The 72,089-nt window shown below is 33.4% G+C and overlaps 7 protein-coding genes and 1 pseudogene across 8 annotated transcripts; 4 read left to right on the top strand and 4 right to left on the bottom strand.

Moving 5' to 3' along the window:
* Nucleotides 1-5,467: 5,467 nt before the first annotated feature.
* Nucleotides 5,468-8,468, bottom strand: LOC107899103 (GTP-binding protein At2g22870). Its single transcript, XM_016824716.2, has 4 exons — nucleotides 7,620-8,468; nucleotides 7,426-7,495; nucleotides 5,979-6,141; nucleotides 5,468-5,870 (listed from the first exon to the last, which is right to left on the bottom strand). Exons 1-4 carry the CDS (start codon nucleotides 8,089-8,091, stop codon nucleotides 5,661-5,663), a joined length of 915 nt encoding a protein of 304 aa, XP_016680205.1. The 5' UTR covers nucleotides 8,092-8,468; the 3' UTR covers nucleotides 5,468-5,660.
* Nucleotides 8,469-18,390: 9,922 nt separating this feature from the next.
* Nucleotides 18,391-21,334, top strand: LOC107959388 (uncharacterized; annotated as a pseudogene).
* Nucleotides 21,335-21,578: 244 nt separating this feature from the next.
* LOC107899113 (ACT domain-containing protein ACR1) lies at nucleotides 21,579-24,624 on the bottom strand. 2 transcript variants are annotated; one of them, XM_016824728.2, is made up of 8 exons: nucleotides 24,370-24,624; nucleotides 23,729-23,868; nucleotides 23,579-23,624; nucleotides 23,277-23,391; nucleotides 23,097-23,164; nucleotides 22,329-22,973; nucleotides 22,136-22,240; nucleotides 21,579-22,016 (listed from the first exon to the last, which is right to left on the bottom strand). In XM_016824728.2, the coding sequence occupies exons 2-8, from the start codon at nucleotides 23,797-23,799 to the stop codon at nucleotides 21,666-21,668; spliced, it is 1,401 nt and encodes a 466-aa protein (XP_016680217.1). In that variant the 5' UTR covers nucleotides 23,800-23,868; nucleotides 24,370-24,624; the 3' UTR covers nucleotides 21,579-21,665. The 2 variants fall into 2 exon arrangements, with proteins under 2 accessions (XP_016680217.1, XP_016680226.1); XM_016824737.2 differs by having other exon boundaries at nucleotides 23,729-23,860.
* Nucleotides 24,625-27,731: 3,107 nt separating this feature from the next.
* On the bottom strand, nucleotides 27,732-29,057 carry LOC107959395 (putative threonine aspartase). The gene is made up of 5 exons (XM_016895457.1): nucleotides 28,959-29,057; nucleotides 28,633-28,796; nucleotides 28,060-28,183; nucleotides 27,869-27,973; nucleotides 27,732-27,758 (listed from the first exon to the last, which is right to left on the bottom strand). The coding sequence occupies exons 1-5, from the start codon at nucleotides 29,055-29,057 to the stop codon at nucleotides 27,732-27,734; spliced, it is 519 nt and encodes a 172-aa protein (XP_016750946.1).
* Nucleotides 29,058-31,118: 2,061 nt separating this feature from the next.
* On the top strand, nucleotides 31,119-31,664 carry LOC107959405 (protein PHLOEM PROTEIN 2-LIKE A10-like). The gene has a single exon (XM_016895466.1). The coding sequence runs from the start codon at nucleotides 31,119-31,121 to the stop codon at nucleotides 31,662-31,664; it is 546 nt and encodes a 181-aa protein (XP_016750955.1).
* An 8,839-nt stretch (nucleotides 31,665-40,503) lies between these two features.
* On the top strand, nucleotides 40,504-41,811 carry LOC107959414 (uncharacterized). The gene has a single exon (XM_016895478.1). It carries the CDS (start codon nucleotides 40,504-40,506, stop codon nucleotides 41,809-41,811), a length of 1,308 nt encoding a protein of 435 aa, XP_016750967.1.
* A 9-nt stretch (nucleotides 41,812-41,820) lies between these two features.
* LOC107959423 (uncharacterized) lies at nucleotides 41,821-42,477 on the top strand. Its single transcript, XM_016895489.1, has one exon. The coding sequence runs from the start codon at nucleotides 41,821-41,823 to the stop codon at nucleotides 42,475-42,477; it is 657 nt and encodes a 218-aa protein (XP_016750978.1).
* A 12,889-nt stretch (nucleotides 42,478-55,366) lies between these two features.
* Nucleotides 55,367-56,227, bottom strand: LOC107899125 (phytosulfokines). The gene is made up of 2 exons (XM_016824746.2): nucleotides 55,891-56,227; nucleotides 55,367-55,793 (listed from the first exon to the last, which is right to left on the bottom strand). Exons 1-2 carry the CDS (start codon nucleotides 56,011-56,013, stop codon nucleotides 55,662-55,664), a joined length of 255 nt encoding a protein of 84 aa, XP_016680235.1. The 5' UTR covers nucleotides 56,014-56,227; the 3' UTR covers nucleotides 55,367-55,661.
* Nucleotides 56,228-72,089: the final 15,862 nt, after the last annotated feature.

Here is a 72,089-nt window from a genome sequence, read left to right as displayed (position 1 = left end):
TGCCTAACAACTGTTTCTTAATTTACCTATTAATATTAACCCATAACTCATTTTTGATTCGTTGAGAATTTTCCTTATTTTATTGACTCCCTTTTTGTCGAGATTTGATTTGGTTAGTTGCCTAACTATGCTTTTCAGTTGTTTAATTTTATTTTATTATTCAAAAAAAAGAAAAAATATACATATATGTTGATTATTATTATTCCTTGTTTTGAGCTTAAGTAGTTAATTTCATTTTCTGAGAAAAGCTCGTGTTATTCTTTAATAATTTCGATTGATGTAATTATTCAGTATTAGTTTATTTTTTTAGTTAGGTAATTTATCAATTTGATCTCGATTCTAACTCTCTTTTTCAGCCTTTATCCACACCTTTAACCCAAGCCCCATTACAACCTTTTAAAGACCTTTTGATTTGTGTATCATCTCATTTATAATGGTGGAGATTTGATTTTCATGCAAGCTTATGGTAATAATTTTTCATGTTTGACTCTTGAGTGCTTAATTTTTGAACCTTAAACACTTTGAATGATTTGAGTGAACCTTTAGTGAGGATGTCAAATATTGTTGGTTTTGAATTAAAAGTAATTACTTAGATAATGGGAGATACCTATGTTTTCATGCTTTAAAAATGTGTGACTTGGATTGTTTGAATCTTTAGTGCTCTTTTAGTTTAATTATCAATGTGTGGTTATTTATGAATTATGATAAAACATTATTAATGAGAATTATGAATTGAGAAAGTTTAATTTTAATTGTGAGTTAAGGATTTTGCTTGAGGACAAGCAAACGCTTAAGTGTGGGGATATTTGATAAACCATAAAAGTAACACATTTTAATCCCATTCTTAGCATGTTTTTGGATGATTTATTATTTAATTTAATGAATTTGATGCTCTTTATCCTTTAATTTCATGTTTTATACTTAGGAGAGCATAGAGGAACAAAATGAGCAGAAAAATAGGCCAAAAAGGTACAAAATGGGCTAATTTAAAGATCCACACGGCCAAGACCATTTCCACACGGGCTGAGCACACGCCCGTGTGAGCCACACGGGCTAACCACATGCCCATGTGATAGCCCGTGTTAATATCGTTCCCTATTTCTCAAATGCACGAAAAAAGCCAATTTTTAGGGTTTCTAAGCATTCTAAAGTCTATATAAACACACTAGAAGTAGACCTAAATGGGGCACGCAAAGTAGAACACAAAAATTACTCGAAGAATGCCAGCGAATTCAGCTCAGAAATAGGATCTCCTTCAAGACTGAAGATCTCCATTCAATTTCTCTCGAAGTTTTTGGGTTTCTTTATGTTTTGTTGTTTTCCTATTTTGAGATGTTTTCCTATTACATTATGAACTAAACTCCCTAAATACCTAGGGAGGATGAAACCTACGATGGACCTTATTATTTAATTATCTGAATTACACAATAAATACTTGTTCTTGTTCTTAATTATGTGTTCTTAATCCTCGCCTTAATATTTTCAAGATATTCATCCAAGTTTGATGTGCTTATTCAGTGGAGCAAAAGTCCCTGTTTAAGAGTAGATCTAGCATAATTAAGCGGAGTTGCAAGCAATCCTAAAAATAGGATGACATAAATCTGTCGGATTAGAGTCAAATCTAAAAAGGGAATCCGTAGATCGAGTTAATGCGCCAATAGGGATTTTAATTAGAAAGAGATTTCAATTAATCAACTTAGAGTCAGTTGTTCTTAGTCTCGAAAGAGATATTGACATAATTTAGGGATTTCTACGATGAATGAATCGTTTGATTCAAAGTTAGAATAATAAGTGAAGTCTAGGTAGATTCTTTCTTGGGTATTGTCTCTCTCATTGGTTTTCTTAAGTATTTTCCCAATTCAATCCCTATCGCGTTCATAGTTAATTAGTTTAATTTTAGATTAAAACAAATCCCTTTAATTATAGGCTAAATAATAGAAAGATAGTTATTACTAGTACTTTTAGTCCTCGTGGATACGATATTCCGGACTCACCATAGCTATACTATTAATCGATAGATGCGCTTGCCTTAGTTGAATTATTAATTAGTTTTGTGACCCATCACTCAAATTCTATGTGGGCAGATACATTATACGTCAGGATTTAATTTGTCAAAATTTTAAGAAGTGGCGGACTATAGTACAATAGTGCGCCAAAAAAGGTAACTTTCACATCTATTCTACTTTATCTCAGATATGTCAATTTTGAGGTGGGACATGAAAGTAACTATTTATCAAAATTCATTGTAAAGAAATCTTTATGAAGATGCATTGGAACTAACCTTTTCCATACAACTTGAACCATTGGGAATGTTGTTAGGACATGGCCAATATTCTCCAATTTTATGGCCATAGATATAACTCGACCCATCATCCTTTAAGTCCCTTTTGCATCTTTCTTCATTGGTAAGCAAATGGCCATGCATGCATAACCAAAGGAATTGCCTTATCCTTTACGGAACCCGAATTCTCCAAATCAGTTTCCATTTTGCATTCATTTCATTCCTAGAGTCCTGCTTGAGGGATTTATACCCCCTAGTTATTGTGTAATTACCCGATGCAATAGCCTTCCACACGCAAATATCTCATCCTCCGGTTTCCAGCTGTGGTCGCGATTCAACTAGCAAATGAATAATCTCATGCGACAATTCACCAATAAATAAAGGCCAATTCCACTCTCCATTTAAATGTCACCATCCCGTATACAGAAGCCTCCAGGAACGTTGGACTTAGTTGTGTACAATAATAAATTAAAGGTCCCAAGTCTTTGAACCAAGTATCCGTCCAAAATTTGATCCCTACCATTACCTATTTTCTAAGTCGTATTTTCTCGTAAATTCTAACAGGTACTCCACATTGATCTCTAGACATAACTACAATGCCCACTAGATTTTATTCGACATTGTACTTTGATCGCATCACTTTCACCCAGAATGCGTCAATATTATTAATAAAGTTCATCCCCATTGAATATGTCTAAACCCAAGTCCTCTTCTTTCAATCAGCATACAACATTTATCTCAACCAACCAAAGATATCTTTTGATCCATACCTGAAGCACCCCATAAAAATTTCCTCATAATCTTCCCAATCTCTAAACACATCCCTTTTGGAAAAGGGCCGATTGCATGAAGTAGCTTATATAATTATATTCAGTTTTTTTATGAGTTTTGTATGATGATTTAAATATATTTAGTATTCATAAAGCCCTGCAACTCAATTTTGATTTACTTGTAAATATTGAACAATATTTGAATGTATGCAGTTTATCATTAAAAAAGTAATTGAATGTAAGCGCATTTTATTAACTGTGACTCCCGCTACGCCGGGCTTTTTTTTTTTTATAATTTTTATTTAAAAGAAACTATAATTATTTGTTTGTTAGTCTCTTTATTATGCCCAAATTTAGGATTAAGTCTCTATACTTTAATTTTGACATAACTTATTCCTTTTATTTATAATGCCATTAATTATTCCAAATAGCTACCACATTTAACTATGCCGGTTAAAATAATGTCGTGTATTTTTTTTAAAAAAATCACCCCTTCTAATTAAATCATGACTTAATCACCTTCTAACTAATCTTATTAACATAAACTCTTTTTTTTTTTTGGAATGAGTATGTTTAAAGAAAAATTCACTTCAACATTTTAACTGAAATTATTAAATGTGTTATAACTTAGGAGTAACAAAATCATTGCTTAATCACCTTCTAACTAATCATACTAACATACGTATTATTTTTGTTGGAATGAGTATATTTAATAAAAAAATCACTTCACCATTTTAATTGAAATTATTAACCATATTAATTATTCGAACTAACTAATTATATTATAAAAATAGATTAAATTTATTTCAAATTAAATTATAGTGACAATCTCAAATCCGAGCATAATAAAAAGACTAAAACCATAATTTAAAATTATAAAAATAAAGAAAAAAATTATGCCAAATTAAATTATAAGCAAAAATCTCAAATCTAAATATAATAAAAAGACCAAAACCATTTGACATTAATTTTCTTACAATTCTCTTTTCTCTTCTATTTTTTGTCCTCGCAAGGCCGGAATCCCTCTCTTCTCTCCCCAATGTCCTCACCCAACAAAATAAATAAAGACTAAACTATAAAAATAGTCATTTTTGTTTGCCTCAGATTGCATTTTAGTCACTTATATTTGAAACGTTACGTTTTTGTCACTTTTATCGTTTTGTTATGAAGTAATCACTCTGTCGTTAAGCTTCGTTACCTCCCTAATGGCAATCCTATGTGGCAATCTAAATGAGTTTTAAATGCCAACTTGGATGTCCAACTGGAATGAGAATAGTTTTTTAGTCAAAATGGAAAAGAAAACTAAAAGAAAGAGGAGATGAACGATTTTTCTTTTCCAGTTCAAAGTGTAATTAATTTAAAATTTTCAATTAATTAAATTTATTTAATTAAAAACCTATTCTCGTCCCAGTTGGACATACAAGTTGGCATTTAAAACCCATCTAAATTGCTACATAAGATTGTCGTTAGGGAGGTAACGGAGCTTAATGATAGAGTGACCACTTCGTAACAGAACAATAACGTAAGTGACTAAAATGTAATATTTCAAACATAAGTGACAAAAATGTAATATGAGGCAAACAAAAGTGACTATTTTTATAGTTTACCCATAAATAAATAAAAATGATAGGTGCCAAATGTTGTGCCAAACACTTCTATGGTGCTTATCTTCAGTAAAATATGTATTCGGTTCTCATACTTTCCATTCAGTTGATTATTTGTTTAGTCAAATTGTGGAGTAAAAATTTGAAAATTAAAATATGCTCTAAATTTCTATACATTTGTACATTTGAAATTTAGTCTTTACTTTTATTTTCAGGAATTTAATCCCTCTACTTTTTGAATTTAAAATTTTAAGTCTAGTTGTTTTCACTGATTAAATTCTTCTATTCAATTTACTTGAGTGATATTTTAAAATTTAAAAAAAAAAATTATTGGATAGTCATGTAACAATAAAAATAATGTTGAATTTACTTACTAGGATTTTTTTTCTTAAAAAAATCATTCGAACTAGTCATTATAAAATAAGTTTTTTATTGTAGTGCTCTTAATCAAAATTGATGTCAACATTTTGATTAAATAATTAGTAAAGTTAACTATTTAGGCTAGCTAATGATATTACAAAGAAAGGAACAAAATTATATAAAAAAAAAATCATATATATCAAATCTCAAGTTTTAGCATGATATAGGAGTCAAAATTGAAATTTGACCATCATCTATAAATATTCATTTTTTATCCTTGAAATATGAAATATAAGAAATAAAATATCAAGTTAAACAAATATAATAGACAATGAAGAGTAGTTTGGATCAGTTGGAAAATACTTAATTAAACAAATATAATTACATAACATTCAGAAAAATTTGCAAACCTAAATATAAGTATAAAATAGACGTTTTGGAGGAAGAAAGAGTGAAAGGTAAAACAGAACTTTGATTATGTAATTACATGCTATGGCACAGAGTCAAAATACAAAGCCTATTTGAACAGGACGCCTTTTGAAAATCCAAATGATTCCAAACAAAAATCTGTATGCAGTTACTTGCATCAGTTGTCTATGCTTTGTATACACTTGCACATTTAATTTACTAACAAATCCACTACTACTATTGATCCCAATAGTTCCTTAATTGTGACAAATGTAGGAGAAGCTCATCTCTGCCAAGACCAGTGACACTGCTGGTCATGATCCATGCCGGATGTTGCTTATAGTTTTCTCTAATCAGTTCTTGGAAGTCCCTGATGTTCTCATCAGGCCTTTTTCCTTTGCTTGCCTTCAATTTGTCACACTTTGTGAACACAAAAGTCATTGGTATCTGAAATTAGGAAAAGGAAAATGAAGTAATGAGTAAGAAATAGCTAAATCTAAAAGCCAGGAGACAATAAACAAGAGAAATTGAGATTGTCATAAGGATAAAGCTAACATTGTTGCGTCCGAGCCAGTTAGCGCAGTCCAGATCAATCCTTTGAGGTGGGACACTTGCATCAATAAGAAGTAGCACCGCAACCAGAGTGTCTCTGTTTAGAAAATAGCCTTTAGTGAATGAAGACCAATCTGTTCGAGCAGCATTGGAGGCTCTAGCAAATCTGCAAATATATGAACCTTTCAAGGATTATATTCTATGTCAAGGAGTCATCCTACACACACCAAAATCTTATTGAAAGCATAACTGATATACTAATTTATTCCGGCATGTAAACAGAGGCGTCCATCAACCAGATTAGGCATTGACTTTTCAAATATTCTTACCCTATCTGAGTGAAGATGTGGTACAGATTAAGCATAAACTTCAATGGCATGAAGGAACTTCAAGTGCAAGGTTGGCTAACCAACAAGAAAGCAATTTCACTATTACATCTATTAACTGATTGATTTAGTTCTCATCAACATTGCAAAATGAGGACTAAACAGAGGAGGGAACAATTCATTAGATTGGCATATTTGATATGCAGAATGTTCGAAAGTGCAACGACACCAGTTCATAGGGTAAACTCAAAGCCCCAACTAAAAACTTCAAAAACTTATGCCTAAAGTGCAGGGAACTGCATAAGCCAACTATCTGCAATCCTCAACTAAATTGTGTGTACCAAACTACAATACTACCATAACTGCATTTATTAAAGTGATACTGAAGAGTGAAAGGACTTGAACAGAAAACATGCTGATAACTTGCAGTGTTATCTTGCTACTGGGTTCAAATTCGTTGTTCTGGTTGTCAGCTGGCTGGAAGAAGATTACCAGAATATTAAAATTATATGGTAACCTAATACTGACTTACTCAAATAGTACTTATAAATCATACTATAATCTGATTATTGATTTAATGTATGTGAAAATTAGAAATAAAATCCTCATTCCTGGATAGACAGCCAAACTGTAAATATATTCAGTACAGCTAATTTACCTTTTGCCTATACAAGTCCATGCCTCTTTCTTTTGCAGATGAAAATGTTACCCAACAACAAGCAGCCATAATAAAAGAGCATGAAAACGTAAATAACTGGGCATAAGAACATCCCCCCCTCCCTCTATATTAATACATGCTTACATTAATGTAATCTAACTTGTACTATAGAACTGCCGATTGAGCTTAGTTCATTTGGCATTGAGCGTGCTTAAGTGTGTTTTATCCTCCAATTTAAAAGTTGTATAAAGGAAACTAATATAAAAGAACTACAATAAAATATTTACGTGATTGCTTGTTAATAATAATAAAAATGTTCATCCACCAGAATCTACTCTGAAAATTTTAGGATGATAAATTGGAAATTCAATCCTTTTTCTGTCTTACCAACTATTTTAAATCCTTAAACATGAATTGAAGGAGACAAATGTTGAAGCAGATAATTAAAAGAAGAAATCAAACGTACCCATAACCAGGCAAATCCACTATATACCAACTTTTATTCACCAAGAAATGATTAATAAGCTGTGTCTTCCCTGCATATTCAACAATCCCACAACAACGATAATAACAAAAATAAAAAATAAACTCAGAAATGGGGATGTAAAAGAAAGAAGAATTTTAAACTTTAAGGAGAAAAAAATTGAAAAATATACCGACCTGGTTTCTTTGAAGTAAGAGCAACTTCTTTTTTCCGAACCAAAGCATTAATAAGGGAAGATTTGCCCACATTAGACCGACCCAAGATTGCAAACTCGGGTCGGTCATCTTTGGGGCAATCCTTAGCCCGACCGCTACTCTTCACAAACTCCACTTCCTTAATCTGAGAATGACCCGCATAAGGTCCGACTACGATGTTGGAACCCGGCAATATCATTTCATCCGTTACGTCTTCCGGGTCGACCCCGGGTGGCACGAACAACACCGTCTTCGCAAACCGCGCCCGTTCGGACATCGGTTGCTTGGCGGCCCTTGAAGCTGACACGTCGGGTTTCGATTCGGGGCGCTTATGGGTTGAGTGAGCGATGGTTTTGTTGAAAGAGAAAAGGAAAGATGCTGATTTGGGAAGTGGAGAAGGAGGAGACAGAAACAACGTGAGACTGAGAGACAAGAGACGATTTCGAAGGAGCATTTTTTTTTATTGGGAAGGATTGATTAACAAATGTTGAAGTAGCTTTATTTTTTGAGCCTCTAAGACTCTTAACTTACATGAGCTTAAGCAGCTGGAGTTTTTGTTTGTTTGCCGAGGAAATTGAAAGAAAGAGAAGGGAAACTATAGGGCCTATCCTCGGACCTAAACTTTAAATAATTATATTTTCTTCTGGGTTTTCTAGTTTGAACTTGGGCTTGAGGGTGAAAACGAAGTTGTTTCAGAAAGAGTTTGCCACTAGTATTTCCCTTTGGGTTATCTAACAAAATGTTCCCATACTATCAACAAAATTCTATATTGGTCCTAAGCTTTACAATGTTCTGATTAAAGTAGTTAGAACTGTACCGGTGGAGATACTCTTTTTCTACTCATACCGGAATATATTAGTATATGTATTTTTTCAAATTTATTATTATTTTTAAAAATTATTTTATATATATTTATAAATATCAAATATAATATTAAATAAATCTTAAATATAAAATACTCTCCAATAAAATTCAAAAATACAATCAATCATTAAATAAACTCAAAATAAATAAGTTAAAAAACTATTCCACAGCTTAACTAGAAAGACTATCTCATACTATGCATGTATTATATAATCATTTGACAAATCAAAAATAAATAATAAAAATTTTAAATTTCAATTTTTGTATCAATTAGTACACCATATTTCGATTGGTACATCATATTCCAACCGTTAAGGACAAAACCAATTGGTATGATTGATACTGATAGAAAGTTGCATTGGAATGAAATCTAATTTTTTTTTTTAGTTTATTACCACAACAGAGCATTCCGACCAATACAGATGATACCGGAATGAAATTGATTACCTTGGTTCTCATTAAATTCTCAAAATACCAATATTATATTAGTCATATACTTCTATCAACCTACTCACCAATTTAAGCATTAAATAGAGTTCATATTTAACATGGAGCATAGTTAAATGACACAGATCACATTATAAGTAATGTAGCATAATTAACATAAATCTATCATGTTTAAAAAAGTACTACTAAAAAAAATTAAAAAAAATTATTATTTTTTAAAACATATCAAATCTAAGTGATTTATGCAATAGATAGATATATATTTGTAAGTTTTCGCGTGTTTTAAACTAGCATTTAATGCTTAAACTAACATAAAATAAAAAGCTTAATTGGTACAATATTTGTAACACCCTATATCTGGTCCGATCATTGAACTCGAGTTACGGGTTAGTAGAATTGGGTTAGTAAATCAGGAATTAGTAAATCAGAAACCATAATTAGGTTAGATAATTAAAAAACTAGGGATAGTTAAATAAAATATTAAAATAATTAGAATTAAAAAATTTAGGTTAAGAAATTAAAATTAAATATTTGGGAATTAATTTGGTTAAAACGAATTCTAAAAACGAGACTTGATTTGAAAATAATTTTGAAATTGGTTTTAATTGAAAACCAAGGACTAATCTGAAAAAGGAAGAAAATTGTAGGTGGTCAAAAGGGCAAATGCCAATTTTTAAAATCAGGTAGGCTATTTAAAACCACCCATGTTCTTCCCTCCCATTCTTCATCTCTTCAAAAAAATTTTCCAAACACCAATTCTTTTTTTCTCTCGAAATTAGTTCATCCTTTTTATTTCTAAGCTTTCCAAACATATAATCTCCTTTCAATCTCAAAGAATACTTATGATTTCATCCTCAATTTCTCTAAAAGTTCTTTACATGTTCAAACTCGAATTAGCTTCATAGCTTGTCAATTTTGCAAAGTTGAAGTAACATTCTGACTTTTCATGATTAAATTAGGTGTGTTAGCTTTTTAAATTGAGTTTTAGTCAATTAATTCATGATTTCAACATATCTTTTGATTTTAAGTTGATTTCGAGCTTGAAAATGATAGATCTCATTTTATTGAGTTAAAGTACTATTTAAAATCTCTTTTCAATTTATTTTGATCTTATTAGAAGGTTTTCAATTCTAATTTAACAAATATTTAAGTAATTTTGAAATATTTGAATGATCTATTCACTTTAAAGCTCCTTTAACGTAATTTTTCCAGAAAAATGAGATTCGCGAAATTTGACTAAATTTAAGGTTTAAATTTGAAATTAGATGATATTTAGGAAGATTAAGATCAAAATTAAGGTTTAGAAATAAGGTTTGAGTGGTGAAATTGTATTTTCGGCAAAACTAGCTAAGTTTTTTATATAGAGATTTAGAGGCTTTGATCTATGATTTTAAAGTTATTTAATCTTGTTGGTATGGTTTGTAATGCCTTTGTATTGTGTTTGATGTGTATGTAAAGTGCCAACTCATTTGGGAGCCTCAACAAACTAGGACAAAGTCAAACAAAAGCTCACTTTAGCTTATTATAAAGGCTAGTTGCTAAGGTAAGTGATCTTGTGTGCTATAGTTAATGCACAAAACAATGAGTTAAAAGGGGATTAGATGACTAAATCATCTAATATAAGTCCTTGAAGTAAGTGTTCTTACTTAACCTTTGCTATTCTATGAACAAGCTCACTTATGTTATAATATGCTAAAGTGTGTGATGTGCATATTTATGTTGGATATATGAATTAATATGTCTCGTGGATAGCTGGTATTACACACACATCTCTGGTATAAAAGTAAATTTGGCTTAATGACCAAAGTTTTAGCACTTGCAATGCAATATGTGAACATGTGCAAGTGTTTGGCCAAGGTAAAGCATGATATGTGTAGTGTGTATAAACTAGAAAATAAATGTGTAAAATGGATATATTAGCCTTGTGAACCTTTGAAAACATTGGATATAGTGGGCATGCCATAGGATTTGAGTACTCATTTATATGTTTTGTTATTGGGACATGTGAAGGGATAAGGAAAACCATTGCTCCATTCATGGGACATATTGGTGTGTTGGAGAGTGTTAGCTTTATGCTACACTTACTTAGGACATGTAGACTCTTTGGAGTCATGGTGTGATAAAGATTCGAGTATCTAATGAGATCCATTGTTATGCATTTTCATCTTCACAAGTTGCCAATGTATCAATATGATATGATGTTTCATGATGCTATGTGATAAGTACATTTAGCATGCTTGCTTTAACTCTTGAGTTTGTGATTTATTATAGTATTTGGAGGACTCACTGAGCTTGGTTAAGTTCACATTCTTTTGTGTCTATTTTTGCAGAGAAATTGCTTGTATGGAATGGTGAAGTGGGCAAGCTTGAGATCCAAAGGTAAAGGCATCTTGGTTAAACATATGAAATGATCTTGGTTAATAAGGGATAACAATGTGGGTTTATATTGAAGAATTAGACTTTATATTTATTTTGGTTTGGTTTGTAAATGGACTTTCCATGGATTGTTTAAGGACTTTTATAACTGTTTTGTGGATGTTTTAATTGCTTGGATGATTACATGAAGTATGTTAGATGAATGTTTAGTTAAATTGTTGAATAACATGCATGTGATTTGTTGATTTGTGGTTAACATGGATTAAATGATATGTTGAGAGCTTGGATAGATGCAAAATGGCCAAATAGCAAGGAATGTACCTTTATTGAACTTTAACTTGCCTTATATGCAAATTTGTTAAGTTGAGTAAATTGGTTTGAGACTTTAGAAAAGCATGTTAGCTTAGGTGATTGATTTGGATGCCAAAATATGTTAATGTATGACCTTATGTGTTTGAGCATGATTAATATGATTTAAGTATGCTATATGATATGTTAGAATAGGAAAAATGGCATGAAACCACGAATTGGTATGTACATTTGAGGATCAAAGTGTTATATGTAAGTGTTGAAATTTTTCTACAATTCTTCCAGTCGATGTCACGACAAGCCCTATAGGATGTCACGACAACGGCTCGATGTCACGAAGTGAAAAGCACGTGGTTGTGATAAGGTTTTTAAAGTGTTCTGGGAATATTTTAAAATTGTTGCAAATTAGTCCTAATTTTTACACAATAAAATTAGAGGCCTTAAACACCACAAAATGCTTTGAAAATTTACATGACATGGATTTAAACCTTAAATTTCAATATGTTAACTTCAATTTATTAAAATGGTTTATCTGGATATTTTGTAAAATTTACGTTTTAGTCTTTAAAATTTGGTTTTGAAATTGAGTTTTAAATGTCGTTATAAGCTAAAATTTTCACAAATGGTTTAAAATAAAATTCTCAAGACACTTGTTGGATTAATTTTATGATTTATGTGTTTTTCACCAATGACATGCAAAATGACAATTTTACCCATGTTCTTAAATTGTTAATTTGTGTTAATCGAAGCATGATTTAGCCTTGCATGACTAGAAATACTTGATTAAACATGGTGTGATGGTTGGTTTCTTGTGTGTTTGGATGACCAGTAAGAAGAATCACATAAGTGGCAATCTGATGTTCTGGATTCGGGTCAGTCCTTTCGGCTGGGTTTGGGGCATCACAAAACATATATCATCACATGCAATTCTGGCTTCAAAATTAATTTCTCATTTCATAATTTATGCAAAACATGATTAACAAACTAATTTAGGTCCCAATCAAGCTGACGTAAACTCTAAAATCAACCTGGAAATAATCAATGACTAATTTGAAACATTTCAAAAAAGAATGGGCAAAAGTGTACAATAGGGGTCACATTGTGGTGTGAAAGGTTGTGCCTGTGTGTGCATATGTCACACAACTGTGTGTTTAGGCCATGTAACTAATTTTGATCATGTGATTCAAATATTACTAAACCTATAGTATCTACATGGGTGTGTGGCTAACCCGTGTGAGGCATACACCCATATGCTAAGTCGTGTGGGACAAATATTTGCCATTTTAAGTGTTCATCATATATCTAGCAAGCCTATGATTCATATGCTACATAAATGGCAACACAACCTATACAAAAACTATATCAAACATGCAACTAACCATTCTTAAGGCCATTCATTCATAAGACATAGGTCTTTCTTTTTTTACAAGCTTAATGACCTAAGCAATCAACATTTAAATAATAAGTCTTGTTTATCCATGATATTATTTTCAATTCATCTCAAAACATATCATATATAAATATTTCCTAGTCTTCTAACCAATATGTCTTAATGGTACCTTTTCATAACAAGATTATACGAGCATGATAAATCATTCAAATAGGTTTGTATCATTCCTTACCATTCATGTAACATCCTCAACCCGTATCCTTCGCTGGAACCAGGTTACGGAGCATTACCAGCCATTTCGATACAAATACAAACATTAAATAATTATTTAACATTCACATCATAATTTAATCAAATCGTCCCTTATTTAATATTCACTTAAATAACAACTTAAACATATTATTCCTTAATCACAATATAACATACATATATTTATGCATAAAGTAACCAATGTCATCATTAACATTGTTTACAATTATTTTGTAAAATGACATACATAACATCTTAATTACATGTCATTACCAAAAGAAATGTTCATCACCACAATGAGTTCGGGATCAGCTTTGGATGTTGATTCAACGATCTGACTTTAACTTAACCTGCGCATGGAAACAAACCGTACGCTGAGTAAAAACTCAGTGGTATTTCTATAATCCGAATATTTAAAAAATTAACAATAAAATATGTATAATAAAATGTTAAGCACAATTGAACATTTAAAACCATACAATACTCAATTTTCATTGCTTGCTATATATAATAGTTTTTCCATAATTTATTCACGTATCATTTAAATAAGGGTACTATCCATTTCACATTCAATTCATGAATATATAACTCGTGTATTCCATGTATTTACAACATATTTCACATTCTATTTTCAGTTCACTATCTCATATTCTTAGCCCAAAGTAGATTTTATAGAACACACCGGATATACAGAACAAATACAGAGGTGCATTATTATGCACTAATGAACAGAGAGCACTGAAGTGCTATACAGAGAACACGAATGTGCTAAACAGAGAGCACTAATGTGCTAGTAATTGGAGAGCACTAACATGCTAATTATCAGAAAGCGCGCTAGAGTTCCTTAATAGCATGCCATTAATATCCCAGTAGTTCTAAATTCTGTCTACTTGGGCATTAAAACTGAATTTCATACATATAAAAAAAATAATCCAATTATCATATTTGCACAATTCCACATTTACACATATATATTCATAATATACATATATTCCAAATTAATTCAACCAATATAATTTCATCACATACCAAAACAATCCATTTCAATTGTAAAACACAATAATTCTCACCTCAATCATTTGCCATAACATTTAATCAAAGTACAACAATTAATAATTAGATTCGGATTATAGAAATACAAACCAAGAATTCCAAACTATTCCTTGTCGACTATATTTTTCCCCTTTTTAGTCGAGAATTCGGGTACGACGCTAGCTACGGAACTAAAACAATTAAAAATCATCAATACAACACAATTCAATCTCACATTAAATATTTCAATTTTTACTCAATATTTACCTAAATTCTAATTTAATCCCTGAATCGAGACTAACTTTTATTCTCAAAACTAATTCCATATTTTCATTTCATTCCCTCTTTAAACTAATTTAACTTTCTAATTTCACCATAAATCCCTAATTTCAAAATTTTCTCAATTTAGTCCTTATTACTCAAAACTTATAATTTACTTTACAATTAAATCCTTTACCCAATTCTAACTTGAAATTATATCAATTTAACCCCCAATTCATCACTTAATTCAACATAAACAATATCCAAAAATCCACCAACTTTTAAATTTTCAACATAAATCCAATAGTATATAGTTCTAGGTTTCTAAAAACTTAAAAATTACAAGAAAATGGATTAAATTGACTTACCAAATTAACTTTGAACCTTGAAACCCTAAATTTTCCTTTTTCTTTTTTTCTTTCTCCCCTGCTTCTTCTCTGTTTCGTTTGATTTCATTATGTTTCTTATGTTTCTTTACCTATTTATATAATATATATAATATATAATAATATTCTTATTTATTAAGTAAACATGTATATATATTTTAATCATAAAAATCTTTGATATTTTTATATGTATGCCGCCTCAACTATAAAGAATGGCATAATTGCCTTTTTAGTCCCTTTAACTTTTCTTTAATTTATAATTAAATTTTCACCTCTATTGTAATTTAATCCTTTTACCTAATTATTTTTAATTCAAGCAAATTTCACTTAACCAAAACCTAATTAACTACACAACTAACTTCGTAAATATTTTTAATAAATATTTACGAATCCGATTTATCGGAACAGAGTCCCAGGAATGCACTTTTTTTTCAGTTGGTCCTTTTTAATCAATTAACAATCGAAACATTAAAATTTCTTAACAAAACTTTAATACCACCCTAAAGACACTCCGTAAATATTTATAAAAATATTTACAACTCGATTTATAGAATCAAGGTCCCGACACCTCATTTTCTGAAACCATTTAACCGAATAAATCTTTATGAAACACAAATTACTAATTTAAAAATCTTTCTAAAATCATATTTGACCCATAAATATTAAATAATAATATTTACAAACTTACTTACCAGATTTGGTGGCCCTGAACCACTGTTTTTGACACCACTGAAAATCAGACTGTTACGATTCATGCATTTGAAGCATACCATTTAACATGTATTATTATCACCTATTTGAGCATTTTATACCACTTTCATTAGCCTACCATTGTACCTCATTTAGTTATCAACTGAAATTCACATCTATACCTTTCTTCACATTGATCACCTAGCAAACATCTTTCAAGTGTTATCCACAAGCTAGAACCATTTTAGCACCATTCAATATAACACAACCACTTAGCAAAACTTATAAACATACCATCTTATGATCATGAATAAGTACATACCATCTTATGATCATGAATAAGTGTTATACACATATCATAAGCATTACCAACTAAGATGACACTTATACATATTAAGCCTATATAATGCCACAAAACTGAATCTTGAGCGATTAAAGGTCTACCGAGACAGAAGTTGATAGTGTCAGCTTCAAGTTGATCCGATCTTCACGTTCCGTAAAAGATAACTACAAGACAGGAAAAACATAACCAGTTAAGAATTAAAAATGCTTAGTAAGACCATAGGTGTTAAAACATTAATTTACCTCATTTCATAAGTAAATCTATCCAAATAACAATTTTAACTAAGTTTCTTGTCGCAACACACCACAACTGTAAGGTAAGTATTTCACATCTATTCATATAATCATCAATTCGTTCGTGTCATTCAATTCAATATCATTTCATCAGAGCTATCAAACGAAATGTAACATTTGCTCAATCAAAACAGGTGAATACAAATAACTGCATGATCTTATTCATTTCAATCACTATGCCAAGTCAGACAATACTCTTTCATCAAAGAATCATTAACCCGAAGAACAATAGTAAAAGAGTTCGGATACATAAGTTATAGTATCAAGATACACCAAGGTGATAAACAGGGCACGAAAGTGCATATAGGAGCACCGAAGTGCAAACATGGCACTAGAGTACATAACCGGGCACAAATGTGCATTAAGGGAATCGTAATGCAAACAAGAGCATACATATGCTATTAGAAGCACCGTAGTGCTACCAAGAACATCGTAGCACTATCAGGAGCACCGTAGTGCTAACATGAGCACTTCTTCAAGATTCAGGCATTCATGTTATCACAACACTTTCATTAACTAAAACATGTATCATAATCATCACAATGTTGCTCAATACTCTACACATGGTTTAATTCTCACATACACATCTAATTACCTTTCAATTGAGTCCAAACTCAAAATTTATATCAATGTCATTTCATTCAAGATTCATTAAGTATATACAAGTATTTATAACACAATTAGTCCACATTTATTAATTATCATATTCAATTTATCAGTTAACTTTCTCAGTTCTATACGATTTAATCTATATCTTACTATTTGTATCAAATCACAATTAGTCCAAATTAATATCTATCATATACAAATTCATAACTAAATTATCTAACAATTTAAATAACAATTTAATTACAGTCATACCATATGAACTTACCAGGGCAAATAATAAAAGCAGAAGTGTTAGGGATTAATCTGTAATTTTCCCTTTTCTTCGATTATCTACTAGTTCTTGATCTATACAATAATTAAGTTCAAAATATCAATTTTTATACTTTATAATACTCAAATACATGCATATGAACTTTTAATTTCATTTTATACAATTTTCCTGAACTTTAACATTTTATTCAATTTAGTCTCTAAAACTGAAACTATTATATCTTTCACAAATAAGCTCCGTTTTCAATTTCATCATTCTTTAATCCTATAGAAACAATATTTACAAAAAATTATATATCAAATCTACACTATTTTCATTTTAGTCTCTAAACTCAAAACTAACTAAATTCACTTTACAAATAAATCCTATTTCATTTCTAAACTTTAAAATCTACCATTTAACATTCAAAAAGCTTAAAAGTCATCAATGAAACTCTTAAAACCTTTAATAATCTTACGATTTAACACCCAAGCTAGTTAGATTAACTACAATGATTTTAAAAATATAAAATTTACAAAAAGTAGAGCTGAAGAATACTGACATGCATGGATGGAAGCTTGGCCGAACCTTAGAACTTAAAAAATGGTGTTTCTTGATTGTCTGTTTGAAGAATTGGTGGTAAGGGTAAAAATAAAGACGATCACTCTTTTGTTTAATATTCTAAAATATATTATTATTAATTTATTAAAAATTTAACTTATAAAACAACAATTAACCGTCCAACCAAATAAAGAATGGTCCTATTGCCATTTAAACCCTTGTACAATTACTTTTTAGCTCATTTAACTAATAAAAATCATTAGCAATTAACTTTTATGATTTTTACAATTTAATCTTTATATCTTAATAAACTATTAAATCATTAAAATTTTCAGATCAAATCTCAATTCATTTATATAATAATTTCGTAAATATCTAATAATAATATTTACATACTCAATTTATAAAAACGAAATTTCAATCCTTCATTTTTTTTTAAATCACTGATTTTTGATACTATAATTAATTATTCTATTAGGAAAACATTTCGTACAGGTATTAACTATAATATTATATTTAATTCATAAATATTTAGTGGAATTAACCCATTTCTATTTCCTCCTCTTTTCGTCCTCTCCAAACTGTACTTCGGACTTTAATAACAAGACAGAACAGGAACGGGAAGAAATCATATTGTTGTGGTTATCTAGATCTATTGTCAACTCGCTGAAACTCGACAAAGACGATGATTGACCATACAGATGCTGCACTGAATCCAAATTCGAACCCGACCTTGACCCTGATCAACCCTCTCCCTCCCATTCCCATCCTTCGTCAGATCCGAACACTCTTCGTGGCGTTAAAGAAGACATCTTCGAGCTTACCAAAACCCTAACCCGCCAATTCTGGGCCGTTGCCTCTTTCCTTGCCCCGCCTCTTTTGGGGTCACGAACCGACAACTCGATCACATTAAGGATGAACAGTCACTCCGACCACCATCCGATGGTTGGGATGAGGCGTCTGATGAGGCATTGATAGCGGGAATACATAGTGATTTATCGGAGATTGGCGGGAAGTTCAAGACCGAAATCTCGAAACTGTCTAAAAATATTACCGTCTCGGAGTTCGCTAAGATGGCTTCGAATTTTCTTCAGTTGGGATCTGACGAAGAGAACCTTGAAAAATACGAGAACGGAAACGTTGTCGGTGTGACGGAAGATGTTGTTGCCTTCACTAGGGATATCGTGATGAATCCAAGAACTTGGCTCAATTTTCTCGTACCTGATAATGATGATTTTGATGGTAATTTACTTTCCAATTTGGCGGACTGATGTGTTTTAATAAAAAAGAAAGCCCACATTTTGTTCATTCATTGGTAAATTCCCTCTGTTTCTCTTTTTATTTGGAGATTTCTTTCTGTGAATTGGGATTTTATTTGATTGATTTTGATTATTGATTATTCCTGTGCAATTGATTATCTAGTTTAAAATGTTGTAATTTTTCTCGCCCTTTCTGGTTTCCATTGAAGGATCGCTCAATTGCTTTATGCTTTGTAGTTGCTCAATCAGGTTAAGTTTGTAATCTCTATTAGATTTAACTAAAAATCCCCGTATAGGAAGGTTTGGCTGCTTATACTGTCGTGTGTATAAGCCTGCCTGCTTTAGGGTGCTCTGTGTAGTTGGATGGCTGATTGGTGTTAAAGCAATTATCAGAACTACTCATTAGTCTTACGTGAGACCTTTCTGTATAATCTTTTATTAATGATTTGTGAATTTCTTCTTTGCTCTATGTAATTAATTTTTAATTCTGAATTAGGAAACTTTGGAGTATAAGGTAGTACTTCTTCTGGTCATATTGTGTTATACCGTCCTCTACTTCTTGGTGACACTCATGCCTTCTTTTTGGCTGACTCTTGGTTAAATTAATGTCTTTTCTTCTATTTAGCTACCTTGCATGGCCAATATATATGTAGGCACGCACTAGTACGGAAACTTCTGGCTCTACCCTTAAGAAATTGGCTAAATATTTTGATGTCTTGTATGAAGTTGCATTTAATGGCATATCTCAGCACCATTTCATTGCCTCTATATTAACTAAGGGTTGCCAACTTCCATAAAGGCTGGTCTATCCTTAATTATGCTTATTAGTGTTTTAGGTATGAATCTGGCTGATTACAAGTATCCTTGTATGCTTTTTCTTTTCTAAATTTTAGATTTTGACATGTCTGATGCACAACAAGAACATGCTTTAGCCATTAAGCGTCTTACACCGAGATTGCCTGCACTTAGGATTGAAATTTGCCCAGGATATATGAGTAAGGGTTGCTTTTGGAAGATCTATTTTATACTTCTACATCCCCAACTCAATGAACATGATGCGGAACTTTTGTCTACTCCCCAAATAAGTTCGTCAGTTTTATTTTTTTCATTGGTTAACCACCAATTTTTGTTTTTCCAATGTAATGTAAGGTATGTTGTCAAGGTGACACTTCAAGAATCCATTTACCAAGTTTTAGGAATAAGAAAAAAACATATACTTACAGTTAAAAGATGCAAAAGAAACTCTTAATGGGATAGGAAATTAGAAACTCATCTAGTTTTCAGCAATGCCTTTTCTAGACTAGAACATCATTTTCACTCATTCTCTCTTATGAGAAAGAAGTGCTAGTATATCAAATATTCTGCTTTGCCAATATGTTCTGCTAGCAGCTCTGACATTTCCTTGCAGTGACCATCTTTGTGTAAACACATTTTTTTACTCTTATACTCATCATTTCCTTCATTATTCTTCTGTGATTCAGCTTTTTTGACTCTGTTCCTCATTCCTTTTCTACAATTTTAACTGTTCAATAGTTTACAAGCAGGTAGTTGTAGCTAGAGAGATGTTAATGCCAGGGTTACAGTATCGAGCGAAGGTGGAGGTGGTAGAAGATCATTCTGAAAGAGACACTTCAAAAATAACAGCTGATTTACCATGTGAAGAGTCTCTTTCATTGCTTTGTTCAAGTCAATCAAAGGTCGTGCTACTCAAGGCAACTAGAAGTGAAGAAGGCGATACTGCTATAGTTGTTGAAATTGAAACAGAGAAGTATCCAGTTCAGAGTGGTGAGATGCAGGTTGTTGACAAGTTTGTCATTAAAGAAGAGCCGACAAAAGTGATTAAACATCAACATTCAACATCTGGTTCATCTAGAGTTTCTATTAAGAAATTTGAAGATGATGCTTATGACTGGTTAGAAGAGAAAACTTCAGAGGCATTTGGCAGAAGTGCTACCACAATCCTACTTGGAAATGATAAGGATGTTTCATTCAGTGACCTTGAGGATGATGATGACGATAGTGTGCCAATAAGTTATAAGAAAGTGACATCTGGTTCTGATTCTTCAACAAAAGACTCAAGAGATTAGGTTCAACTTGGCAGGAACTCTACAGACTCGGTTAAAGATGTTAGCTGTGTTGGTGACAAACATCTTGGGTCTGAGCAAGTAAGTGCTCGTAACCCTGAAACCAAGGAATCAAATAACTGGCTTGATATTGAAGAGATCATGTGAACCCTAAACCTTTGGCGTATTTGAAATTTAGACTCTTCATGGTTATATGTGTATGGTTCCATCAGTCCAAGCTAAGGCTCTAGAAACTATGTTTTGTACATAAAACCCAGTTAAAATTGGATAATTATATGCTCTATGTGATTTCCACGTGGATTTGTGTCTAATGAATTATGTAATTTCTGTTTGATCAGAGAAAAATTTGGAGCTGTAGTGATTGAAGTTGTTATGTATCTTTGTGGAGCGATACATAATGGCTTAGCTAGAAACTACAATATGCTTATCAGGAAGTTATTTGATGCAGGCTTGGGACAGGTTTGTTTTGTAGGAAAAACTAACGCTCTGCTCTACTTTGAATTTTCATAGAAGAATTGCTTTGGGGAAAGAATCAATGTAAGCAATTGTTGATTTATTCCAAGAGATGAAGAAATTTATGTACAGACAATGACATAGTTACAGCATGAAATGGTAGTTTGGTCTTTTAATGACCGAAACTGAATGTAAGTCGCTCAAGCTGAGACCACAAGAGATTTCCTAACGAAAATCTGGGTCTTTCTTCCATTTCACCATTGCTTCTGCTGATACTTAATGAAGAATTGGGGGACTTGTTTACAACAAAAACAGATCCCCCAATCTGTTGTCTCACCAATTCTACTGTCCTTGGATTTGCATCATTCCCTGAAGCATCCGTAACATAAAAACATCCGCTTGCTCTTTCCCCATGTGTTCCTATCTCCGTTCGTGTTATTGATAGCCCATTTTCTCGAAACACCCTCGTTAAATACCACAGCAACCCCATCTTGTTTTCAGTACATATATCCAGCCTTAACCCCTGCGTCAATGGCATCACATAAAAGGATTATATTACTTTTGTACCACTTCATCTGTCCGTATCTAACACATTTCAAAACATGGGAAACTGAATCAAAAACGTAAATGTTTTTAACTAACATGGGAAACTCTTCGTTCGATTGCCGCAACCAAACATTGTGCAAGTTTACGACTTTCAGTTTCTGACGCCAAACTGCTACCGTCCTGCCTCCTTATAAAATATTCCTGGAAGTTGAAAAAATAAACAATTTTAAAACCATATGGACAAGGATAAAATTGCGAGACATTTGCTAGAAATTCCAAGTTAACTTACCTGATTAGCCATAGAGCCTTTTAAGCTGACGGCTGCATGGAATACAACATATTGCATGTCGGTTAAGGCACAAACTGTATCAAACAATAGCTTGTTTCTGTCCCTACTCCTCACGTTCACCACCGAGTACCCTTTTTCCTTGCAAGTCTCAACTGTCACATGAGTCTTCTTACACCCATTCCAGTACCTGCAGCTGCCATCACATCCCTGACATGGTTCGTAGTCTTTTTCGGCGTACATCATCTGGTGGAGTCGCCGTTCTGTATGTGTCCTATCGGCTGCCGGAGCGGTTAACAGTACACTCTTCTTATCTCTATTCTCATGATGGCCCTCAACTACACTCTCTAGCTTCTCCTGTACTAGAGCCAGTCGTTTTTGAACCATGATAGGCCCTCCTTTGAGTCCATCTTCCACTTGAATTATGCAGGCCATGCGGCCGTTATGAGTCCACGCTACGGCTGTCATAATATGGCATCCCAATTCGTATAGGGCTGCAGATATATCAGACATGAGGCCAGGCCGGTCCCTTCCAGTTATCTCCAAGGCCGTATGCTCTGTTGAGATATGGCATGGCCTTAGCTTCCTTTTCTGACATGTTTGTAATTCCTTTGGAACCCCTGCTCTCATCTTAGTATCACAAAGTTCCTATCAATTATCATTTCCTTTTCCCATTAGAAAACAAATCAAAACCCCCCATACCATAATAAATCAAAACTTTGCTACTCCATATATATATAATATCAGGAAAAAATATAGGGAAGAAGAGACCTGTTGAATGTAAAGATTGAGAGTCTCATCAGTGATTTTCTTCCCAAGCTGGTCTCTCACATGGAACACTGCAAGCCATGCAACCCCAAAAAGGGGAAAAAAATGAATTAGGGGGACTGAAAATTATTGTTTGATACTTTATGGTGGATGGTATGTGGGGAGGAGCATTGAGCCACTGACCATCCATGAGCCATCCACCGTCGGAGCAAATGTACGATTTGGATATAACAAGGTCGAGATCAGTCAAAACTTGGACCATTTCTAGCAAAATCCCATGCCTGTTTGCACTGTCCACCTGTGAACGATGACATATATAAAGAAGAAGGGTTGGTTTCCCATGTTATATTCTTGCTTTTCAGATGGCTATATACCCTTTAAAAGCCTCTTTAGAAGAGAACTGCATACACTCCAAAAATATCACACAACTACCCTTTTATATATAAACCAAGCATCATGTATCAATAGTTTAGTTTATTCTGAACCTTGACAACCGTGCAGTGTTGGCATGTGTCGTTATCGATACAAACTCTGCAAAACACCAAACTGGCGAATTAAACCAAGCCAGGTTACGTTTTTATTTATCAAACAAAACGCAAGTAATTAATATAATTAATTCATTTTGTTTGCAATACCTTGGAGCATTGATTCGTTCAATAAGGGACTCAAACTCAGGGTCAATATAAGGCTGATAAACAATCTCCATCTTCTTGTTCAAATAATGAAAAGAAGGCCTTTCAAGTTTTGCTTCCTTTGGAGACTAAAGCCTTAGGAACTATGAAAAAGATATGCATCAACGTGATCTATATACATGTCAATAATTGAAATTGCGGCAAAACAAATGTATACGATAGAGGAAGTTATAAGCAAGCAGCGACGTCCAACTTGCTTTTTTTTAATATAATAAATATGGAACGAAGGATATGATTGCAAACGACAGCTGTTTTTTACGCTGATATGAAAATTTCTGCATGTTTGGCTTTGTTTAATTTCTTCATTGGAAAGGATAAGAGAGAAGAAAATTAAATGAAAATCTCTTTGGATCTAATCTAAATAGGATTTGGAGGTCATCGAGATAAAACCAAAAAACGATTTCTATTGACTTCTGGTTCTGGGTATTTTCATTGCATGCATAAATGCAAAAACAATTAAAAAAATATTGAATTTTCTATAAAACCCTCCCTTCCCCAAGTGTTTTCCAACACAAAACTCAAATGGAAGAAACGTATAAAGAGATGAAAAAAGAAAAAAAAAAAGGCAAAGAAACTAAAGATACCTTTGTATAGGAAGAGATGGGTTTGAACTGCAGAACGCAAATCTTCTGGAAACAAGGAAATCAAATAACAGTCCCTGTAATTTTGCTAACTATTGGAAGGTTTTTATGGGTAAAAATGGTGTAAAACCGAAACAAATGAGAGTCTAACCAAAATAAAGAACGTTGGTCCAATTTCCTGTTTTCTTTGTTAGATGGTTAAGTGTGCAAAAAAAGTTGTAGTTGATGCAAGGAACTTGGGAGGTGTTTACATAAGTGAATGAATGTGAAAAGAGCTTTATATATATGGAAATTTTGGTTAGTTCCCTTTTTACGTAGTAGGAAAATGTATGAGTGTCGATGAGGACTTAGCCACGTACGAGGTTGTAACACACGTATCACTTCTGGGTTAGGGTAGCTCCAGCTCTCCCATTCAACGCCACCTGGCTCCAAACTTTTGTGGCTCTTTACCCAGTCAGGATTAGGTGTCGATGACGTGGCGTCTCATGGTGGGTTGTTTCATAAATTAAAAATTTTCTAATTTTGGTTGGTTGATGAGGAGTTTATAAGGCTGAGCTGGTTTCAAGAGATCTGCATTTAGGCTAATGACTATTTATTCTTTCCCTAAAATTGCTCAAAATAGTTTTAAGGAAATATTACTGTTTTTTAACCACGTTTTCCCCTTTTTTTATTTAATTTGGAATTTTCGGATTCTCATTTCATTTATTATTATAAATGCATTTATAGCCACTCCCCAAAATTAAAAAAATTTAATTTATTTCTTTTTAGCTTTCGGTTAAATAGAAAAATCATAATTTTAGTCCTTTTTGAGAAATTAATAATTTAATTTAAATATTTTTAATATATATATTTTTAATTTTAGCCCCCTAAAATTTTATAATCATAATTTTAGTCCTTTGATTATATCATAATTTTTTAATCATGTTTTGTAATATATATTATAATTACATATACTAATTGTCATCATTAGTCGGTCCTTGGACAAGTAAAAATAATTATCAAATACTATATAATGTAATTGAAATTAGTATAAATAATTTATAATAAATATTATATAATGTAATTAAATATTTAGTAAGTTAAAATGTACGAGAAGTCATCTCTCATCAATATGTTTTTTAGATTATTTGAACAAAATTCATAAAATAAGATTTAATTATATTTTAAAAATAAAATATATGTCTAAAATTTAAAAATAATTATTGTATAAAAATAACTTATTAAATTTAAATAAATAAAATTTAAAATATTCACATCTTACTCTTGTCTCTATTTCCATTTCCATTAAAATATTTCATTCACTTATGATTATTAATATTTAGTCCCAATTTAGCATTTAGTCATTTAAATTCTAAAGTAAAGACAATTCCTTGAGTACTTACCTTTGAAAGAGAAAAGTCATGAAATTTCTCTACTTTATTAGTCCAAGAATTCTCTTACTCAAAGTTTTACCACCCACTTATTAACTGTTTGTTTTTCACTTTCTCACACTAACTCAAGCTTTCTCTCTCTAGCTCAAGAAAAACCTTACCTTTCATGGAAATATGTTGAAGATGGAACCAAGTTTACAAATGGGGATTCTACAAGATTTTTGCAAGAAAATAAGGTGAATAGGGAAGATTTTTGTGGGATTTGAGAAAGAGAATGAAGAAGTGAAAAGAGAAAGTCTTCATTGATTTTCGACCACAAATCATTATAATTCCTTTAAAATTCCGTTATTTGTCTTATATTTAAATATTTTTTAAAATTTCATTATAACAAGTCCCAGAGTAGTATCACTTACTATGCGAAAAAAAATTAAAGCATTACAAATGATGTTATGAAAGTATTGGAACCGAATTATGTTAGAATAAAGTATAAATACTAAATCTTGAACTTAAACATAGCAGAGGGACCAAACTATAATTTTAATTATACTTTGTATATGTAAGGGGGCCTTCTCCCCATGACAAGTGTTCATTTGTTTTATTTACCCAATACAATGGTCAAATCACAATTTTGATCTCTTTATTATTCTCAAATTGAGATTTAATCTTTATATTTTAATTGGACATAATTTGATTTTCCATTTTTATAATGACATTAGTTAGCTCGGATAGTTGCCATCAGTTCAAATGATTTTCAATTTAATAAAAAAATTGATATACTAAAAAAATGTTTTAATTAAATTGATTATGTATTTACCCGAAAGGAAGCATGATGGAAAAGTAATGAGGTGTAAATTTGAGGTATGTGTGTGAATTATAAACTAAAACAAGCTGAAAACTGTGAGCGTGTAGGCCCATTGGAGTCCAATCGCAAAGGTCCGCCTTTTATTATTATTATTATTAGTTTGGTGACATACTTTAACAGCACGTTTGATTCACTGTAATGGAATAGGACTGTAATTAAATAGAGCTGTAATGGAATAGAGCTGTAATCAGTAATTTAATTGTTTGGTTGAATGGAATGGAATAGAGCTGTAATAGAATTCTTGTGTTTGGTTGAATGGAATAGATGTTGTAATAGTATAAGAAAAAAGACTTAAATGACCAAAGTACCCTTAGCAGAAATTTTGTTAGATAGATGATTATTGTTAGTGTTATTAAATTTTAATAAAATTATTGTTAAATATATTTTATTAAAAATAATAAATAATTTAACCATATTTTAACATAATTATTATTAAATATAATTTAATATAAAATACAATTTAATAACATTCTTAATATAATTATTATATGAATTAAAAAATCATAATATATAATACTATAAAAATTATATATAATCTACTTTATTATTTTTAAATTGCAATACATATTTAATGTGCTAAAATTTCATTAGTGAAACAAATAATTTAATTATTCTATAATAAAAAACAAAATATTAGAAGTAATGATCTGAAATTTTGGTCAATGTGCGATAGCGCTCATCCTCAGTTAAACCTTCTACTTCAAATAATATTGAATATAATTTTAATTCACATTCTTGAATGGTGACTAATCAACACCATTCATAACATTGGAATAAGGCATAAACATTAGAGGCAATGCATTTAATTTCACCTTCAACAATGATGATGAAAGCTATGTATTGGTTGAGCTAACTATCCTTTTAGAGGAACCATTCAGACCGGGGGTGAAGCCAGAAAATTTTTTTAGGGGGCGGATGAAATTTTAATTTTTTATAGTTTATATTTTTATAATTTGTAAAGGATTAAATTGAACTTTTATAATTTAGGGGGGCCAAAGTGCAATTTTATCTTTACTAATTTAAAATTTTTAAAAATTTTCTAAGAATAGAAACCTGAATTAAGAAAAAAAAGCATAAACAACAGATAAAGAGTGTATGTAGATAATGCAACTTCTTTTCATTTTTAATAGCTGTCAAAGCATTGCCAGAAATAAATGGAACTTCATAACCATACATAGATAATGCAGTATCTTAACCATACCTTATAATTTGCTACATCAATGAATATACCATCTACTCCAAAAACATGTTTTAATTGCAAGCATCATACCTTAGGCCTTTCCATGCCACTTCCAAAATATACTATCCCAAAAGACAAGGATGAGTACGCAGCTGCAATTTCTATAACTTTCAGTTTTGGAGGATTTCCTGGAACCTAAACCAATAAATTCACATATAAAAACTAATCCGATAAATATAATTTTTTTTGAGAGATATATTGTGGTTTAATTGAAACCTCGCCCTGATAGGAGCATCCGCTTGCACAATTAAAATCCCAACACTTTTATCAGTATCAGCTTGATTACTATCTTGAGTAACAAAGCAAAGAACTTTCATGCAAGCAGAGGCAGGACCTGCCTGTGAGCTAAGCATGAAAATGACCTTATTAGTACCCCAAGTATTGCAAATTGCAATGAATCTAATGTATGTTTCAAAGGCAGCCAAAATTATTTACTTGTGTCCTTCATTTTTCCTTTTAGCTTACCTTAAATATTCTAAATGGGATCAAAGATGATAAATCTTCGAATTTAAGCAAATAATTTAAGATCGAACAAATTCAACTTCTATTATATGATTTATCACTTCTAGTTCTCACCAAACATAGACCCTTACCGATTTCAACACCCATGCTCAGAATCAAGTAGACAATTAATGTTTCAAAAGATCGTATCCTATTATACTACTTTTGTATTAATAAAAAGAGATACAAGCAGAGACAACCTAACTCGACAAGGTCCATTTAGGATAACTAAAACTTTCTTCATGTAAAGGGAACAAATTCCTGTTAGTCATATAAATCCAAAAGAATCCTACAGTGACGATGAGACACAGCACTCCCGAGCTGAAAATCCTTTCATTAGGTGTTCTCCAGCACCGCTAACACAACAACCAACTATGAAACGAGCCCCAAAGGGTCCTTTTGAGGAGGCCCAACAGCCTGCACCATACATTGCTGCTAATCCCACACGACCAGAGACCTATCACAATTGTGGGAAAAAGTGTATCATAAATCATATAGCCTCAAAAAGGAATGAACTAAGAAATACAGTTTCGTCTAGTAGTTATCACCTTCAGTACAATACCACCACTGGAGGCTCCTATGCTATATTTCTTTCAGTGTCAACACAAATGACTCCCACAGTGTCCAGGATATTATCTTCTGATAGGCTGAGCATACATGATTGACCACCACTGTTGCCCTTCAAAGTATCATAAGTTTGAGCATGTGAGCCTGACATATAGATGCATAATTTCGGTTAAAAATATTGTCCAAGCTTATTGATATGAAATACATCTCCAAAATTATTTGGGGGGGCAAATCTTAAATGAAAATGATAAAAAATAAGTAAATGCAGAAACGACTCAAAGAAACATCCACCAATTTTGTAAGCAATCAAATATCGGTGAAATCAATACAATTCACACTACTAATTATAGATATACAGAGTCTTCATTGCTAAGAGAAAATCATGAATGCTGGTACAGATGCTAAGATTGTTGAAACACTAAGCAATCAAATAACCCATCAAATAACTTATGATTCTCTAAGCATTAAGATTCAAAAATAAACAAAGCTTATTAACACATATGTCGAATTTCTCTTTAATTTAACCTCAAAGATTTTTTCAGCTGAAATGCTTTGTTCAGCTTACACTGTAACTAGCCCAACATTTCAGAATCAAAATTGAAAAAAAAGAAGAAGAAGTAAAGTAATGGCAAATTTACCAGTAAAACGATTTCCTCATCTCCCCCGCCTCTATTTTCTTTTTCTTTTTCTTGCTCAAAAACTCTATAACTGATTCAAAGCTCAAAATCCAAAACCCCTTCAACCCATTTACCACAAACAACAAATTCCAACCTGAAATTGAAATCTCTTACTATTGAGACAAGCAACCTGAAATCCCTTACAATAAACAGAAATGCCCAACAATTCGAATAAACCAAGCTTAGTTTTCTAACCCTAAATTGCCCTAAAATAATCGGATCAACCAGTTGACCAATTTTTTTTCGAAAACTCATTTTTTTCACAACCCCTTTCTAGTGAAATACAAGCAGAGAAGTAAAGAGATGAAATTCTCACAATGGAGGTGAGATTGAGGGAAATAATAACCTTACTCGTCTCAACTTTGGGGATGCTTTTTATAATGTCGAGATCTCTGTCGATGATGGTCGTGGGATGAGAATAACTAAACGAGAACTAGGAGACAGGGTTGGGGTGTGGTGGCTTGAGGTGTTTGCTGAGGGAGAGTGGTAAAGGGCAAGAATGGGAGGTTATGTTTTTTTTCTTATTCGGTGGAGGCTCTGTATTGCTATTCTTTAAATCAGGTGGGGAATGGCTATTACGGGAAGAGGCGGAATGGGAGATGAATGAAATTCTGTCGAATGGAGGATTCAGTGAACCAAACTAATGAATAGCTGCTTATCACCGAATCATCCAGGAATAGTTTGGCTATTCATGCCAACCAAACGTGTTGTAAATTTTCTGGTGGTCGTTGAAACTTAAGAACTTCAAAAACCTAATAATGAATGCTTGAATTTGCTTATCATTCCTCTCTTTCCTTTTTTTTTTTTGCATAAATAAATATTATATGCAAATCAAATATTATCCCTGCGACAGACTGCTCTATTATTCTGCAACTGCTTTGACGTCTTTGCATTCTACAATATAGTTTAAGTTTGATCTTGTTTCTGTTTTTATCTCTTCCTTTTCATGTTCTTTGTACTTGTAATAACCATTTACCTTAGATTGAAAAAAAAAAACTTTGCTTATTTTCTTTTATATATGTGGGTTAGAAGACTTCATTTGAAGGAAGAGGGAGACTTCATTTGAGTTTGAGGTGAGTTTTCTTGGCTTTTTTCGAAGAGTTTTGTCTTAGCAACTTATGGAGCTGTAATTGGCTTTAAAGGGTTTGGATTTTTCCCAAAAGAAGAAGAAATGGGTTGCTTTAATGGCGATTTTTGGTTTAACCAGTTATGGTTTCTATAGAGTTTATCACTTTCCTGCTATAACTCAAAAGAGAAACAGAGTTTTAAAGCTTTTAGGAGCTTTGGTTTCCATTACTTAAGCCATCTCTGATTGTGCTAAAATAATAAGAGTTGTTTCTAATGATTTGAATGGTTTTCTCCTATCAAAATTAGACCAAATTCCTAATACTTTGAAACAAGTTTCGAAAATCACCAAGTCCAATGAATTTTCACAGTCCATAGCAAGGGTTACACAAGGCCTGACTGTGGGAATTTTACGTGGTTATCAATCGGAGGCAAGAAGTGGTGATACCTTAAATGCCAAATCTCGTTCAATGGATCAAGTTATGGATAAGCTTTTTACTGAAGCTGGTGCTGGTTTTGCTTCCGCTGTTGTTGAAAGCTTTGCTAGGAATTTGGTCATGGCAGCATGTAAAGAACTGCAATCTAAAGGAGATTCGAACTCAAAATTGACTCCGTGCTGGCTGAATTTGGTGTGTGGTGATGAGTTTAGGGAGCTGATTGGTGATTGTATTCAAGTTTTTGTTAACTCTATGGTGGGCGTTTATCTTGAAATGACTAAAGATGTCAACACTTTTGATGAGCTCTTTGCAGGGTTGACTAACCCCGACCATGCAACACAACTGAGGAACTTGTTGATCACTACTTCTAATGGTGCAATGGAGGCTCTTGTCAAAATATCTCATCAAGTTTTGACAAATTCTAATAGTTCAAAGGACTCACCTGATGATGTCAATGATGATGATGATGATGATGGGTGGGTTAGAAAAGTGTCATCAACTTTATCAGAGCCAAGAAATGAGAAATTTGTTGTTGATATGAGTGGAAGGATTGCATTCGAAATAGTTAGCATTCCTTGAAGTTTTGTTGGAGATGGTATGTCAAGACATGAAAAAATGTGTCAAGGTTGCTCAAGAAGCTATCGTTGAAGGTGGTCTTGAGATAGTGAGATATGTTAGTGCAAAGTCTTCAGTTTTTGCCACCATATGTCTGTCTCTGTGCTTGCACATTCTTGGTGGTGTTTGGATCTTGGTGCTAGCACAAGTTGTTTCACAAAGTCATGTCATCCTATAGTTTTCACCAACGCCTCCATGTGTTCATTTCTTCGCTCTATGTTAAGTTGCTTTCATGAATAAAATGCATGTTGGAATTTGTAATAATTAATCTTTAGCTTCATTACTTGTATATATTTGGCATTTATAAAATCTTTGTATTTACAAGTATTTTAAGCCTATGGAGTCGATTCAATTTAGTTTTCATTCTCGAATAAGAGTAATAGTTGTTTAGCTCATGCCTAATCTGCAACAATTGTATAGTAAGCTTCAACGTGGTGCTTCTGCTATGGCCTACAACTCTACTACTCTAGTGCTAATGAAGTGCCTTTAATGGCTCACATTTACTTCTGCAACCAGAAAGAAGCATTTTAATCCATGCCATACGTCGACTGCAAATTTGCTACATTTCATTGAATGTTGCCAGCGGAACAGTACTAACTGGTATAAATGCAAACCGTCTTTTGTTCGTTTTTTTCTTTTTGAAATTTTCTCTTACATGTATTTCCGGTTGACTTTAGTTGCTTATTTGCATCATGCACATATTCATATTGGATGCACACTCAACACTTAGTGCAACTTGGATTAATTTAAGGGGAGATGACCTTTTTTTTTTGGGTTCCAGGTTGAGTCAAAGAATGGCCATTGTTTCTTTTGCGTGAGTGTATTTGGATGCATGCATTTGTTTAGATAAGTATTTGATAAACTTCATCAGCAGGGGGGACACAAAAAAGTAAAAGAATATTCTAACCGTAAGTAGATCTTTACCTTCGCAGTATGGCGGCAAGAGGTCACCTGTTTTGTAGTTACTCGGTGCCAACATCATCTTAATTTGCTTCTTTCAAGACCCTTTCTCATTTGTGGCAAACGAATATTAAGAAAAAGACAAACATGATCAAAGCTTTATAAATGGCCTATATCTCAAGACAGTTTCTCCTACATGCTAAGCACTATTTTTGGCCGGATTCGGACATTTTGAGTAGTTAACTACTATGTCAAGAAAATGGTACAAACGAACATGCAAACTTGTAGGGGATTGGAAAAAACCTAACTGATAAAAACAATAAATAAATTAAAATAAGGACCCAAATCACCTATGGGAAGGAGAGAAGCATGCTGCTTCTAAAAATTTCATTCTACCTCATTTCAATTTAGGGTTTTACCTTCCTTCATCATCTTTTTCAGTTCTTATTCTCAACTGACCACAAATTTGTACTCTAATAACTGACAATAGCAGGATTAGAGTATGTGAGACTTTTCTGAATCATTTCCTTGCATGAAATAGGAATCAAGTTTCAAAACCCAGTAAGGGTCCTAATAATACCCAATATTGGAGGGTCATACCAACAATCTGAGCCCATTTTAGTTTAATCAACAGTCTCGATTCTCATACTCCTTGTCAATGAGGTTACTCTTGAAACCGCTTCTTATCTAGTGGCAAGTTTCAAATTCTAAATTCTAGCACATATAAGACACTTTTGAGAATGTTATCATTTGTATTCTGTACCCAACTTGCACTCATGTCACATAGGTTTAAACCCTGCAAGTCGCTTCTATTTTATAAACTTGTCAGCTCTTCAAATCATTTTTTTAAGCACTCAATAATTTTGAAATAAAAAAAATCTTATTATATGATGCTCTTACACTCTCTCTTCACACCCTCAAACTCTTAATACACTTAAAAAGATAAACCAATAAATTAATAATAAATAAAAATATAATGATGAAACTAGGATTAAATGGTAGTTGAAACTTGAAATATAAATTAAAATCACAGTTTGTGGTTGCCTTATTGGCTCTAACAAATACTTTATTAACCAGTTCAGCAACTGCCATCTCAACAAGTGACAGATCAGCCAAGGAGGAGCAGACGTGAGCGGAAACATCCTCAGGCCCTTGTTGATTATCATAAGTTGTTACAACCGTTTTTACTTGGTTAATAAAATTGGGAAAATGGCAACAGGGAGGGAATCAATCTGTTAAGTTGTTACAACCGTTTTTTTTTTTTTGCTAAAGGGGTATATAAACTCTTTTAACTTTCACAAAAAAAAATTAAGCCTCAAATGCATTTAATTAAACCCTCAAACTCTCAAATAACATCAATTAAATTTTTTGATTAACTTTTTTCATCTTTGACTATTACAGTGGTGATGTGACAGTTAACGGTGTTGACATGGCGCTCACTGTCAACAATAGTTGCTGACGTTGCCAACTACTGTGTTAGCAAAATAAAAATTAAAAATAGTTTTTATTAAGTTCATTCATTTCAAAATTTAATTTTTAAAAAAATTAAAAAAATTATTTTTGAGTAAAAATACATTTAAAAATATTCTAAAAATTAATAAAAAATTAAAAATTAATCAAAACTATTTAAAAGTTGAAAAGTTTAGAATGAATATGGATATAAGATTATCCAAATCCAATGAAAACATAGATGATATTATGTTCAGATTCAACTATTTTTTTAAATTATATAAAGTTTAAAAGATATTTAAAATATTTTCCTTTAAAAACATGATATGTGTATGAATGTTTTAATTTTATTGGTAACTTTTAAGATATGTAAAAAATAAAAATAAAATTATTTTTAGTAAATAAATATATAAATAGATTATAATTTTATTAATGCAGAAGTAAAGGTTTTTTAAATGTGAATATATAAATAGGAAAACTTTTATTTATATATTAAGGATATAAAAATTAGTGTGTGTGGATTGTGTCACTTTTCAAACAGACAATGGTGGCACCTCTCAAGTGATACTGATATGTGTATTAGTTTAAAAATTTTGGCTATTTTTGGTCATGGGATCTTTTACCTTTGGATATGTTCATCTAAAACACATTTAATTTTTCATCTTTCCATTGTTTCAATGATGTGATTCTCATCAATAACTCCACGCATTATGGCTGTGCGACTTGGGCTCTTATTAAATTTTATTTATTAAAATAATTTTATATATTTCAAAAGTACCAATAAAATTAAAACATTGATACACATTTCATATTTTTGAAGGAATTTTTTTTATATTTTTGAACTTTATATAATTTAGAATAATAATCTTCAGTGAATCTGGACTAACATATGTCCAGATTCATTCTGTAATTTAAATTTTAAATGGTCTTTTTATTACTTTTAAATTTTTTAATATTTTTATAATTTTTAATAATATTTTTTAAAATTTATAAAATTTTAACGAATAAGATTTAAAATGAATGAACCTGAACAATCATTTATCAAGGTTTATTCCATTAAAAAAATATTTCTTTTAATTTTTATTTTTATTTTTAAAGCTTTTAAATTTCTTTTTGGGTGTGTGGCCAATTAACATGGCATCGTGACTGACATGAAGCGTCAGTTTAACAGCACCATTAATAACCAACAAAAAATGTTACTTAAAAAATTTAATTGATATTAAAAATTAATTAAATATATTTTTGAAGAAAGAATTTAATTAATTTTTTTTACGAAAATTCATAGGCTTATGTACCCTTAAACCAAGGTTTGAAACTTGCTATTGGTGTAAGAAGTGTTAATTGTATTTGTGTTTTTTCATTTGTAAAATAATTATAGAAATTTAAATTAAGAGAGAAAATAAAATTTTAAAAATATATAAAATTTAAATAATATGTACAAATATATAGACCACCACCCAAACTCACTGGTTCTTCATATAAATTAAGTAATTTTTTTTTATCACTATTGGTCATTGTCTCGACATAAAATACAATACTTGTAGAGTTTGGTGTTTATTTTGATTTGACAAATTTTTTTCATGCAAATTGAAATTGGAACTCATTTTTGTCTTGCAGCGTAAAACTTAAAAAATAAAGGTTTTATTTTATTTGAAGTTTCTAGAACAAAACTGAATAAATATAAATTTTTTTTAGCCCAAAGAATAAGTTGTTGGAAAATATAGATATCACGTGTATAATAAAGATAATTATATGTTATTAGTTACTATTATGATAGGTTATGATCTAATCTGGTTAGAATTTTATTGAATTTTAATTATTAAATAAAGTATGGGTCAAATATGTGTACATACTTTAGTAATTAAGTTCTAATCAAATTTTAATTAATGATGGGCTAATTAGAATTTGATTAGAACTAATACGCCAATGTTATAAATATTAGGGTTATAATCCCCAAATTACATAACATTAGAAAAGAGAGAGCAGATATTCTCTGAATTTCTTGTGTGTTAATTTGAAAGATTAAATCCCCAAGATTTGGTAAAACTTTAAGGAATTCGTCTAATTTTTTTCTTGATTTATTCTTGATGATTTGATAGGATAGATCCTGGTTTATTAAGTTTTATTTTAAATTTATTTTACAAATTCTAACAAGTGGCATCTGAGTTTTGTCATATTGAATCATTGAGAATGAATTGATTCATTATTATTTTTGGATTGATTCATTTTTCTTTTTTTAATTTTATGGATTTGATATTTTAATTATATATTATGTTGAATATTTGAGATTCCTAATAAATTTTTGGGTTTTGATTCTTTAAATAAAGTTTTAAGGTTTTATAAATATAATCTAGTTTAATATTTGCATATGCTATTCGAAAGATGGAAGTTTATTTATTTATAATTAATTGATAAAAATTGATTTGTGAGATTTCTTTATTTTCTTTTCACACAATTATTTTATAAAATTTGGTTAAAGTCATTATTAAATTAAAGTTATAGACTTGCAACTTTTTGCAATTGAAGAATTCCAATCGGGTTGTATAATTGGTTTTGAAAGTTAATTCACTTGATAATCGAATAAATAAATGTTGGTAATAAGATGTTTATTTTTTCGCACTATTGGTTTAAAATTTTCTGTTTGTGGTTGAATATATATGGAACTATCATCTTTTATCTTTATTCATGATAAATTATATTCACCATTGAATTTAATTCATATATACGAATGATTACTTTTGATTTATGTTATAATTATTTTATATAAGTTTTAGTTCTTATGGAACCCGACTAAAATTAAAATATTTGGGATATTTTTTAATATGGTTGCTATGAATTTTCATAAGTAGTTGCACATATAAAGGCTTTTATATAATTTGAGATTCTTTTTATATTTAGTGGTTATGGATTTTTTTTAATTATGGATTTTTTTTAAGTATTTGTGCGTATAAAAGAAGTTTTATGATAATGTCTTTAGTCATGAATATAAATTTGAGTTTACATGAAATATGTAAGGCAAGCTAATATGATTTTTATATTATTATAATTGTGTGTATATATTATGTGTGTATATATATTATATGCTTATCAATGATTTTGAGGATTAATGCATGATTATAGTTTGTGTGAATAGGTGTTTATAACCATTATTCAATAAGATATCTTTTATAGTTTTATTGGTGAAATTAAGTTTTGATGGATATCGTTGAAGTTGCTAATTTTTTGTTTTGTTTTTTGTTATGGTTATATATTCAATTTTATGTGTGTTTTGATACAAATTCATATCAACTATATACATATTTAAATATTTTGGTTTTAAGTTTGGTTCTATAATCTTAGGTTTTGGCATCTTATAGTTCTAAATATTTGGTTAAATTATGATGATATGATTTATTGTATGAATTGTGGGATATGCCAACTATTATGAATTTTTTTTTGAGATTTATTGGCTTGAAAATATTTTTCAAGTATTCATGTGAAAATCTGTTCAATTATAAATACAACTTTGAATTTACATGGTAAATTCAGGATAAGTTTTTCTATTTAATTATGAATACATGTATATTCGTGAATTACTTTGTTGTTTTTATCCATCCCAAAATCATGAATACATGTACTTGTTAATTATTTGGCTTTGAACCACTACATTATTTATGTTTGGTTTTGATATATATGGTTTTGGAACCAAAAAAAAGGAAAAAAGAAAGTCAAAAAATTAAGGTTTAATGTTAATATTGATCTACCCTGTAAAGGCCCAATTTTGGCCCAACTTAAACCAACCCTAACCAAACCCAATTTGGCCCAACCTAATCCCAACCCAAACACAAAAAATAAATAAATAAATAAATAAAAACCTTGGCCACCTACTCCACCACCTTTGTTGGCCACCCACCTTAGCCACCAACTCCACCACCCTTGGCCACCTAAACCACCCCAACCACTCCACTTGTAAAATTTGGCTATAAAAGCCATTCAAGACTTTGTTTTTAGGGGTGGGTTTTTGGTTTTTTGGAGAAGGATTGTTCTTTGTTTTGGAGGAGGTTTTTTTTTGTTTTTTGGAGGTGTTTTTTTTGTAAAAAAGGTTATTTTTGTTTCTTGGAAAGGCTAGTTTTTGGAGATTAATCAAAGATCAAAGCAAAAGAGGTTTCTTTTGTCTATTCTTATCTTTAGTTCTTTGTTTGTTTATTGTTTTCCTTTCAATTTTATTTTGTTTTTTTTATACGAAAGTAAAAATAAAAGTAAGAAGCTTACCCATATTTTCATTATCGAAAAAGGTTTTTTTGAGGTCCGGCCGCCGTGTACGGTGGCGCCGATGGCGGCCCGTGGGGGTCCATGACCGAAGCAAAGCCGGACCAACGGCCGGATTTAGAAAAGAGGGAGAAAGAGAGTTGAAAGCTTTGTTTTATTATTTTATTATTTTTACTATTATTTATATTATTATTATTATTTCTCATGTATATATTATTTTTATATTATTATTATATTATATATGCCCTCTCCATATTTATTTATATTATTACTATCATTATTGTTACTTTTATTATTTTTTATTTCTAACTACTATTATTATATATATGTATTATTGTTTGTATTATTATTATCACCCCTATTGTTATTACTTTACTTTTGTGTTCTAATATATTATTAATATTACTCATATTTTTATTATTTTTGCTATCACTATTACTTTTATATATTAGTGTATATTTTTATGTATATATATATTTTATATATAGTATTATTTTTTATTACTTTAATTTAATATTTTTATTATATTTGCTTTTTGTATTTCTATATTTATTATTATTATATAGTAGTGTGTATTTCTATTATATACATATATATATACATTTATATATAGTATTATTGTTTACTTTACTTTAATATTATTCTTATTATCATTATATCCAACCCAATAATAATTCTTTCATAAAAGTAATATTCCGTATTTGGTAATTCGAGACAATCGTGCCCTAACTTATTGGGTTTCGATTTTTCTCCTTTAACCTAAATAACGGAATACTCTTTTAAATCGTGACATGAGTTTTGAAAAATGCTTATTCTCGGAGATACGAGGTGTTGTTCCCTAACTTACTGGGTATGGCATTTCGTTACCTCGAAATAAGATTTTTGCAAGTAAAGGCAATATTCGGTGTTCGGGAATTCGAGGAAACGTGCCCTAACTTACTGGGTTTCGATTTTCCTCGTTCACCTTAACTAACTGAATAACCTTTTGAAATACACGAATTTTTATATAAAAGGCAAGCTCGTTCTCGAAAATTCAAGATGTCGTGTCCTAACTTACTGGATGTGACATTTTATATTGTGAGACGAGAAGGTCCTTAACATTTGGGCATTTTCTTTACAAAGAGGGATCGTATTTTAAATTCTTTCAAGTTTTCAAATTTTCGACACTAAGACACTAATTAATCAACTAGGTACCAATTTTGGGCGTATCGAGGGTGCTAATCCTTCCTCGTGCGTAACCGACTCCTGAACTCATTTTTCTGAATTTCGTAGACCAAAATCGTTGTTTTAATAAAATTAAATCATTTATTAAAAACAACCACCTTTTGAGGTGACCCAATCATACCTCGTCAAAAAAGGATTGGTGGCGACTCCCGTTTTCATTCTTTTTTTCCAAAATCCAAGTCGACCCCGTTTTCATCCAAAAAATGGTGTCAACAGCTTGGCGACTCCGCTGAGGACTTTTTCAAAATAAGTGAGTCAAGCCACGAGTTGATTATTTTTTGTCTTTTTGTCGAAAGTTGAAAATTTGATTTAAATATACGATCTTCTCATTGCATTTCATTTGTTTTGAGCTATAGTTTTCATCATGTTTCGTATTTTAAACTTTTATATCTTTGCATTGCATTGCATGACCGTTGGTCACACCTTTTAAGTGGGAGTGAGAAGCTACTCCTTCGTGAGGTTTTCACCTCCGTGCAGGATAGTGGATCGCTTTCGGGATACATCCGTACCTATGTCTTCGTGAGATTTTCATCTCCGTGCAGCCATAGGGAAATGTATTCCCCTGAACCGAACTCGGTCTATATGAGCCTATAATGGGTGAAGATCGAGGAATCTGCTGGTTCGGGTACCTTTGCTTTAGAACCAAACCCCATGTAGTAAACCTTAGGAACTCACCTTAAGTAGAACTACACCAAACCCTAGTAGATACCCTGATGTGCTTTTATTCTTTTTGAATTGTCTTGGATTATATGTTTATATCTGGTACTGATATTTGTTGTTTTACTTTGGATGCATGACATTTCAACTGCATGGCATTTCATTATTTCAAGGCGTTGGTTCATATTCGGTTTCTAGAAAGAAAGCTTATCATGGAAAGAAGGTTTCTTGATAAGGTGGAAGATAATGCGGCAGTCCGAATTTGGTCGGAAACGACACAGCAAGAGAAAGGGGATAGTTTGGCTGAAGGATATATATCAGAGCTATGGGACTTTACCCGCATCAGCATAACCCAGAACGATTTACAAGAGTTGAAAGGAATTTGGGACCATTGGGACGAGGAGGCCAGACAGTTGTTTTATTCCCATTACGGGGACTTCCGTACCTGCTAGATATGAAGGTAGATAAGCACCTATTCCGGGCTCTCGCACAATTTTGGAATCCCGCCTATAGTTGTTTTTCGTTCGGGAAAGTTGACTTGGTGCCTACGATAGAAGAATATATGGCTTTACTTCGGTGTTCAAAGAGTCAAGTCGACAGAATCTACTCAAGAGCCGCAAATGTACCCTTTTTGAGAAGGTTAATGAACATAACAGGCATGAGTGAGCAGTGGGTTACGGCCCGAATTAAACAAAAAGGGGATAACAAGTGCATTTCTTGGAGGAGTTTGAAAGATGTGGCTTTGGTGCACCCGGATATAAAAAAGAGGGTAGATATCTTCGCCCTAAGCATATATGGCTTAGTTATCTTTCCTAGAGCTTTGGGGCATATTGATGAGGCGGTTACTGATTTGTTCGACCGCCTTGATAAAGGAGTTACCCCGGTTCCAGCAATTTTAGCGGAGACATTCAGATCATTGAGTACCTGTCGGCGAGCGGGCGAAGGCAGGTTCATTGGATGTGCACAGTTGTTACTTGCGTGGTTCCACAGTCATTTTTGGAAAGTGGATAAGGTGTCATATCGGGTCTTTTCTGAAAACTATTCGCCGCTAAAGGAGATGATAGCTACACCGAGAAGGGACGACATTTCAATGGAAAAATGGATGGCAATTCTTCAAAACTTGCATGAAGAAGACATTGAATGGAGAGCTCCGTGGTTACTTCCAGACGAAATTTTGTACCGATGCGGTAGTTTTGATTGGGTCCCTTTGCTTGGAATCTGGGGAGCTATTGGCTATGCCCCGTTATTAGTGCTCAGACAGTACAGATCAAGACAGTTTATACCCGCAACCCAGGGGCTGGCCGAGTGTGAATTCTCGTATGGGGGTGATGGCTACAAAAAGAGGATTCGAGAGATATCCAATGCGTGGAATCAGACTCGCCAAATGAAGCGATTAGCTGTAGGACCAATGACAACCCCCGAATATGAAGAATGGAGGGTCAGAAGAATCAATGACAATGTCCCCAAATCAAGCCCCGAAGGCAGTCATTCGATAGAGGAGCACTTACGGGTCATCCCTTCTGAACTAGAAATTTTGAAGCAAGATTTTGAAAGAAGAAATGCAGAGTTGGAAAAACAGATAGAGCAAATGGAGGAAGAAAAAACAAACTTAAGGTTGGATGTAGATGTCTAGAAGCTCGAGATGGAGCGATTAAGAAAAGGAAAAGCTAGGGCTGAAGAAGATCTGGACAGTCTGAAAACAGATTACAAGAAGTTGCGATCATCAATAAGAACCGCCGGGTTGGGAAAGACTTCTGAACAATGGCGCAAGGAAGTTCAAGAAGAAAAGAACAAAGCTGATAGATGGGAAATAAGGTTTCAAGAAGTTCAAACCCAGAACGAGACTTTAAAGAAGAGTCTGTCAGAGAATCAGAAAGAAAAAGGGGAACTAGAAAATAGAGTGTCCGAGTTAGAAGAATCTCTCCATCGGCATCGAAATCGAAATTCTGTGATGGAATTAAAAGCAAGCCTAAGTAGAATTGAAGAGATGAAACGAAGAATTGAAGAGTTAGAAGCAGCATTGCGAAGTTGCGAGATGCGGATTGAGCACATGAGATCTAATGAAGATCGTCAAACCGAGCAGTTGCACTACTTTCAGAACCAAGTAAGAGATAGAGATCAAATCATGGGAGAAGCCGTGCTTCAAATCCGAGAGGTGGCTGATCACTTGCAGACGTTAGCAGTACAAGCTGATGTGTTAAGCGTGAAGTACGAATTAGAGTCGAGTCGAGGACAGGAGCTAGCCTCGTTGCTTAGGAGGATTAGAATTTTGAGTTTTAGGGCTAAGTCGTATATGTAATCCACCTTATGTAAAAAAAGTTTATTTTCTAGTAAAGTTTTCATAATGAAATTGAACTAGAATTAACGCCTTTTGCATTCATTTCATGCATTGCATTATATGCATTAATGACCATTAAAAAACCCTAACTAAATAAAATTATTTCAGTTAACCTGGAAAACCGTCACTCTTACGGAACTCGAGCGAAGTCAAGAAACATGGATCAAAGACTAGAAAAACTTGAGCAGCTCCAAAGAGATATGCAAGATCAGATAGAAGAGCGGTTGGAAAAGATTCAGCGAGAGATGCGAGAATCCCAAGACGACATGATGGCAAAGTTAACGCAACTGTTGAAAGGAGGAAAAGACAAGGGAAAGGACCCTATTGTTAATGTTGAAGAAGGAAATAGTGATGAACCCCTTTACCCTCCAGGCTTTACCCCTCTGCACGCGCATACTCAAGCTGAAATGTATCCACAAAGACCCTCTGTTACAATTAGACCCCAACAATTCCAAACGAGTCCTCCAATCGGAATAAGTAACAATTCCGGAGAGAATCCCACCAATCTCATAGTCCCTGACCTCGATGACGTGGCAGAAGTGGAAAAGACGAAAGTGGATCTGTCAAAGCAATTGGAAGACCGATGTAAATGGCTGGAGGAAAAGTTTAAGGCCATGGAAAGTGCTGATTACCACCGAGGAATGGACGCTAAAGATCTGAGCTTGGTGCCTGATTTAATCCTCCCTCCTAAGTTTAAAATGCCAGAGTTTGAAAAATATGACGGGACAAGTTGTCCCGATGCTCATATCACTATGTTTTGCCGAAGAATGACCGGGTACATCAACAACGAGCAGCTGTTGGTTCACTGTTTTCAGGATAGTTTGATCGGGTCAGCGGCTAGATGGTACAATCAATTGAGTCGAGCTGAAATCCACTCTTGGAAAGATTTGGCGCAGGCCTTTATAAAACAGTACAGACATGTGATGGACATAGCACCCGATCGAATTGTATTGCAAAATATGGAAAAGAAAACTAATGAGAGCTTTCGCCAGTATGCTCGAAGATGGAGGGAGGTAGCAGCACAAGTTCAACCACCACTTTTAGAAAAAGAGATAACCATGCTTTTTATCAATACTTTGAAAGCTCCATTTCTCAATCACATGCTGGGTAGTGCCACCAAAAGCTTTTCAGACATAGTGATGTCTGGAGAAATGATAGAAAATGCCATAAGGAGTGGCAAAATAGAAGCAGGAGAAAGTGCTAAAAGGTCAGCACCGAGAAAGAAGGAGCATGAGATAAACAACACAAGCATGTTTAACAAGGACCATTCTAGATCAATCACGGTGGGACAAGTAACAACCACTAATCAGCAAGGTTCTTCGAGACGGGAGTCCAATTCAAGGCCAAATATAGAAAGACCTCAATTCACACCCATCCCGGTGACGTATAAAGAATTGTATCAGAATTTATTTGATGTACATGTGGTATCTCCATTTTACCTAAAACCCATGCAACCTCCGTACCCCAAATGGTATGACACAAACTCCCAATGCGAGTACCACGCGGGGATTAAGGGGCACTCGATTGAGAATTGCACTGCATTCAAGAAGTTAGTGGAGAAACTTATCAATATGGGGATCGTAAAGATTGGCGACTCATCGGGGCCAAATGTAGCAGAAAATCCGTTGCCCAATCATGACGATAATAGGGTAAACGCGATAAGTGAGAATGAAGGAAGAAGAGTCAAAGCCAACGTGGCAGAGATAAAAACCCCTCTTGGATGGGTTTGGAAACAAATGGTAAAAAGAGGTCTTATCAAGCAAGATTCGATAGAAAGGCCTGAACAAGCAAAGAGATTTTGTGAGTTCCACGCAGAAGAAGATCGTGACATCCAGGAATGCACCGAGTTCAGAATCGTGGTGCAAAACTTTATGGATAGCAAAGAAATGGAGTTTTATGAAGAAATCAAAGGGTTAAAAGAGGAAGAAGTTTGTGCTACAGGAGAAGGATCTGCAAGGAGAACCCAAGAGCTTCGTCATCCAGTGGTTATCATTTCAAAGCCAATGAACAAAGAATCTGGAATACAAATAGGGCCAAAAGTTATAATCCAAAAACCTGTATCCTTTCCTTACAAGGATAACAAAAAGGTTCCTTGGAGTTACGATTGCAATATGACGATTCCAGGAAAAGAGAGCTCGGTAAATGCTTCAGAAAAGAAGGAAGGATTCTATACATGAAGTGGAAAGCGCTATGATCCGGCAGTCGCGATAGTGGAATCTGGAAAAGAAAAAGCTTTAGCAGTTGAGCTAGGAAAAACAAAAACATACGAAATTGAATCGAGTGTCAATCAGCCGGTAACTGAAAATCAAGCCAAAGAATTTCTAAAATTCTTGAAACATAGCGAGTACAGCGTGGTAGAACAATTACATAAGCAACCGGCTCGTATCTCCGTACTTGAGTTGCTTATAAGTTCAGAGATACATCGTAATACGTTGATTAAGGTGCTAAATGAAACTTATGTCACTAAAGATATCTCGGTGAATAAGTTGGACCGCTTGGTTAATAATATCAATGCCGATAATTTCATCTTTTTTAATGATGATGAAATACCGCCAGGGGGAAGAGGATCTACCAAAGTATTACACATCACTGCTCGTTGCGGGGAGTATATGTTAGCTGGAGTGCTAATTGACAATGGATCAGCCTTGAATGTTTTACCCCTATCTACCTTAAGTAGGTTACCGGTGGATAACTCTCACATGAGATCATGCCAAAATATAGTGAGAGCATTTGATGGTACCGAAAGAAAGGTGATAGGAAGAATAGAAGTACCTCTTTTAATTGGCCCAAATACATACGATGTGGACTTCCTAGTGATGGATATCAAGCCGTCATATAATTGCTTATTAGGAAGACCCTGGATTCATTCGGCAGGGGCGGTGCCTTCATCATTGCACCAGAAGTTAAAATTGGTAATAGAAGGCCGGTTAATTACAATTGACGCCAAGGAAGATATCATTGCATTGGTAACCAATGATACACCATATTTGGGAATAGACGATGAGGCAGTTGAATGTTCTTTTCGATCTTTGGAGTTTGTAAATGCAACCTTTGTCATAGGGGGAAAGAAGATTCCGACGCCCAGCATGTCTAAAGCCACAAGGATGGGATTACAAGCGACAGTTGGGAAAGGAGCTGTGCCTGGAAGAGGACTTGGAAGATGCCTTCAGGGAAGGATGGGGGCACCAGTAGTGAAATACAAACAAGATCGTTTTGGTTTAGGATTTAAACCAAATACCAAACAGAGAAGGAAAGAGTTAGAAAAGAGACAAGATAGAAGGAAGCGCGTTTGAACGGAAAAGAAGTCGACTGGGAACCTATGGCTTTCCCCCACATATCCAGGACATTCATGTCGGGAGGAACTATGTATTCTGAACTGAGGGCTCCAAGAAAGAAGACCGCAGAGGAAATGTTAAGAAACTTAAGCATCAATGCCATATGTGAAGAAGAATTTGAAGGAGGAAGTACGTCAGGCATCTATCCCGTTGAACCTGGGAGTGTTTTAAACAATTGGACTGCGGAAGAAATGCCTGAAGTTTTTAGAGCTTTTCCAGAGTAATATTCAAAACATTAATTGTTCTAAGCCTAGAGAAAATGAAAACTTTCGTGAACTGAAATAGGCTTATATGTGGACATTGTGATTTCAATGAAATATATCTTCGCATTTTGAGTATATATTCTTTTCAAATTCTTTTTTTCATACATTCATGGTCATACTAAATAAGAATCCTTAAATTCATACATTCCCTGTACATTCTTTGATACCTATAACAGGTCCCAAGATATCAATGATATGAGTGACTCTACTATGGACTTAGAAAATCTTTTTGAACGAGATATGTGTCCAGAGGAATCTCAAGATTTTGAAGATAACACAGATTACAACCTATCTCCGGACTTGTTGAGAATGGTAGAGCAGGAAGAGAAACAGATTCTACCCCACGAAGAGACGATAGAGACAGTGATCTTGGAAGAGGGAAAGGTGTTAAAGATTGGTACCCGCATAGCTGAAGAAGTAAAACAAGACCTCATTGAATTGCTGCGAGAGTTCAAAGATGTCTTCGCATGGTCATACCAAGATATGCCGGGGTTAAGTACTGACATCGTGGTTCACCGACTTCCTATAAAGGAGGATTGCAAACCAGTTCAGCAAAAACTCCGAAGAATGAGGCCTGATATCGTGTTAAAAATAAAAGAAGAGGTGCAAAAGTAATTCGACGCTGGGTTCCTGAAGGTGGTCAAATACTCCGAGTGGGTAGCTAACATTGTTCCTGTCCCTAAGAAAGATGGGAAGGTACGAATGTGTGTAGATTATAGAGATCTAAATAAGGCTAGCCCAAAAGATAACTTTCCCTTGCCGCATATCGACGCCTTGGTAGACAATACAGCAGGACATTCGCTGTTTTCTTTCATGGATGGCTTCTCGGGATATAACCAAATTAAGATGCATCCCGAGGATATGAGGAAAACTACGTTCATAACCCTATGGGGAACTTTTTGTTATAAGGTGATGCCATTTGGGTTGAAAAATGCAGGGGCAACGTATCAGAGGGCCATGGTAACACTGTTCCATGACATGATGCATAAGGAGTTAGAAGTCTATGTTGATGACATGATTGCAAAATCTAAAACAGAAAAGGAACATGTGCAGGTCCTTAAGAAATTATTTACGAGATTGAGGAAATTTCAGCTAAAGCTAAATCCAGCAAAATGCACATTCGGGGTCAGATCAGGAAAATTGCTTGGATTCGTGGTCAGTGAAAGAGGAATTGAGATTGATCCTGACAAAGTAAGAGCAATACAAGAATTACCCCCGCCGCGTACTCAAAAGGAGGTTCGAGGTTTTCTAGGAAGGCTGAACTATATTGCTCGGTTCATCTCACAGCTAACTGAGAAATGCGACCCCATATTTCGCCTCCTCAAGAAACATAATCCAGGTGTATGGGATGAGGAATGTCAAAAAACTTTTGAAAAAGTCAAACATTACTTATCCAACGCCCCAGTACTGATGCCACCCTGCCCAGACAAACCGCTCATACTGTATTTGGCAGTATTTGAAAATTCCATGGGATGCGTGCTTGGTCAACATGACGAATCAGGACGAAAGGAAAGAGCGATCTACTATCTCAGTAAGAAGTTCACCGAATGCGAAACAAGATATTCGCCAATCGAGAAATTATGTTGTGCTTTAATTTGGACAACTCGGAGACTGAGACAGTACATGTTGTACCATACGACCTGGTTAATCTCCAAATTAGACCCTCTGAAATACTTGATGGAGTCAGCCGCTCTGAATGGAAGAATGGCTTGATGGCAAATTCTTCTATCTGAATTTGACGTAGTCTATGTGAACCAGAAGGCGGTCAAAGGGAGTGCAATAGCGGAATTCCTAGCAAGTAGGGCTCTCGATGATTATGAGCCATTGAACTTCGATTTCCCAAATGAGGATTTGATGTATGCCGCAACCGTAAAGAAAGATTTCCAAGAAGGTAGTCCTTGGAAGTTGAGTTTTGATGGAGCTTCAAATGCTATAGGCAACGGAATTGGGGCAGTACTCGTGTCCCCTAGTGGAGATTATTATCCTTTCACTAGCAAATTGGACTTTGACTGCACAAATAATATGGCTGAGTATGAAGCTTGCATTATGGGCATTCGGGCAGCCATAAAGCGGAAAATTAAAGTGCTAGAGGTATACGGGGACTCTGCATTAGTAATTTACCAGCTCAAGGGGGAATGGGAAACAAGAGACCCGAAGTTGGTTCGCTATCGAAAATTCGTTATGGAATTGATCGAGGAATTTGATAGTGTCACCTTTAGTTACCTCCCACGAGATGAAAACCAGATGGCAGATGCTTTGGCCACTTTAGCCTCCATGTTTAAAGTGAACAAATTAGAAGATATGAAGCCTATCCAGATCAGCATCTATGAGGTTCCAGCCCATTGTTGCAACATTGACAATGAAGAGGGAAATGATGATCACCCTTGGTACCATGACATATTGCGATATGTGAAGAGTCGCGAGTACCCTGACCATGCGACAGAAAATGATAAGAAGACATTAAGGAGATTAGCCATTGACTATGTCATTGATGGGGAAATTTTGTATAAAAAAGGAAAAGATCAAGTACTGTTAAGGTGTGTGGATGCTGTTGAGGCAAAGGAAATTTTGGAAGAAGTGCATGAAGGTATCTGCGGAACGCATGCCAATGGCTTCACGATGGCCAGACAAATTATGAGATTTGGGTACTATTGGTCCACCATGGAAGGGGATTGCATTAATTATGCCAAGAGGTGCCATAAATGTCAAATTTATGGTGACAAAATGCACGCACCACCTTCACCCCTTCATGTTATGGTTTCTCCATGGCCTTTCTCCATGTGGGGAATGGACGTTATCGGGCCAATATCTCCAAAAGCTTCCAATGGGCATCGTTTTATCTTTGTGGTTATTGATTACTTCACTAAATGGGTGGAGGCGGCTTCATATGCAAATGTCACGAAGTCGGCAGTTAGCAAGTTTCTGAAAAAAGAGATCATATGTCGATACGGGATGCCTGAAAGGATCATATCCGATAATGCGCTGAACTTAAACAACTCAATAGCGGAAGTTTGTAGTCAGTTCAAGATCAGACACCACAATTCGTCACCGTACCGTTCAAAAATGAATGGTGCCGTGGAAGCAGCTAACAAAAACATCAAGAAAATTATAGGAAAAATGACTGAAACCTACAAAGATTGGCACGAGAAATTACCTTTTGTTCTCATGGCATATCGTACTTCTGTTAGAACCTCTACCGGGGCAACACCATTTTCTTTAGTCTATGGGATGGAAGCAGTTTTACCCATAGAAGTTGAAATTCCTTCTCTCCGAGTATTAACTGAACTAAAGTTGGATGAGGCTGAATGGATTCAATCCAGATATGACCAGTTAAACTTGGTAGAAGAAAAGAGGTTAAAAGCTATTCGTCATGGTCAGATGTATCAGAAACGAATGATGCGAGCTTACAACAAAAAAGTTCGTCCCAGAGAATTTTACGAGGGGGACCTGGTGCTGAAAAAGATTCTTCCTCTACAAAAGGATTTTAGAGGAAAGTGGATGCCAAATTGGGAAGGTCCTTATGTGGTAAAAAAGGCCTTTTCAGGAGGAGCTTTAATCCTGAGCGAAATGGATGGTAAAAGCCTGTCAAATCCTGTAAATTCAGACTCAGTCAAGAAGTATTTCACTTAAAAAGGGGGCATTCTTAAAAAAAAAAAAGGGGAGAGGCCAAGGTGAAAACCCGCAAAAGGCACCTTGAGACCAAAGGGGATTTGAGTTGAAAACCTGAAAAAGGCGGCTCGAATTTTGAAGCGTGAGGTGAACGGAACGGCTCGAATTTTTGAGCAGGATCTGAGGCATGTGGTGGTCTTACTACACCTGAATCGCAAGAAGGAGTAGGTGACATCTTGGGGTATCGACATAATACTGTAGATTCCAAACACATATTAAATGGTCTTTAGAAAACTTGTGCAGGGAAGCTCGTGCTGCGATATCTGGGGCACCTGTTGTCATCTTATACTTTGAATCTTGGCAAAATTTGTTGTCTTGATTATTGTATTCAGTTCAAGCTTTGCTCCCCAATAAAATTTCATTCTTGTCCATTGTCTTATTTCATTTTTTATCTTAGCAAAATTTGCTATCTCGATTAACTCATTCATCTCGAGATTTGTTCTCAATAACATTTGTTTGTTCGTTGTAGTAACCTTCTCGAAAAACATTTAGAATAACTATTAATAAACTGAATGTTCAAGCAATTGGAGTTTTGCATATTACTCTAGAAATTTCTAAATAATGAAGGAGCCTGAAACAGGACTGTTGTTTAGAGCACACCAAATTTAAAGTGTCCAAAAAGGAAGAGTCCAAGTCGGGACTATCCTTTCAAATTTTGTTGTCCAAACATTGACAAGATGTCGTGTTGGTGGCAAAGCTTCAATGAACAAACAAGCGATGTTCACCAAGTAATAAAAAAGGTTTTCTCGGAGAAGGAAATTTTGCATTTGTACATAAACATTTGGTATGACACCTTGGGAATGGTGTAGGAGATCAAAGAGTTTCACATTCTGTATCCTTGAATTGTGATAGCAGAGGATCGAGAAAAAGCCATATCCTTCTACCCTTAGTTTACGGTGGGAGATTGATGGTACAAATTTTATGTCCCAGTGGATTAAATTTTGACGTTCGCAGTAGGGGCAATCTGACTAAGTGTTTCTTTGGATATGCCAGCCGAGCAAGAAGGCGTTGTAACACGTCAATGATAAAACATGAACAATGACAACTCAAACATTAAAAATGGATCATTCTCATGACATTCTGCATTCATTCATACACATCTAGTTAGAAGCATTTGATTCATTCTGATCATGCCATCCTAAACACTAGGCATAAATAGGTCCATAAAATGGATTTTACAGGTCATATTCCCCAGAGAACAGATCAAAGAAACAGATCCTATACCCTTGAAGTTGCAATGGGAGGGATTGAAGTCATTAAAGTAGATCTTGTCTTCATGTATTGGCGTGAAGCAGATCGAAGATAGCAGGTCCTATCTTCCTATATTGATAGGAAGTGGATCCAGGATGCAGATCTTGTCTTCCCATATTGGTGGCGAAGTAGATCGCAGTAAGCAGATCTTGTCTTCATGTATTGGCGTGAAGTAGATCGAAGGTAGCAGATCCTATCTTTCTATATTGGTAGGAAGTGGATCGAAGATGCAGATCTTGTCTTCCCATATTGGTGGCGAAGTAGATCGCAGAAAGCAGATCTTGTCTTCATGTATTGGCGTGAAGTAGATCGAAGATAGCAGGTCCTATCTTCCTATATTGATAGGAAGTGGATTCAATATGCAGATCTTGTCTTCCCATATTGGTGGCGAAGTAGATCGCAGAAAGTAGATCTTGTCTTCATGTATTGGCGTGAAGTAGATCGAAGATAGCAGGTCCTATCTTCCTATATTGATAGGAAGTGGATCCAAGATGCAGATCTTGTCTTCCCATACTGGTGGTGAAGTAGATTGAAGATTGCAGATCTTGCCTTCCTGTATTTGGCAGCGAAGCAGATCAAAGATGGCAGATTTTACCTCCCTGACCACAGTGGAGTACATTGAAGCCGATAACTCTATCTCACTGTATCTGGCAGTGGAATAGATTGAAGATTGCAGATCTTGCCTTCCTGTATTAGGCAGTGAAGCAGATCGAAGATGGCAGATTTTACCTCCCTGTGACTACAGTGGAGTACATTGAAGCCGATAACTCTATCTCCCTGTATCTGGCAGTGGAATAGATTGAAGATTGCAGATCCTGCCTTCCTATATTGGTAGGAAGTGGATTGAAAACAGACTCTATTTCCCTGTATTTAGCAGTGGAATAGATTGCAGGTCGAAGATGGCGGATTTTACCTCTCCGATTACAGTGGAGTACATTAAAGCCAGTAGTTCTATCTCCTTGGGCAACAGTGGAATAGATCGAAGATTACAATCTTATCTCCCTAAGCAGTAGTGGAGTAGATCGCATTAAGTCTTATCTCCCTAAGCAGTAGTGGAGCAGATAAAACCACAGATCTTATTTCCCTAAGCAATAGTGAAGCAGATCGCATCAAGTCTTATCTCCCTAAGTAGTAGTGGAGCAGACTAAAAACACAAATCTCATCCCCATGGAGTCGTAGCAGAGTAGATTGAAGCTACAAGGCGTATCTGAAGTTGCAGTAGAGTGGATCGAAGCAACAAGACGTAGCAGACTGGAATAAGGCTACTGGAAGAAGATGAGCACCAAAAAGTCAAGACTCGGCAAGACCGGGCAAAATTGGCCCTTTTGATGTCTTTGCTCTATTCTCGTTACACGAAAATGAGCAAAGAGGGGCAGCTGTAAAGGCCCAATTTTGGCCCAACTTAAACCAACCCTAACCAAACCCAATTTGGCCCAACCTAATCCCAACCCAAACACAAAAAATAAATAAATAAATAAATAAAAACCTTGGCCACCTACTCCACCACCTTTGTTGGCCACCCACCTTAGCCACCAACTCCACCACCCTTGGCCACCTAAACCACCCCAACCACTCCACTTGTAAAATTTGGCTATAAAAGCCATTCAAGACTTTGTTTTTAGGGGGTGGGTTTTTGGTTTTTTGGAGAAGGATTGTTCTTTGTTTTGGAGGAGGTTTTTTTTTTGTTTTTTGGAGGTGTTTTTTTTGTAAAAAAGGTTATTTTTGTTTCTTGGAAAGGCTAGTTTTTGGAGATTAATCAAAGATCAAAGCAAAAGAGGTTTCTTTTGTCTATTCTTATCTTTAGTTCTTTGTTTGTTTATTGTTTTCCTTTCAATTTTATTTTGTTTTTTTATACGAAAGTAAAAATAAAAGTAAGAAGCTTACCCATATTTTCATTATCGAAAAAGGTTTTTTTGAGGTCTGGCCGCCGTGTACGGTGGCGCCGATGGCGGCCCGTGGGGGTCCATGACCGAAGCAAAGCCGGACCAACGGCCGGATTTAGAAAAGAGGGAGAAAGAGAGTTGAAAGCTTTGTTTTATTATTTTATTATTTTTACTATTATTTATATTATTATTATTATTTCTCATGTATATATTATTTTTTATTTCTAACTACTATTATTATATATATGTATTATTGTTTGTATTATTATTATTATCACCCCTATTGTTATTACTTTACTTTTGTGTTCTAATATATTATTAATATTACTCATATTTTTATTATTTTTGCTATCACTATTACTATTATATATTAGTGTATATTTTTATGTATATATATATTTTATATATAGTATTATTTTTTATTACTTTAATTTAATATTTTTATTATATTTGCTTTTTGTATTTCTATATTTATTATTATTATATAGTAGTGTGTATTTCTATTATATACATATATATATACATTTATATATAGTATTATTGTTTACTTTACTTTAATATTATTCTTATTATCATTATATCCAACCCAATAATAATTCTTTCATAAAAGTAATATTCCGTATTTGGTAATTCGAGACAATCGTGCCCTAACTTATTGGGTTTCGATTTTTCTCCTTTAACCTAAATAACAGAATACTCTTTTAAATCGTGACATGAGTTTTGAAAAATGCTTATTCTCGGAGATACGAGGTGTTGTTCCCTAACTTACTGGGTATGGCATTTCGTTACCTCGAAATAAGATTTTTGCAAGTAAAGGCAATATTCGGTGTTTGGGAATTCGAGGAAACGTGCCCTAACTTACTGGGTTTCGATTTTCCTCGTTCACCTTAACTAACTGAATAACCTTTTGAAATACACGAATTTTTATATAAAAGGCAAGCTCGTTCTCGAAAATTCAAGATGTCGTGTCCTAACTTACTGGATGTGACATTTTATATTGTGAGACGAGAAGGTCCTTAACATTTGAGCATTTTCTTTACAAAGAGGGATCGTATTTTAAATTCTTTCAAGTTTTCAAATTTTCGACACTAAGACACTAATTAATCAACTAGGTACCAATTTTGGGCGTATCGAGGGTGCTAATCCTTCCTCGTGCGTAACCGACTCCCGAACTCATTTTTCTGAATTTCGTAGACCAAAATCGTTGTTTTAATAAAATTAAATCATTTATTAAAAACAACCACCTTTTGAGGTGACCCAATCACACCTCGTCAAAAAAGGATTGGTGGCGACTCCCGTTTTCATTCTTTTTTTCCAAAATCCAAGTCGACCCCGTTTTCATCCAAAAAATGGTGTCAACATACCCAAATAAATGTTAATAATATAACATGTATAACTATGGTAATAAAACATGTGACAATTATTCGATTTTACAAGTAAGCAATAAATGGGTCCAAAGGAAGATTTATGATTATTTCTTTCATCAATAAATTTAAAAGTGAATATAATTTATTGTTATAAATATATTTAAAAAAAGTTAGAAATAATAAGTAAATAAATAAATAATTTGGAATTGAATTTAATTGATGTAAGAAGAGAGTAGTGTTTTATTTGGCGGGTGAATCCATTTTTAAAATTACAAATTTAATTGGAAGGGCCAATCCATATTTTAATCTAAAAGAAATACATATTAAAAGAGAAAAAACAGAAAAATCAATAAATTGTGTGTAAAAATTAAAAAAATTTAATAAGTAGGTTTTAAAACACATTGAGGGAAATAGTTGGTAGGCTATTCACATTGGCACAAAACCACCACTACTCTTTAAAATAACCCTTCATCCTTATCATTTCCACACAATCAACGTGGTTAATCAAACCCTATTTTTCAGCAATTGTGAAAAGCTGGGAAAGGGGTCAAATCTCACTATTTCCCTTCCTTTTTCTTTTTCTAGTCTTCATTAAACCCATTCATTATATGAGTAAAGAACAAGTGGTGGATGAGACTAAAGGGGAAAGTAGAGAATAATACACGACATTCACAAACGTGTGTTCAAGTTGCTTTCGGTTGCCTTCCTCTTTTTTTCCTTAACATAGAAGAAAATTTAATCCTACTGAAATGTGCATGTGTTCTGAAACAGCTAAGATAAGAAATAGTAATCAGCGTGGAGGAAGAGATGGGAAATCCTTTTCGATAGACTCCATTAAGGAACACTTACTTATCAGGTCACAGATTTTGACTTCTGGAATCATTTGATAATACATCAAGTGGTCCCAACATTATTATGTTCCTTCTTTTGGCTCTATCAATTCTCCCAATATTTTTCTCTTCTTAAAACTAAGAAATTCATTATTTTATATAATATATATATATATCAGCTAGAAGCTCAAAGACTGTGCAAGAAGGAACAAGGAAGCTTCAATTAAAGCTGATGAAGAGCAAGGCTTCATATAAGGAGATGGATGCTTTTTTCTTTATTTACTGGAAAGGAATACTTTTTACTTTTTATAAATAAATAAAGTGAAATGATTTGTTATACATATAGCATTACAACCCAGATTCCAAAACTTAAAAAGAGAAAATGGAAAAAATGTGGTTGTGATGACAAAGCCCCACTATAATCAAGGAAGAATCAAACACAGACAAAAGTAGAAAAACGTAACCGGTTTATACGTATTATAGGACAATTTGATTAACGAAGAAGCATAAAGGCCTATAACCAAGAAACAAGGAGAATAAGAAAAAGTCAAGGCTTTTGTTTCTGAGTATAGATATAGTCAAGATGTGCAGCAAGAGTTCTTCTCATCAAACACTCATCTTCTCCAACTCCTTCACACCTATCTTCGCTCTGCTCTATCTCATCAGTTGTAGTGGTGCCCTATAGTATATCAACAAAAACCCCAAATCATCAAATGTAAAATCACGAAAAAGAAAATGAAAGGGAGATTGAAATCAGTCAAATTAATTTAAGTAACCTGAGATTGGGTTTTTGCAGGAGAGTCGTTAGGGAAAGCTGGGCCAGACCGGGCAGCAAAGCTGAAGGATAGAGTGGAAACGAGGAGGAGGGTTAAGATGAAAAGGGAGGCAAGTTTAGCCATCTTTTAAATTGCTTCACTAAATTAAAGAGATAATTAAGAAGTTGTGAAGACAAAGAGATGGGGAGAGTGGCGGTTTGGTGATGTCAAATATATATAGAGAAGAAGGGATAAAAGCGTGTGGACTGAAGAGGAGACTCCTGCTAATATTAAAAAAGATCAATGTTCTCAAAATGGAACAGCTCATAATTTATATTAAAAAGGAAAGACTTTCACTTCCTTATATTATTGTCCTTAGCAAGATGTGCTATTTATGAAATAAACTTAAGCTTCCACTAAATAACTGTGGTGCCCTACAATGTTATAATAATTAATTTTACTATTATCCTTATAACCAACACCTTTAATCAAATTGCCTCGAGAGTGAGGTGATATGATAGGTTTGAAGGGATTATTCCAACTTTTTCCCTTCTTCCCTGTTTACGCCTGCTGATTTATTCTTCGAGGTAAGATCTCCCCCATATGTGCTTAACATTTGGCTTATTTCTATTTCAGTGATTGAATCTAATTAATTTTATATTTTATATTACATTCCTTATTTGTTTATATTAAATTATAGAGTAAAATTTTGAAAATTAAAATATACTAAATAAGATTTTTAGAATCAAATCGATGATTGAACTGTTCACATTCTTGGTTCGTATAGTTTGATTGAATAAATTATTAAAAAATAAAAAATATTTAAAAATTAAAAACCGATTCAATCGATTTTTTAGTTTGGTTCAACTAGCCCATAGTTTACAAGTCATTTGGCCTGATGTCTCTTCCCGAACTAATACCACGACTGGTTCAAACAACCATAACTTTAAGCCTCTATATTTTGTATATTCGAAATTTAGTACTCCTATTTTTATTTTAAGAACTCAATCTCTCTACTTTTTAGATTTATAAATTTACTTTCAAATTATATATAACTACTTAAAATTTTAATTAAAAAGTTAATAATATTAATATTTGAACTAATTAATTACAATATAAAAACATAAAAATTAAATTATGTTAGAAATAAAGTATGAAGATTAAATATTAAATTTAAGCATATTGGAAAGATCAAAACTAAAAATTAATCACTTTTATAAAATGTAAAGAAAGAAAAGAACAGAAAAGAAAAAAAAGCATGGTGAGTATGTGCCATGCGTCAATATGAGAAAGATCCTTTTTGGACTTTACTTTAATATATAGAAATAGATTGTTGAATTTTTAATTTGTTCAGATTTTAAATTAATCTTTAAATTTTAAAATGTTTAGTTATTAAAAGTATTGATATTGCATTAATTTGACTTTTTCGTCAACTATGTTATCAATTTAGGCACATTTTTTTTAATTTAAAATATGTTGATTATAATATAAACAGATGTATACCTACCATATGAACAACTTGGGTTTTACTTGTTAAAAATAGTGTTAATCTTGAGAGTTTTGCTCAATTTCGCCAAATTAGTTTGTGTTTGGTCATTTACAAGTTAATTATGAAGATCATAGCCGATTGATTTAAATTGATTTTTTCCAAATTAATTTCTTAAGAAGAAACGGGGTTTATAGCAGGTAGAAGTATTGTGGAAATATTATTATAACATAGGAAGTTATACACTCTATGAAAGGGAAACGAAGTAACAAGCAATGGATGACAATTAAGATTGATTTGGGGAAGGCTTATAACAGAGTGCAATGGGAGTTTATCAATGCATCGACCCAGGCTGTAGGTATTCCAAACTATATCAGAAATGTAATTATGTCTGCAATCTCTAACTCTATCGTGCAGGTGTTTTGGAATGGAGTACCCACACAAAAATTTAGGCTTGCCAGAGGAATTCGGCAGGGTTACCCTTTGTCTCCTTACCTCTTTGCGTTGTACATGGAGTGACTTGGTCACATTATTCACTCTGTTGTTTCTATAGGCACGTGGTGCCCTATTTGGTTATCTCGCTCAAGACCAGCCTTATCTCATCTCTTCTTTGCAGATGACTTGGTTATTTTTAGGAAAGCAGATGTCCATCATGCTAGATTACTTAAGGATATTTTAGAGACTTTTTGCGCTTTTTCTGGGCACATTATTAATGCTAAGGAGATGAATATTTTCTTTTCAAGTGCAGTTAGGGAGGATTTGGAAAGGGTAATCAGTGACACGCTTGGTTTCCAAAAAGTAGAGGATATGAGATACTATTTGGGGGTTCCTCCATTTCATGAAAGAGTCACTAACAGTACTCTGAGGTTTGTAGTGGAAAAGGTTCGAGACAGATTACAGAGTTGGGAGGTTAGAGAAATATCGCTAGCAGGCAGAGTTACGTTGGCACAAGTGGGCTTATTATCAATTCCTGCATATTTTATACCGTCCATGATGATTCCCAAAGGAATCTATGAAGAGATAGAATGCATGGTTAGATATTTCACTTGGGGTTCTTCTAATGGATGGAAGAAGATGTCTCTTGTTAGCAGGGATTTAGTGTGCCAACCACGTTATTGTGGTGGCTTAGAACTTAGGCAATTGAGAGATTAAAATACCTCATTTCTACTGAAACTTGGTTATAATATAGTTGCAAAGGATAATGCCTTATGGGTCCGTGTTTTTCGATCTAAATATAACATAAAGAATATACTCTCGGATAATATTGCAAGGAGTAAAATCTCTTTTCTTTAGAAATGACTCTCTAAAATTTGACCCTACTATGGGATAATTTAACATGGTCAGTAGGAGATAAAAATAGTATTCATTATTGGAAAGACCTTAGATTCCGGGAACGGGTCCTTCAATCAAGTAGATTCCTTTTTAGGCCAATATTACTTCGGGTTCTTTTCTTAGCGATATGGTAACAGATAAAGGTATATGGAATTTAGACCTTTTTTGAATTTGGCTATCGAAGGATGTCATTAAAAATATTTTAAGTATTCTTCCTCCCCATCCTTCTACGGGGTCAGATAGGATCATTTGGACGCGTAGTCCAATAGGGTCTTTCTCAGTGAAAAGTGCATATTGGATGATATGGGAAAGATCTTGGTCCCCTAGAAATACGAAGTGGAATTTGGCATGGAAGTTTTAAGGGCCTCAAAAGGTAAGGTTTTTCTTGTGGTTAGTGCTCAAACAACAATTGCTTACTAATATTGAGCATGTGAGAAAAGGTGTTGGTCATGATAGCTCTTGTCTTCTTTGTGGTTATGCTACGGAAGATATTTTACATGTGCTTGGGGACTGTTCAGCTGCAAAGGATGTTTAGTCATAGATCATTCTGGTAAATCACCATGATACGCTTTTCTTAGCCAATCTCCAAGTCTGGTTTGTTTCTAATTTGCAGAATGGTTCGATGCTAAATATAAGAGGAGTTAGCTGGTCTTTTTTTTTGTGCACGACGCATATGGAAAAACAAAAATCTTTTTATTTTCCAATATGCATCTTGGAGCTCTTTTGATATTGTTAAAGTCTCATACAATTGGGCAAAACAATACATGTTAGTTCATAAGGATACTCAAATTAGCCACCATGAAGATAGTCTTTGTCAGGAAATTGGGTCCATTTAAATACGGATGGAGTGGCAAAATCGGACTCAGGATTAGGTGGTGCTAGGGGAGTGTTACGAAATGAAGCTAGGGAGTGGATTATTGGGTATAACAGGCATGTGGGGAAATGGCTAGTCTTTGATGTTGAATTATGGGGTATACTGTATGGTTTGGGCCTTCTCTAACGACAAGGATAAAACAAGGTTGTGATTCATTTTGATAGTTTACAGGTGATTAAATGTATCCAAGATAGTGTATTGTGGAATCAAACTCTACTTTGATTAGATGGATTCATCAAATTTTGTCGCATGTAGAGCATTGAAGTCTAAGACATGTTTCTAGAGAAAATAACCGAGTTGCTAATTGCTTAATCAAAATGGCTCTTACCAGAAATGACAGATTTATGACAGTCCGCCAAGGGAGGCTTTAGAAATCCTACATTTGATAACAGTAGATGGTATTTGTGATCAGTTCATTTTAGTGTCATTTTTAATCTTTTTACCAAAAAAATAATTTAGAGAGCTATTTTTTTAACACAATACAAACTGTCCAAATAATAAAGACATATATATTTATAATTTCATCCACACAATATAAATACACTCCACTTTAAATTTGAATAGATATTTAATACTTAATTTATGGCTAAATTGATAAAAAAAATATTTAACTGATATATTACTACAATTTAGAAAATTTCTTTAAAAAGTATTTTAGAGAATCAGTTAGAGTATTTTAAAATTTATAAATCAATTTAAAATCTACACCACATTTATTTTGATTTAATATATGAATTTTGATTTTAAGATACACATTAATTTTTATATATATGAATTTTTCATTGTAGTTCAATTGTATACATAAATTTTAATTTTGATTTAACTATATGCATTTAAAGAAATAAACATATCAATTTAAATATATATATATATATATATTAGATAACTATAATTATTTTTATAGGCAATATGTAGATGTAAAATAGTTCTACATTGATATTTGTATTAGTGATTTGTGAAAATTGAATAAATAAAAACTTCATGTATAAAATTACACAAAATCAAAGTTTATTTATAACATTATGCATTAAATCAAAATTAATATATAATTTTGAGATTTATTTCTTTTATGTTAATTTTGTCACACCGTGAAAGAAAAAAATTATATTAAAATTATATCTATAAAAAAATTCAACAGGATGTATTAAAGTATTTGCAAAATAATTATTATTTAGGCATTATTTCAATCCTTAAACATCACAAAATTTTTTTGTTTTATTTAAGTATTTTATATAAAAATAATATAAGATGAAAACACCATTATATTAATATTCAATACTTTATTAAAAAGAATTTTTTAAATAATTTCACTGATTGAAAGTTGAATCGTGATACTAACTCAATCAAATATATAATAGATATTAAGTATAATGATTTTTTTTAGCTCTCCAACTTTACAAAAAAAAAATCATCTTAGCTATTCATTTAATTTTTTGCTACTTTTAGCCCTTAGATTTGTATTTTTGTCAAATCACTCAAAAATAGATGAAAAAAATAACAATTGTTAACTTTGTTGACGTAAAATATAAATGAATTGTCATGTGAATGATATGTCAACATTTAATTAAATTTTTAAAATTTTATACTTTTTTAATTTTTAAAAAGTCTTTATATATATTTTTATATTTTTAAAATTTTAAAAATTAATTAAATGTTGATATCCACGTGTATGTCATGTCAATAAAATTAAAAAGATATTAATTTTTAGGTGATTTGATAAAAAAATATAAATTTAAAAATTTAAAAAAAATTAAAGAGAGGACGAAAATGATTTTTGTTCACAAAATTAGAGGGTCAGATATTCATAAGCATGGATAAGGGCACCAACTTGAATGAGACAGGTCGGAAATCTTAAATATTGTAGTCGGAAGGTGCTGAATTATTCTTTAATGTCCCTTTTCTCTTCATGGATGGAATGTCGTTCCAATTTCCTATTATCTTTTTAGTTAATAAATCAATATCATTTGACATGCGTTCACAATATAGAAGACTTTAGGGAAAGTGCAGCCGAGTGGGATAATAAAAAAAAAAATTAGGTTTAGAAAATCTTTTTATTATTTGAAATTATATATAATAACTATAAACCATAATTAAATTTTAATGAAATTATTTTATATATTAAATTGTGTTTGAATTGGTTGGATTTTGATTACAAAAGTTTTAAAATTATTTAAATTTTTTTTAGATTTTATGGAGTAATTTTAAAACTCGTCACTAATATGTATTCTTTAATGGGTTTACATAATACAGTAAATTAATTACTGGACACGTTCTAATAGATATTTCGAGAAAGAAAAAATATTCTTCTATATATCTTCATTATGTGATGATTATTTTATTTGAATTGTAAAAAAATATTAATATTGAAACTAAAAAATAAAAGATGAGAGATATGCTGAATATATTAAAGAAATGGTAATGGTCTGAAAACTCAGCCATTGACGTGAGAAAAAATTGGCAGATCAATGAAAGTGGCATGAAAAGCGATAGGTAATTGAGGACTTTTAGCATGCCATTCATTCTTTCACTCGTTTAAAGGGTGGCTATTGATGTTTGACCATTATGAACACCTCATGCTTTTCACAAGTGCTAAGCTTTTATTGGTAGGTCATAATTTTCATTTTCAGCTACTATTTCTTCGTATTTTTTCTTAAAAACAAGATAAAAAGTCTCTAGAAAATTAATTTAATAATTAGAAGTTGATGCATGGTATGTCACCTACATAAGTATGTTAACATGTGATGCTACATTCACATATATTTACAATATATATATGTGTGTGTGTGCAGGTTCTGAATGAATCTAGACACTGAAATGTCTAAACTAATATGATCCTAGACATCTTGACCTCCATCAAACTTCAACAATTTGGTCATGCTCCACCGCTATCCGGTAACAAAATTGAGTCCTAGAAGGGGACGCATCATAGAATAGAACCAGTAACTTCATGCAAATGGTGTGTAACAATGGCAAACCAAAACATCTTAACAAAGACAATGACATCAAACGCGCATTGCTTTGCAATAGAAAATGGCATCACAATAGCCGATTCACACACCATCAACTCAAAAACAAAGCTACAAGCAAAAAGCATGAGAGCTGCAATTTTTAAGCACATTAGTAGAATTTAATTTCACATGAAAAAAAAAGTACTTAGCATCATATATACTCACCATCGATCCCATAGACATTGCTCCAAAATCCAATGTTGTCTGTGTATCTGTCAGGATTTGTGATGGTACCATGTGTAATTGCAAACGGTAAAGATTTTGTTATGAAATCAAAAGCTCTTATTGCAGAACCCTTTATGAATATTTAAGAATTTGTTGACAATTAAGGTTGATACAAGTTCATCAATGCTTAAGTTGCTCACTGACATTTTCATAGACATCCCTCGCTAGCATAGGACCTAACATTGTATTCTAAGAACAGCAACCATGAGATATTTCTTTAATATGTAAATATATTCAACAATACAATAAGCTGTTTGAGACTATTTTTACAGTTGATAATCGCCATGTTTAAACCAAAACCACAACCTATAAGAGTTTCATCAATCTTGGTAGTGGCTAGACAAATTCATGTAAACCACGAATTCTACGTTTAGGAAGAGGTGGGAGATTAGACAATCTCACCAAATTATCATTACTGACATCACAAGATTTCTTGCAGGAAAAAGTTATCTTCTTCTTCCTAGATAATTCGGAGCTACAAGTGCTTTCCTTAGCTTCACTTGACAAGTGCTTCATATTTCCCCCAGATTTGGTACACGCTTTATAGGCCAGAAGAAAAGGGTCCTCTTGCCACCACTTCAAGCCGCCTTTCCCGGAAGGGCTCCCCTTCAGTTGTACAGATAATGGAGGAGGAGGTGGAACTTTCTTTTCATGAACCAAAATGCTGGACGAGCCACTAGGATCAGAAACATAATTTTTTTGGTTCAAGTCATATAACTCTAAACCAATGGGGCAGTCTTGATCATAATGGTTGACCTTGGGCTCGGACTTGGAGACCCCTGGCTTTTCCTCCCAAGAAAAGGGTATACTTCCTTCCATAGCTCATTTTGTCTGTATTAAAATGAAGCATTTGCTTGTTGTTTTGCTTATATTTTATACATTGGAAATGATGGTTTTTGGAGAATAAATTTATCACACAATCCACACATTGTAACTGCAAAGACAAGAATCCCTAAAGAGAGGAAGCCAATGAAACGTGAATATTCAGCACTATTTTGCTTTTGAATGAATTTAACAAAAGAAAAAAAAATGGTGAAAGTTGGTTGAAATGTGCAATTCCAATTTTGGAGTAGACAAGAGTTACTAAAGAGCGTGTTTGTTAATTTAACAGTGACAAAACCCCAATGTTTCAATCTTGGAGTAGGTTAGGCTGCTAATAATTATAGTTATTGAAAAGTGTTAGTTTTAATTATAATTGAGTTGGTACTTCTAATTATAAACTCTTAAAGAAATACTTAACTCAGTTAGGTGATAATTTACTCAAAACTCAAAACTCCCTTCTCCCAATGCAAAAGACGACTTAATAATCAACAACCAAAACACAGAAATAAATTAGTGAGTAGAGTGGTAAGAAAAGTAATTAAACAGATTTTGATCAGTGTCATTATGATTGAAAAGGATCATATTTATGTATATACTCAAAGCATATTAGCCACGAGTAGATCGGATTTGGCCAAATATTTTTCTTTTACAAACTTAGGCTGAGAGACAAAATTACTAAGCTTAGGCAACCAAATCTTCTATGGTAAAATAAATGTGATTAAAATGTTGGGTTGACGGTCAAAATTAAGGAAGACAAATGATTGGATTCTAAGGTGAAAAAAAGTAGCCCAACAAAATAGATATTTTGTATCATCTGTTGTGGTTTTAAATTTAATATGAAAAATCTATTTTCCATTTTTCGTAAGTTAGAAAAGAAAAAAAAATGGATGTTTTTTATGAGAATTGAAAATATACTCCTTGATGTTAGGTATCAATAAAGGGAGAGATACGAAAAAAAATGTGGTGTAGTTGATGGAGGTCGATTTATCTAGTCTTAACAGAAAGTTAAAGAATGTGAGTGAATAAGGAGATTGAGGATACAAACGTGTAAGTTGAGGATGACATGGGGGCTTGATTGCTTGAGGGTTGGAGGTATATATCGAGGAGGTTTCATATGCGAGGATAGTAACATAACGAGCTTGCTACCAATTAAGTCATCATTATGAGATACACAAAAAAAAAAAAATGTTTGCGATCGGATACATTCTATTTTTTTTAACCATAATGCAGAGCGTTCGGGTGTGGGCTTTGGTGGCCTAAACACTTTGTTAAAGTGTCTCCAAACAAAATTCTTTGTTTTGATTCATTGAACCTGTATGTGGGAGTTGCCTTAGGAGATAGTTGGATCTCACCAGAGGATTTTGCAGTATCTTCATGTAATTTGTTAAATTCTCAGGGAAATTTGCAGAATTCAATGCTTGCATTTGGGTATTATCTCAAGTTTTCTTCCCTCCACAATATGGATGATTACAATTTTCTTGGTGGCCTCTTCTTAAAGTTGTTTCAAGGCTAGACAAAAATGGCCTGGAAAAATCAAACAGGTTTTTTATTCCCCCATTCTTTTGCCAAAAAGCAAATGTATTTATGTTATCTAATAAAATCCCGTTTGGAAAATCAGTCTAGCTGAGAAGATTAGCCATCAACTCAAAGATGGTCAATATACTGATGCAACTGATACATAGAGTCGACTTGAGTCTGTAATTGGCGCCAACAACAATTCAGTTGTATGCTGATTTTACACTTCTTTTTATCACAATTGACCACAAAATTATTTTTTTTCTCCTCCTAATTATGTGTAAATTTGCAGGATTTCTACAATTTTCTTTTGGGTTTAGAGATGAGACTTGTAGCTTTAACAACAGCATTTTCCAATGGAGCTTTTTCAGTCGATGGATACTTAAAGATACCGCTTAGCTAAATATTGTGATGACCATAAGGTAAGGATCGGTTACGTTTTTACTTCGACAAGAGTTGCAAATTGGTGTAATGTCTAAAGAATTCTTTTTCAGAATCATAGCAAGAAATCGTTGAAGTAAGAGGTTGGAGCGGTTCATTAATTGTGAAGACGACTGAAGCTGGATACTTTCAGTCGTTTGCTGTTAAATTCAACCAAGGTGAAAAATATGGAACTAAGGTAGAAAAAAAGTTATAACATGATATGTTTATCGAATTAACTTATTTATTTGAAACCTATTCTTGCAGTGATCGGATGCCAACAGACTCGAGCATTGATGGCGCCAGCGTTGATAATGATGCAACTCAAAGAAAACAACATAGACAACTCGAAAGACAAACAATTTGTTCATAGTCTAGTTCACATGCTATAGCCTATATATGCCAAAGCCCCAGAATGTAGATATACTTGCATCAAATGTGTCAAGAAGCTCGTACAATATCCTAAGATTGTAAAGTGGTTCCTATCGGACCTTGTATATCGCTTATCTTTACGCCCGTGTTCATGCATTATGATGCTGAAAGTATTAGAATTTTAAATTATCATAGTTGGCAAGTAACTTACCTTTCAACTAGATGACTTGAGGATTTGGATATTATAAAATAAATCTAACCTATTTAAACATAATCTTATGTTTATGCTAATTACTTTAAATAGTAAAAGTAAATTACTATTAAATAGAATAAAACAAAATTATTAGTATAGAACATTCAATAAATATTAAATATTGAATCATCTTAATGTAGATATTTAAATTAAAATTTAAAATCTAAATGTAAATATGGTTTTTGCCGGCACTTTAAAATGCTTTCAAAAGTATTTTACATATAACAGGGGTTAAAATTGTTGGGGAAATTTTTGTCGGCAAATGTTAACACTTTATTAGCACTTATGGTTAACCCATTGGAAACTTTTTATCGGCACTTGCTTTGTCTGCAGTCAAAAAGTTGTCGGGAAAGTTAATACTAACGGCTTATTTTACTTTTACCGGCACTTATAAATACCGGCAAAAGTGAGTTTTTTGCAGTGAAAGAATCATGTTCTAAACAGAAGAATCAGTGTATAGCGGAAATCTTCCTTAGAAGGCAGGTGGCTAGCTCACAAGGATGTCTAACTAAGACCCTTTCAAGGGAAAATGAGAGGTTAGTTGGAACCAGGGCTTCTAAGATAGTAGTCCCTTTGGTGACTAGCTAGTCAACACTAAGCAGATGGGTGCTTTTCGGGTGGTTTGTTATGTTGCCACATGTCTAGAGCTAGAGGGATTATAACAATAGTCCCCTCTCAAGTTAAGAGACATGTTACAAAATGTTTTGCCTTAAGACAAATTGTGCTTTTACTTTTCACAAGAAAAGTAACAACGGAGGTTGGGGATGCAGGTGCAACTTGTCGCGAAAAGTGAAAAGTCGTAAAACCTTCTAGAATGTTTGCCATAAATATCATCTAGGAACTGTTTATGGGGAACGAAGACAATGATGAGTAGTACCTTGCAGTGAAATGTTGGGTCGCTATTGGCATTTGAAATGGATGATGAAACGATACATTTCAAAAGAGCTTCTATACATTCCTTGTTTGTTCTTCCTTGAAACTATTTTTGCTTTTGTGATTTTCGAAATTCCTTTTTGCTTTTTATTCTTCAATTTTGCTTTTGCTTTTTGTGTCTTTTGTGTTTTAGGTTTTTGCTAAAATTGTGCTACAATTCTTGTTGTTAGGATATTTTGTTGCAATTTTTTAGTGTGATAACTTATTATTCACTTTTTTTTGAGAACTATGGCTAAAGGTAAAGGTAGATGTAGTAACATTCTAGCCAGAGGTAGTGGTAGGTCTAGTGTTGCTCCATCGAAGAGGATGATGAAAGAGCGAAATGTCATAATTAGGCAATCGAAAAGGAAAAATGATGAACTAATGGCAAGCCTTTTTTACCTGTGCCAAGCCACGCAATTGGAGATGCAAAGGTTGTTAAGATGTTGTGGGTTGTCTAACAAGCATTATAAATAAGAGTTCAACGTTTCGAAAGGGCCTTATCACTTGAGCAAAGTATTTTGACTTGATTATAGTGGTGGTAAACCTAGCTTTTACCTTCAACTACACTCACTCGAGGCCAGATTCACATTGCCTGTAACACTCTATACTCGGCCTAGACGTTAGGACCAAGTTTGGAGGCTACATCAAACTGTTAGAAAATCCAAACTTAATTGTCTAAAGTTAAATGTCAAAATCATTTATATGAACAAACCAACGTAGAACTCCAATTTACAAATTGGAATCCAAACTAAACACATAAAAACATAAGTCTAAATAAAATGTTAAGTAAAAGGAAATCAGATAACAAAGCTCCTATTACGCCGACCCGCATAAGTCTGTGGTTTACCTAAAATTCAAACAAACAATCCAAATGAGTTTATAACTCTGTGTGTGTGTGTGACTTATATTCAATAGTAATTAGTAATATACAAACGTAATTTCACTTTCCATAGATCAACCATTTCTCAGAAACAGAGAATATCAGGTACAAATACAGAACATATTAGATACAAATTAGATTCTTTCCCCCATCCACTACACACCATCTCCGTTCATCCCGATACACCATATAGGGCATCAAGTACCTATGCATCCCTATACACCGCGTAGTGACTGTATGTTAGGATTCAGAATAATTGCAACCTAGCTACTAGATCAAAATATAATAAATTAAATCAGAAATGTTTGTGCCTTAACCACTAGAGTTGGTAAATTATTAAATTGCTCACACTTTCTTCTTTATTTAGTCTCAATCTCGATTTAGATGCAGATTTAACGATACCATATATAAGAACATAATAATATAATTTTAGATCATGCTCGTGTAATGTTATCACACTTACTTATCAGATCACAAAAAAATGTATATATTTATATTAAGATAACAGATTATTCAGTAACAGATTGTCAGATAACAGTTTCAATGTCTAAATTAGGTCATACGAACCCTACGATAAGCCTACGTTCGATTCAAACAACGATTACAGCCCTAGGGAAAAATCTTGATTTTTTTCTCACACACCCGCATGGATTCACATGGCCTAAGTGGCTGGCTCGTATGGCCCACACAGCCTAGCACCCGCTCGTGTGACCCTCTTAATGTCACCCATGACTTGGCACACGACTGTGTAGCACAAAATAGTGAGTTACATGGTCTAGCACACGGTCAAACGCGCTCCTGTTTGACTCAAAGCTCGAATTATCTCCCATATGGCCTGGACACGCGCCCGTGTCTTTGGCCTGTGTGTCCCTAAATCCAAAACAGTGTATTACACGGTCGTGCGACCCATACGGCCGTGTGGCATTAATAGTCATGTTTTTCGACATTCACAAATCATAAAAAATCGATATTCGTTAACACACCTGGTATAGTTTCAATGTAGGAACAATACAAAAGAATCTCGATACCTAAAACGACCATTCAATAATCAATTAAACAACCTAATCGAAAAAATTCACACGATTTAGCACTTAACTAACTATGTCGAAAGCTTCGACACAAAATCTCCAGACAAAACTAATACTTACCGACGAGTCAATAGCAATTGCTCGAATTAGCGAGTTAGAGATCGTTACTTTCAATATCTACGCCTCAAAAGAAAATCAAACGAACTCTTAGTAGAGAATTCAAGCAAATCAAATAGAAACCAACTTCGACAGAAACTGAAAAAAATGAACGTTTAACAGAAATTCTACAATAAAATTCACACAATTAACCTTTCAGACAACAACAATGAAATGCACACTTTCCCGAGTACACAACAACAAAAATTTAATGGCAAACTTCAACGATTGAGAAAATAGAAAATAAAAGAAAAAAAGGGAAAATGAAATAAGGAAAAGAAGAAAAATAAAGAAATAATGTAAAAGAAAAAAATAAAGTACATGAATCCTTTAATTTTTTAAAACAAACTAATTCTACAGAGTAGCAAAAACATATCCCCATTTCGCTTATGCAGATACTCGAACACAAGATCAAGAAGTATACAGAAACTTAACTATCAAACCAATAGGCTCATTCTTGACATAGATTAACATAGAAATAAAATTAAGTCAAATGTTCAAAGTTAAGGGTCAAATCAAACAAAATAACAAAATTTCCAAAAGTGAGGTTTGAACCTTTGACCTCAGCACACAAACATAACACTTAGCCACATATACAAAGATTTAATTATATCAGAATTTAACAAGCAAAACTCAAATTTTTGGGGCTTTACAACTCTCTCCACTTAAAAGAAATTTCGGCCTCGAAATTTACCTGATTCAAACAGATAAAGGTATTACTGATGAATCGAGTCATTAGGTTCCCAAGTGGCTTTGTCAATACCATGAGTCCGCCGCAGAACATTAACTAGAGGGACGGTTTTCTTCCTCAAGACCTTGATGTCTCGATCCAGAATTTGAACAGGTTCTTCCTCAAAAGTCAGATCCGATCGCACCTCAATCACCTCCTCAAGAACAAGGTAAGATGGATCAGACTAATACCGTCTCAACATAGAGACGTGGAACACATCGTGAATTTGATCCAGCTCAGGAGGTAGTTCTAACTGATAAGCAACAAGTTCGATACGTTTTAGAATACGGTAAAATCTAATGAACCTTGGGCTCAACTTACCCTTATGTCCGAACCGAAGAACCTTTTTTCACAGAAAAACTTTTCGAAATACCTAATCCCTCACAGAATACTCAATATCTCATCTTTTCAAATCTGCATACAATTTTTGTCAATCGAAAGATACTATAAGATAGTTTCGAATCAATCTAATCGTATTTTTAATTTTAGATACTAGCTCGAGACCCAGAACCCGATGTTTACCAACTTAGTCCAACATAGAGGGGTACGGCACTTACGACCATATAAAGCCTCGTAATATGCCATCTGAATGCTTGTCTGAAAGTTGTTATTATACACAAACTCAGCCAGCTACAGATATTCTTCCTAACTGCCCTGGAAATTGATTACACAACTTTACAACATAGCTTCCAGAATCTAAATAACTTGCTCAAATAGTCCATCGGTCTGAAGATGGTATGCAATACTGAAATTAAATTAGGCTCCTAAAGCCTTGTGAAGCTTTTTCCAGAATTGAGAAGTAAAAAGTGGATCTCTGTTAGAAATGATCAAAATCGAAACTTCGTGCAATCTTACGATTTTGGAGACATACAACTTAGCCAATTTTTGAAGCAAATAATTAGTCTAGACTAGGAGAAAGCGAGTATACTTAGTCAATCAATCTACGATGACCCAAATTGAATCTTTCTTGGTAGATGTCAAAGGCAGTCCACTATCAAAGTCCATAGTCACACACTCCCACTTCCAAAGGGGAATTTTAACTGGTTGTAGCAGACCTGAAGGTAGGGTGCTCAGCTTTAACCTTCTGACATGTCAAACAATAAGAAATAAAAGTAGTTACCTCCCGTTTTAATTGGGCCACCAATAAAACTCATGGAGATCTCTGTATATCTTATTCCCACCGGGGTGTATAGCATAAGGGCTACTATGCGCTTCCCGCAAAATCAACTACCTCAACTCCATATCTTTAGGCACACAAATTCGACCCTTGAAACACAAAACTCCATCGTTTTTTAATCTAAAATTGAAAGTCCCACCATCCTCAACTTGACGAAAATGAGAAACCAGAAACTCATCATTCAACTGTTTAGCTCGAATCTGATCAACCTAGGTTAGCTTAGCCTATAACTCAGTCAGAAGACTATCATCATCAAACAAACTTAAACGGGAAAAAATTGCTCTCAGATCAGTAATCGCTCTACGGCTAAGAGCATTGGGCACAACATTGACCTTACCAGGATGATACTTTATCGTATAGTCATAGTCCTTACGCAACTCGACCCATCTATGTTGCTTAAGATTCAACTCCTTCTATGTTAGCAAATACTTGAGGCTTATATGGTCGATGTAGATGATACACTTGTCACCATACAGATAGTGCCTCTAAATTTTTAGAGCAAAAACAACTGCAGCCAACTCAAGGTCGAGCGTGGGATAGTTGCCCTCGTATAACTTAAGCTGTCGAGACGTATAAGCCACAACCTTACTATCCTGCATTAAAACGTAACCTAATCCAATGTGTGAAGTATCCCTATACACGACAAACTCTCTATCAAATTCAGGCTGTACCGAAATAAGTGCCTGAGTCAGAACGGACTTGAGCTTTTCAAAGCTCGCTTGTTGCATACCAGACCATACAAAAAATGTGTTTTTACACAACAGCTTGGTTAAAAGAGTTGCAATAAATGAGAACCCTTCGACAAACCTCTGGTAATAACCTGCCAAATGAAGGAATCTTCAGATCTCAAACACATTCTTCGATTGTTTCCACTCGAACATAGCCTCAAACTTCTTAGGATCAACTCAAATCCCTTAACAGACACAACATGGCCTAGAAAAATAACCTCTTGCAACCAAAACTCACACTTGCTAAACTAAGTGTACAACTGTTTCTCGCGGACTATCTGTAGCACTATGTGAAGATG

The sequence above is a fragment of the Gossypium hirsutum genome, chromosome A11 (assembly GCF_007990345.1).
Source record: "Gossypium hirsutum isolate 1008001.06 chromosome A11, Gossypium_hirsutum_v2.1, whole genome shotgun sequence".
NCBI classification, from domain to species: Eukaryota; Viridiplantae; Streptophyta; class Magnoliopsida; order Malvales; family Malvaceae; genus Gossypium; species Gossypium hirsutum.
This window is presented reverse-complemented; position numbering and strand designations above follow the sequence as displayed.

Bases quoted from the DNA above. Each gene is read 5' to 3' on its own strand.
- LOC107959405 (XM_016895466.1), top strand. From the start codon at position 31,119: ATGGATCAAGTTATGGATAAGCTTTTTACTGAAGCTGGTGCTGGTTTT.
- LOC107959414 (XM_016895478.1), top strand. From the start codon at position 40,504: ATGGGACTTTACCCGCATCAGCATAACCCAGAACGATTTACAAGAGTT.
- LOC107899125 (XM_016824746.2), bottom strand. From the start codon at position 56,013: ATGGCTAAACTTGCCTCCCTTTTCATCTTAACCCTCCTCCTCGTTTCC. The intron at 55,794-55,890 runs GTTACTTAAATT...GATATACTATAG, and splicing joins CTGCAAAAACCCAATCTCAG to GGCACCACTACAACTGATGA.
- LOC107959395 (XM_016895457.1), bottom strand. From the start codon at position 29,057: ATGTCAGGCTCACATGCTCAAACTTATGATACTTTGAAGGGCAACAGT. The intron at 28,797-28,958 runs GTGGGAGTCATT...CAATTGTGATAG, and splicing joins AAGATAATATCCTGGACACT to GTCTCTGGTCGTGTGGGATT. The intron at 27,759-27,868 runs GTATGATGCTTG...ATGGTTATGAAG, and splicing joins GTGGCATGGAAAGGCCTAAG to TTCCATTTATTTCTGGCAAT.
- LOC107899103 (XM_016824716.2), bottom strand. From the start codon at position 8,091: ATGCTCCTTCGAAATCGTCTCTTGTCTCTCAGTCTCACGTTGTTTCTG. The intron at 6,142-7,425 runs GTACGTTTGATT...ATATATTTGCAG, and splicing joins GTGGATTTGCCTGGTTATGG to ATTTGCTAGAGCCTCCAATG. The intron at 5,871-5,978 runs GTTAGCTTTATC...TCCTAATTTCAG, and splicing joins ACTGGCTCGGACGCAACAAT to ATACCAATGACTTTTGTGTT.
- LOC107899113 (XM_016824728.2), bottom strand. From the start codon at position 23,799: ATGGAGATTGTTTATCAGCCTTATATTGACCCTGAGTTTGAGTCCCTT. The intron at 23,165-23,276 runs GTCAGTGGCTCA...CATGGCTTGCAG, and splicing joins CGGTGGATGGCTCATGGATG to TGTTCCATGTGAGAGACCAG. The intron at 22,017-22,135 runs GTTAGTTAAAAA...CCATTGACGCAG, and splicing joins TCGAACGAAGAGTTTCCCAT to GGGTTAAGGCTGGATATATG.
- LOC107959423 (XM_016895489.1), top strand. From the start codon at position 41,821: ATGGAGCGATTAAGAAAAGGAAAAGCTAGGGCTGAAGAAGATCTGGAC.